Here is a 72089-nt window from a genome sequence, read left to right as displayed (position 1 = left end):
CCCCCACATAACCAAGGTACACCATGCCTTTACCGTCACTGTCCGAGCAATATACAGTGAGCTACAGTCGTGAAGTTACTATCATTTTAGAATGGAGGCCAATGGTACACCCATTCAAAATAACCAAAATGAGATACTTCCTTGTTTGCCTGTAAAGAGCGCTTCCGCTGTATGTCACGCTTGTCTGGCGGCCATGTTTAGAAAGTAATTAATGTTTAGAAAGTAATTCCGGCTATGTATTTACCTTAAAAAATATATAATTTCTCCGCATTTGGATTAATATTTCATCTCCTGGTGAGTACCCGAAGCACAACATGTATTTTGGCGCTATTAGATCTGTGTTTGTGGTCATTTTGAACAGGTGTACCATTGGCCTCCATTCTAAGGCGATACTTACTAACTTCATTGACTGTAGCTCACTCTATATTGCTCGGACAGTGACGGTAAAGGCAAGGTACCTTGGTTATGTGGGGGGGGATATGGCAAATGAGCTAAACTCCCCAAAAAGTGGCGTATCCCTTTAAATGAAAATGCTATCACTACAAACTAATTTAGTAACTTGCTTCAGTTTAGTTTAGTCTTCATTCTAATCCCTGAGGACAAATTGGTTTGCCCCAAAAAGCATCACACATAAAAACACAGTAGCTACATAACAATAAAGAAATTACAAAATCATTTCTCAAAAATGATGGCAGTGGAAGATAATGAATGATACAATTTCTCAGGAACAGCCATCAAGAAATCACAAATTTTGCAAAATTAATTATCTTCCATAGAGGCTGCCACCACAGGTGCTGCAACTACAACAGCTGCTCCAACCACCACAACAGCTGCCCCACCAACCACAACAGCTCCTCCAACCACCACAACAGCTGCTCCCACAAGTACAACAGCTCTTCCAACTACCACAACAGCTGCTCTGACAAGTACAACAGCTCTTCCAACTACCACAGTGGCACCAACCACCACAACAGCTGTTCCAACTACCACAACAGCTGCTACCACAAGTACAACAGCTCTTCCAACTACCACAACAGCTGCTCCCACAAGTACAACAGCTCCACCAACCACCACAACAGCTGCACCCACAAGTACAACAGTTCTTCCAACTACCACAACAGCTGCTCCCACAAGGACAACAGCTCTTCCAACTACCACAACAGCTGCACCCACAAGTACAACGGCTCCACCACCCACCACAACAGCTGCTCCCACAAGTACAACAGCTCTTCCAACTACCACAACAGCTGCCCCCACAAGTACGACACCACCAACCACCACAACAGCTGCACCCACAAGTACAACAGCTCTTCCAACTACCACAACAGCTGCTACCACAAGTACAACAGCTCTTCCAACTACCACAACAGCTGCACCCACAAGTACACCGGCTCAACCATCCACCACAACAGCTGCACCCACAACTACAACAGCTCTTCCAACTACCACAACACCTACTCCCACAAGTACAACAGCTCTTCCAACTACCACAACAGCTGCACCCACAAGTACAACTCAACCAACCACCACAACAGATGCTCCAACCACCACAACAGCTGCTCCAACCACCACAACAGCTGCACCAACCACCACAACAGATACTCCAACAACCACAACAGCTGCCCCAACAACCACAACAGCTGCTCCAACAACCACAACAGCTGCTCCAACAACCACAACAGCTGCCCTAACCACCACAACAGCTGCCCCAACAACTACAACAGCTGCTCCAACAACCACAACAGCTGCTCTAACCACCACAACAGCTGCACCAACAAGTACAACGGCTCTTCCAACTACCACAACAGCTGCTCCCACAAGTACAACAGCTCTTACAACTACAACACCAGCTGCTCCCACAAGTACAACGGCTTCACCAACCACCACAACAGCTGCACCCACAAGTACAACAGTTCTTCCAACTACCACAACAGCTGCTCCAACAACCACAACAGCTGCTCCAACCACAACATCAGCTGCTCCAACCACAACAACAGCTCATCCAACCACCACAACAGCTGCTCCAACCAGCACAACAGCTGCTCCAACCACAACAACAGCTCATCCAACCACCACAACAGCTGCTCCAACCACCACATCTGCTCTAACCACCACAACAGATGCTCCAACCACCACAACAGCTGCTCCAACCACCACAACAGCTGCACCAACCACCACAACAGATGCTCCAACAACCACAACAGCTGCCCCAACAACCACAACAGCTGCTCCAACAACCACAACAGCTGCTCCAACAACCACAACAGCTGCCCTAACCACCACAACAACTGCCCCAACAACTACAACAGCTGCTCCAACAACCACAACAGCTGCTCTAACCACCACAACAGCTGCACCAACAAGTACAACGGCTCTTCCAACTACCACAACAGCTGCTCCCACAAGTACAACAGCTCTTACAACTACAACACCAGCTGCTCCCACAAGTACAACGGCTTCACCAACCACCACAACAGCTGCACCCACAAGTACAACAGTTCTTCCAACTACCACAACAGCTGCTCCAACAACCACAACAGCTGCTCCAACCACAACATCAGCTGCTCCAACCACAACAACAGCTCATCCAACCACCACAACAGCTGCTCCAACCAGCACAACAGCTGCTCCAACCACAACAACAGCTCATCCAACCACCACAACAGCTGCTCCAACCACCACATCTGCTCTAACCACCACAACAGATGCTCCAACCACCACAACAGCTGCTCCAACCACCACAACAGCTGCACCAACCACCACAACAGATGCTCCAACAACCACAACAGCTGCCCCAACAACCACAACAGCTGCTCCAACAACCACAACAGCTGCTCCAACAACCACAACAGCTGCCCTAACCACCACAACAGCTGCCCCAACAACTACAACAGCTGCTCCAACAACCACAACAGCTGCTCTAACCACCACAACAGCTGCACCAACAAGTACAACGGCTCTTCCAACTACCACAACAGCTGCTCCCACAAGTACAACACCTCTTACAACTACAACACCAGCTGCTCCCACAAGTACAACGGCTTCACCAACCACCACAACAGCTGCACCCACAAGTACAACAGTTCTTCCAACTACCACAACAGCTGCTCCAACAACCACAACAGCTGCTCCAACCACAACATCAGCTGCTCCAACCACAACAACAGCTCATCCAACCACCACAACAGCTGCTCCAACCAGCACAACAGCTGCTCCAACCACAACAACAGCTCATCCAACCACCACAACAGCTGCTCCAACCACCACATCTGCTCCAACCAGCACAACAGCTGCTCCAACTACCACAACAGCTGCACCCACAAGTACAACTCAACCAACCACCACAACAGCTGCTCCAACCACCACAACAGCTGCTCCAACCACCACAACAGCTGCACCAACCACCACAACAGATGCTCCAACAACCACAACAGCTGCTTCAACAACCACAACAGCTGCTCCAACAACCACAACAGCTGCTCCAACAACCACAACAGCTGCCCTAACCACCACAACAGCTGCCCCAACAACTACAACAGCTGCTCCAACAACCACAACAGCTGCTCTAACCACAACAGCTGCACCAACAAGTACAACGACTCTTCCAACTACCACAACAGCTGCTCCCACAAGTACAACAGCTCTTACAACTACAACACCAGCTGCTCCCACAAGTACAACGGCTCCACCAACCACCACAACAGCTGCACCCACAAGTACAACAGTTCTTCCAACTACCACAACAGCTGCTCCAACAACCACAACAGCTGCTCCAACCACAACATCAGCTGCTCCAACCACAACAACAGCTCATCCAACCACCACAACAGCTGCTGCAACCAGCACAACAGCTGCTCCAACCACAACAACAGCTCATCCAACCACCACAACAGCTGCTCCAACCACCACATCTGCTCCAACCAGCACAACAGCTGCTCCAACCACAACAACAGCTCCTCCTCCTTCAACAAGTACAACAGCTCCTCCAACCAGTACAACAGCTTCTCGCACTACTACCACTGCGGCACAAACAACTACAACAGCAGCCCCAACAACTACTACTACAGCTCCTCCAACAACCACTACACCTGCATCCCCTACCACAGCTGCAGTTACAACAGCTGCTGCACCAGTTGCAGTTCTCAAATCAGAGATACAAGTTCCATTCACAGTAGAACTCAGTGACCCCAACAGCACAGAATTCAAAGCTCTTGAAGTGAAAGTTGTTTCTATGGTAAGAATAATTTTATTGTTTTGTTAAGCAAATCATTATACTGCTCATTGCAACTGAAAAAAACAAATCATTCTAATGCAGATGCAATTTCATGTGAAATTTCACATTCAATTTAATTAAATTTGGAGAATATTGTATTTGAAATCCACTTAATGTCTAATTTTTGCACTTTTATTCTTACAGCTTGCTCAAATCATGAGTGAACAATATGGTGTTCTCTTCGTCCGCTGCTATGTTATATCATTTAGGTAAACTACAAATTCTACCTTACTTTAAAGCCCCTGTCTACATTAGTGAACATGCTTGTCATAAGTAAATGTATGTTTCTTTATAGATAAAGCATAAGCTATCTATATCAGTACATCACCTATAAGTTACATATTTGAATAAGTTAACAATATACGGTAATTAATAATTTTCATAATTTGACTATTGACATTATGATATTGGCAATTGTGATGTAGTTCTGCAAGTGGTGGATCCAGAAAACGAGCTGCAGCTAACACTGAAGCAGAAATGGGGATTGAGTTCAGTAAGACTGCTGCAGCTTCATCTATCCCAGAGCCTGACTCCATTGTAGAGGCTGTGACAGAAGCTGTGAATAACCCCAACAATACCTTCAACGTCACTATTGATACCGCCTCCCTCCAAGTAACACGTAAGTTAACAGTTAACACATGAGGCTACATTTCACTCCACTCATTATTTGAAAGAGAATTTTTAAATAATTGCCTGAATTGAAAAGTTGGGAACAAAACAGATGTTTATGAATATAACCCCGGATTTATAACAAGGCAATGGGAGCGCTCGCTAGGCGATCCTTTGATCTCCCGAGATCAGAAGAACAACTTCATATCTACGCCAGGCTTACAGACTGGGGTGTGCCAGAAAGCAAATCCATGTGCCTCCTGGGTGCTGGGAGCCCACTGAGAAACCTGTTGTCTTCTCCTCTCAGGGTGTGTGCCATAAGCAATCTGGTCTCTACGGGAGATATGACAACCCCTAGCGAGAGCTCCCTGAAGCCTTTGTGGATAAAACTATAGTTATGTGAAACGGACATATAGCGTAAGGACCAGATACAAAAAGACATCTGTCACATTGTTCAGTAGGGTTAGGCTATACAGGTCACCGCTCCATTTCAACAGCACATTTTGCATTAAAGGGATACGCCACTTTTTCAGAAGTTTAGTTAATTTGCCATATTCCCCCCACATAACCAAGGTACACCATGCCTTTACCGTCACTGTCCGAGCAATATACAGTGAGCTACAGTCGTGAAGTTACTATCATTTTAGAATGGAGGCCAATGGTACACCCATTCAAAATAACCAAAAGGAGATACTTCCTTGTTTGCCTGTAAAGAGCGCTTCCGCTGTATGTCACGCTTGTCTGGCGGCCATGTTTAGAAAGTAATTAATGTTTAGAAAGTAATTCCGGCTATGTATTTACCTTAAAAAAATTATAATTTCTCCGCATTTGGATTAATATTTCATCTCCTGGTGAGTACCCGAAACACAACATGTATTTTGGCGCTATTAGATCTGTGTTTCTGGTCATTTTGAACAGGTGTACCATTGGCCTCCATTCTAAGGCGATACTTACTAACTTCATTGACTGTAGCTCACTCTATATTGCTCGGACAGTGACGGTAAAGGCAAGGTACCTTGGTTATGTGGGGGGGATATGGCAAATGAGCTAAACTCCCCAAAAAGTGGCGTATCCCTTTAAATGAAAATGCTATCACTACAAACTAATTTAGTAACTTGCTTCAGTTTAGTTTAGTCTTCATTCTAATCCCTGAGGACAAGTTGGTTTGCCCCAAAAAGCATCACACATAAAAACACAGTAGCCACATAACAATAAAGAAATTACAAAATCATTTCTCAAAAATGATGGCAGTGGAAGATAATGAATGATACAATTTCTCAGGAACAGCCATCAAGAAATCACAAATTTTGCAAAATTAATTATCTTCCATAGAGGCTGCCACCACAGGTGCTGCAACTACAACAGCTGCTCCAACCACAACAACAGCTGCCCCACCAACCACAACAGCTCCTCCAACCACCACAACAGCTGCTCCCACAACTACAACAGCTCCACCAACCACCATAACAGATGCACCCACAAGTACAAGAGCTCTTCCAACTACCACAACAGCTGCTCTGACAAGTACAACAGCTCTTCCAACTACCACAGTGGCACCAACCACCACAACAGCTGTTCCAACTATCACAACAGCTGCTACCACAAGTACAACATCTGTTCCAACTACCACAACAGCTGCTCCCACAAGTACAACGGCTCCACCAACCACCACAACAGCTGCACCCACAAGTACAACAGCTCTTCCAACTACGACAACAGCTGCTACCACAAGTACAACAACTCTTCCAACTACCACAACAGCTGCTCCCACAAGTACAACAGCTCTTCCAACTACCACAACAGCTGCCCCCACAAGTACGACTCCACCAACCACCACAACAGCTGCACCCACAAGTACAACAGCTCTTCCAACTACCACAACAGCTGCTCCCACAAGTACAACAGCTCTTCCAACTACCACAACAGCTGCACCCACAAGTACAACGGCTCAACCATCCACCACAACAGCTGCACCCACAAGTACAACAGCTCTTCCAACTACCACAACAGCTGCTCCCACAAGTACAACAGCTCTTCCAACTACCACAACAGCTGCACCCACAAGTACAACTCAACCAACCACCACAACAGCTGCTCCAACCACCACAACAGCTGCTCCAACCACCACAACAGCTGCACCAACCCCCACAACAGCTGCTCCAACAACAGCACCAACAGCTGCCCCAACAACCACAACAGCTGCTCCAACAACCACAACAGCTGCTCCAACAACCACAACAGCTGCCCTAACCACCACAACAGCTGCCCCAACAACTACAACAGCTGCTCCAACAACCACAACAGCTGCTCTAACCACCACAACAGCCGCACCAACAAGTACAACGGCTCTTCCAACTACCACACCAGCTGAACCCACAAGTACAACGCCTCCACCAACCACCACAACAGCTGCACCCACAAGTACAACTGCTCTTCCAACTACCACAACAGCTGCACCCACAAGTACAACGGCTCCACCATCCACCACAACAGCTGCACCCACAAGTACAACAGCTCTTCCAACTACCACAGTGGCACCAACCACCACAACAGCTGCTCCAACCACCACAACAGCTGCTCAAACAACCACAACAGCTGCTCCAACCACCACAACAGCTGCTCAAACAACCACAACAGCTGCTCCAACAACCACAACAGCTGTTCCAACAACCACAACAGCTGCACCAACAACTACAACAGCTTCCCCACCAACCACAACAGCTGCTTTAAGCACAACAGCTGCCTCAACAACCACAACAGCTGCCCCAACAACCACAACAGCTGCTCCAACCACCACAACAGCTGGTCCAACCACCACAACAGCTGCTCCAACCACCACAACTGCTTCTCCAACCACCACAACAGCTGCTCCAACAACCACAGCAGCTGCTCCAACCACCACAACAGCTTCTCCAACAACCACAACAGCTGCTCTAACCACCACAACAGCTGCACCAACAACTACAATGCCTCCACCAACCACCACAACAGCTGCACACACAAGTACAACGGCTCTTCCAACTACCACAACAGCTGCACCCACAAGTACAACGGCTCCACCAACCACCACAACAGCTGCACCCACAAGTACAACAGCTCTTCCAACTACCAGAGTGGCAGCAACCACCACAACAGCTGCTCCAACCACCACAACAGCTGCTCAAACAACCACAACAGCTGCTCCAACAACCACAACGGCTGCTCCAACAACTACAACAGCTGCCCCAACAACCACAACAGCTGCTTTAAGCACAACAGTTGCCTCAACAACCACAACAGCTGCCCCAACAACCACAACAGCTGCTCCAAAAACCACAACAGCTGCTCCAACAACCACAGCTGCTACAACTAGTTTAGCTGTCAGTTTCACATCTGCTGCTGAGACATTTACAAATGACCTGCTGGATACATCATCTACAGCTTTTACAACTCGAGCCACAAAAATAAGAACAGCGGTAAGTCTCCCACTTCAAAGGAAGCCTGTGGTAGCATCTATTGTATTCTGATATCAGACATCAGGTCATTCATTACTCAAAGTATGGAAAATACAGTATAGATCATAATGATGTCCTTTTAGCACACAAATGTCTTAACATCTAATACTTACCTAATATTTTACAATAAGTGTTCCTTTAATTTCATTCATGATGTGCTCCTCTTCCAAAAACAATATTTTTGTTAGTATCAAAATACATTGGGGATGTTGGTGTTAAATCTACTACACCAATCTAAATAGAGTGTAAATTCAAGAAATATATGTGACAGTACAAAATGTGAAATCAAAGTTCAATCTTCTTTATAGCATTCACCCTCTCTACTCACGTCCATCTATATTCTTTCAATGGCCAAGATTATGAGCAGGACATTTTCAATATATTCAGGTTTCAGAATTGCATTTTTTTCCAAGCATATTCACTTTAACCATTTTTGCTAGGTAGTCTTATACTTGGTCTTAATGCTGGATCATACAGTGGAATGCATTTTATTCCAGTTGCTGGATTTTCAAAGAAAAAAAATCATCCCTCCATCACTATAAAAGGACAAAGATGCATTCAATGCACTTCCCTTCCTGGAATTTTACTGTGATAGTAAAGAAAGGAATAATGAGAAAATTGAATAATGTAATTGAACAATGTCAAATGAAATAGTTAAACGAAATAAATAAAACTAAGGTAAAAACATTAAAAATATAGCCAAAATATGCTTACAACCTGCTTTTATTCTTGCAGCTTGAGCCTATTTACCAAGCAGCGTACTCCTCCTTCAGCTCCTTGACAGTGGTGTCATTCAGGTAATTTGTTCATGTTCAGCTTTGCAAGAATGAGTGAATAATGGCCAGAAAGTCATGATGTTTGACACAATATTTTTTCCTGTATTTCCATTTGCAGTAGTGGATCGATCGTCAATAACATCAAAGTTAATTTTGCGGACTCATCTGTTCCTACATCTACCCAGATTGGAAATGTTTTGATCAATGCAGCTTCAAGCATTTCGGCCTTCAACATTGACACCACCACAGTTTCTGTCGGTGGCACACTTGTAACTACTACAGTTGCTCCAACAACTACCACAGTGGCACCAACCACCACAACAGCTGCTCCCACAAGTACAACAGTTATTTTAACTACCACAACAGCTGCACCGACAAGTACAACAGCTCTTCCAACTACCACAACAGCTGCACCTACAACGGCTCCACCAACCACCACAACAGCTGCACCCACAAGTACAATAGCTCTTCCAACTATCACCACAGCTGCTCCCACAACTACAACAGCTTTTCCAACTACCACAACAGCTGCTCCCACAAGTACAACGGCTCCACCAACCACCACAACAGCGGCACCCGCAAGTACAACAGCTCTTCCAACTACCACAACAGCTGCTCCCACAAGTACAACGGCTCTTCCAACTACCACAACAGGTGCTCCCACAAGTACAAAGGCTCCACCAACTACCACAACAGCTGCACCCACAAGTACAACGGCTACACCAACCACCACAACAGCTGCACCCACAAGTACAACAGCTCTTCCAACTACCACAACAGCTGCTCCCACAAGTACCACATCTCTTCCAACTACCACAACAGCTGCTCCCACAAGTACAACGGCTCTTCCAACTACCACAACAGCTGCTCCCACAAGTACAACAGCTCCACCAACCACCACAACAGCTGCTCCCACAAGTACAACAGTTATTTTAACTACCACAACAGCTGCTCCCACAAGTACAACAGCTCTTCCAACTACCACAACAGCTGCACCCACAAGTACAACAGCTCCACCAACCACCACAACAGCTGCACCCACAAGTACAATAGCTCTTCCAACTACCACCACAGCTGCTCCCACAAGTACAATAGCTCTTCCAACTACCACAACAGCTGCACCTACAAGTACAACGGTTCCACCAACCACCACAACAGCTGCACCCACAAGTACAACAGCTCTTCCAACTACCACAACAGCTGCTCCCACAAGTACAACGGCTCCACCAACCACCACAACAGCTGCACCTGCAAGTACAACAGCTCTTCCAACTACCACAACAGCTGCTCCCACAAGTACAATAGCTATTCCAACTACCACAACAGCTGCACCTACAAGTACAATGGTTCCACCAACCACCACAACAGCTGCACCCACAACTACAACAGCTCTTCCAACTACCACAGCAGCTGCTCCCACAAGTACAACAGCTCTTCCAACTACCACAACAGCTGCACCCACAAGTACAACAGTTCTTCCAACTACCACAACAGCTGCTCCAACAACCACAACATCTGCTCCAACCACAACAACAGCTGCTCCAACCACAACAACAGTTTATCCAACCACCACAACAGCTGCTCCAACCACCACAACATCTGCTCCAACCAGCACAACAGCTGCTCCAACCACAACAACAGCTCATCCAACCACCACAACAGCTGCTCCAACCACCACATCTGCTCCAACCACCACAACATCTGCTCCAACCACCACAACAGCTGCTCCAACCAGCACAACAGCTGCTCCAACCACAACAACAGCTCATCCAACCACCACAACAGCTGCTCCAACCACCACATCTGCTCCAACCAGTACAACAGTTCTTCCAACTACCACAACAGCTGCTCCAACAACCACAACAGCTGCTCCAACCACAACAACAGCTGCTCCAACCACAACAACAGTTCATCCAACCACCACAATAGCTGCTCCAACCACCACAACATCTGCTCCAACCAGCACAACAGCTGCTCCAACCACAACAACAGCTCATCCAACCACCACAACAGCTGCTCCAACCACCACATCTGCTCCAACCACCACAACATCTGCTCCAACCACCACAACAGCTGCTCCAACCAGCACAACAGCTGCTCCAACCACAACAACAGTTCATCCAACCACCACAACAGCTGCTCCAACCACCACATCTGCTCCAACCAGCACAACAGCTGCTCCAACTACCACAACAGCTGCACCCACAAGTACAACTCAACCAACCACCACAACAGATGCTCCAACCACCACAACAGCTGCTCCAACCACCACAACAGCTGCACCAACCACCACAACAGATGCTCCAACAACCACAACAGCTGCTTCAACAACCACAACAGCTGCTCCAACAACCACAACAGCTGCCCTAACCACCACAACAGCTGCCTCAACAACTACAACAGCTGCTCCAACAACCACAACAGCTGCTCTAACCACAACAGCTGCACCAACAAGTACAACGACTCTTCCAACTACCACAACAGCTGCTCCCACAAGTACAACAGCTCTTACAACTACAACACCAGCTGCTCCCACAAGTACAACGGCTCCACCAACCACCACAACAGCTGCACTCACAAGTACAACAGTTCTTCCAACTACCACAACAGCTGCTCCAACAACCACACCAGCTGCTCCAACCACAACATCAGCTGCTCCAACCACAACAACAGCTCATCCAACCACCACAACAGCTGCTGCAACCAGCACAACAGCTGCTCCAACCACAACAACAGCTCATCCAACCACCACAACAGCTGCTCCAACCACCACATCTGCTCCAACCAGCACAACAGCTGCTCCAACCACAACAACAGCTCCTCCTCCTTCAACAAGTACAACAGCTCCTCCAACCAGTACAACAGCTTCTCGCACTACTACCACTGCGGCACAAACAACTACAACAGCAGCCCCAACAACTACTACTACAGCTCCTCCAACAACCACTACACCTGCATCCCCTACCACAGCTGCAGTTACAACAGCTGCTGCACCAGTTGCAGTTCTCAAATCAGAGATACAAGTTCCATTCACAGTAGAACTCAGTGACCCCAACAGCACAGAATTCAAAGCTCTTGAAGTGAAAGTTGTTTCTATGGTAAGAATAATTTTATTGTTTTGTTAAGCAAATCATTATACTGCTCATTGCAACTGAAAAAAACAAATCATTCTAATGCAGATGCAATTTCATGTGAAATTTCACATTCAATTTAATTAAATCTGGAGAATATTGTATTTGAAATCCACTTAATGTCTAATTTTTGCACTTTTATTCTTACAGCTTGCTCAAATCATGAGTGAAAAATATGGTGTTCTCTTCGTTCGCTGCTATGTTATATCATTTAGGTAAACTACAAATTCTACCTTACTTTAAAGCCCCTGTCTACATTAGTGAACATGCTTGTCATAAGTAAATGTATGTTTCTTTATAGATAAAGCATAAGTGATCTATATATGTACATCACCTATAAGTTACATATTTGAATAAGTTAACAATATAATTCATAATTTTCATAATTTGACTCTTGACTTTATGATATTGGCATTTGTGATGCAGTTCTTCTGCAAGTGGTGGATCCAGAAAACGAGCTGCAGCTAACACTCAAGCAGAAGTGGGGATTGAGTTCAGTAAGACTGCTGCAGCTTCATCTATCCCAGAGCCTGATTCCATTGTAGAGGCTGTGACAGAAGCTGTGAATAACTCCAACAATACTTTCAACGTCACTATTGATACGACCTCCCTCACAGTAACACGTAAGTTAACAGTTAACACATGAGGCTACATTTCACTCCACTCATTATTTGAAAGATACTTTTTAAATAATTGCCTGAATTGAAAAGTTGGGAACAAAACTCAAGGTTATGAATATAACCCCGGTTTTATAACAAGGCGACGGGAGCCGACGCTAGGGGATCCTTTGATCTCCAGAGATCAGAAGAACAACTTCATGGGCCCTATCTTCCAACAGGCGCTATCCCCTAATAGCGCTTGTGCACCTGTTTGTGCGTGCCTTAAGGCAGGGAAGATAGCAGTCCGCCTTGTGCCATCCGACAGGTGTTATGCCGAGTTTTGCACCCCAGCGCCGGCAGCATCCCCCCACCTCACGGGAGCATATTATAATGATTTATACAGAAATGTAACTGTTTAAAAGTGATATAATTGTCTGGTAGACGTGACCTCCCTGATTTCTAATTTAAAAAAGCCCCGAAATATGTTGGGGATGCAATTCTCGGTGGGCATGCGGAAACGTTCACAAAAAGGAATCTACTTTGTACTGCGTTGCGCTGCATGGAGATTACGGGTGCGCTCCCAGCGCAGGGAGGTATTTGCGCGTAAGAGGTCCTTTTCAAAGTTCTTAGCGCAAAGTAATTGCGCGCTGCTGATGATAGGGTAATGCCATTCTATCCCACATTTTAGCGCTGAAATGCCTGTTTTGGCATGTGGCAGCCAATGCCCAGTACATCTATCACAGGCATGCGCTTGTGTCCGCCCCCAATTTGCATTGCGCACGGCGTTAAACGAGCGCATACGCTAAATTATCGCTTTTGGGAAGATAGGGCCCCATGGGCTCTATTCTCCCACAGGCCATCGGCGCTATTACGGGCCTTAACCGCAAAAAAACGTGCCTTGCGCCTGTTTCGGCAAGATAGCAATAGGCTTTAGGCTGCCAAATGCGCTTTAGGCCGAATGGGCGTGGCGCAGTCCCAAAGTGGGCGTGTCGGCGCTAAATACCAGCCTAGTCATATCTTGGGAGCTGGCCTACATTTAGCGCTTTGCGCTTTTCAAAAGCAGGCCTATTCTTTGCCTTCACTGCTTCTTCTCTGTCACCCTTCTCTCTCTCTCTCTCTGAGTTCCCAGCATGCATTGTGTTTCTTCATTTCGCTACTAAATAGCCACCAAATGAGCCAAAATAGATATAAAAGGTAGTTCTAAATTAATGTGTAATGGTAACACAGCCTGCCATTGTCAACATTTCAATATTGGACCAAATAAAACCTCGAAATGAAAACACCACCCTATGTGAAACATATATGTCCTCCTGGGCATATATATACCCCTTGTCGAGTTAACGTGATTTAGAGAAGTAACAGCGGAACGCGCTTCGGAACGCGCTTCTAATGGCATCTGCTATACTGTGCTGCTATACTGTGATGTCCGTCCAATAACTTGGCCCTATTTCACATTTAGTTTTACAATAAAAACACATTTATGCAATGACTTGACATAATGTAGGGTATATTTATGTGCATCATCCTTCCTGCAGCAGGCGAGAGAAAATGATATCTTTCTGGACAAACTTTCACCAATCTAATAGGCTATATTTTTCTAGCTGATGCATAGAACATTATTTTCACTTTGATCTTGCTATAGTGTAGCGTATTTACATGCTTGCAGTATTGAAACTGCAGTTAGATTGGTTTGAGAAGCATAATAATATGGAATAATAGCCTATAATGCAGACAGACAGGCTGGATGAAGGGAGGGGGGGGGGGGGGGGGGGGCAGAGCGTTTGGCTTTCGTCTGGTTTTGCGGGATCACTGGAATTGGAGCTAAAAAGGCAAGCGTGCGATTCGTTTATTGCACTTATCCAATGAGCATGACGATGCATAATTTTACGCCTAAAAGGCGTGGTTGTAATGCTTTGGGCTGCATCTAGCGCCAGCACGACGATATCAAGTGCGCCTTTCCACGCCCACTGCTTTGATCTGCGCCTGCCGCTCGGCCTAGAAACTGCGCCGATGCAACGATAGGGGCCCCTATCTACACCAGGCTTACAGACTGGGGTGTGCGAGAAAGCAAATCCATGCGCCTCCTGGGTCCTGGGAGCCCAGTGAGGAACCTGTTGTCTTCTCCTCTCAGGGTGTGTGCCATAAGCAATCTGGTCTCTATGGGAGATATGACAACCCCTAGCGAGGGTTCCCTGAAGCCTTTGTGGATAAAACTATAGTTATGTGAAACGGACATATAGCGTAAGGAACAGATACAAAAATACATCTGTGACATTGTTCAGTAGGGTTAGGCTATACAGGTCACCACTCCATTTCAATGGCACATCTTGCATTAAAGGGATACGCCACTTTTTCGGAAGTTTAACTCATTTGCCATATCCCCCCCACATAACCAAGGTACACCATGCCTCTGCCGTCACTGTCCCAGCAATATACAGTGAGCTACATCGTGAAGTTAGTATCGCTGTAGAATGGAGGCCAATGGTACACCCGTTCAAAATAACCAAAAGGAGATACTTCCTTGTTTGCCTGTAAAGAGCGCTTCCCCTGTACACAGCGCATGCGCTGTATGTCGCGCATGTCTGGCGGCCATGTTTAGAAAGTAATTCATGTTTAGAAAGTAATTCCGGCTATGTATTCTCCTTAAAAAATATATAATTTCTCCACATTTGGATTAATATTTAATCTCTTGGTGAGTACCCGAAGCACAAAATGTATTTTGGCGCTATTAGATCTGTGTTTTTGGTCATTTTGAATGGGTGTACCATTGGCCTCCATTCTAAGGCGATACTTACTAACTTCACGACTGTAGCTCACTGTATATTGCTCGGACAGTGACGGTAAAGGCATGGTGTACCTTGATTATGTGGGGGGGATATGGCAGATGAGCTAAACTCCCCAAAAAGTGGCGTATCCCTTGAAATGAAAATGCTTATCACTACAAACTAATTTAGTAACTTGCTTAGTTTAGTCTACATTCTAATTCCTGAGGACAAGTTGGTTTGCCGCAAAATGCATCACACATAAAAACACAGTAGCCACATAACAATAAAGAAATTACAAAATCATTTCTCAAAAATGATGGCAGTGGACAGTAATGAATGATACAATTTCTGAGGAACAGTCATCAAGATTCTTCACACTATTTTTCAAAATTAATTATCTTCCATAGAGTTTGCCACGACAGGTGCTGGAACTACAACAGCTGCTCCAAGCACCACAACAGCTGCTCCAACAACGACAACAACTGCCCCACCAACCACAACAGCTGCTCCAACCACCACAACAGCGGCTCCCACAAGTACAACAGCTTCACCAAGCACCATAACAGCTGCACCCACAAGTACAACAGCTCTTCCAACTACCACAACAGCTGCTCCCACAAGTACAATGGCCCCACCAACCACCACAACATCTGCACCCACAAGTACAACAGCTCTTCCAACTACCACAACAGCTGCTCCCACAAGTACAATGGCTCTTCCGACAACCACAACATCTGCTCCCACAAGTACAATGGCTTCACCAACCACCACAACAGCTGCACCCAGAAGTACAACAGTTCTTCCAACTACCACAACAGCTGCTCCCACAAGTACAATAGCTCTTCCAACTACCACAGCAGCTGCACCCACAAGTACAACAGCTCTTCCAACTACCACAACAGCTGCTCCCACAAGTACAACAGCTCTTCCAACTACCACAACAGCTGCTCCCACAAGTACAATGGCCCCACCAACCACCACAACATCTGCACCCACAAGTACAACAGCTCTTCCAACTACCACAACAGCTGCTCCCACAAGTACAACAGCTCTTCCAACTACCACAGCAGCTGCACCCACAAGTACAACAGCTCTCCCAACTACCACAACAGCTGCTCCCACAAGTACAACAGCTCTTCCAACTACCACAACAGCTGCTCCCACAAGTACAACATCTCTTCCAACTACCACAGCAGCTGCACCCACAAGTACAACAGCTCTCCCAACTACCACAACGGCTGCTCCCACAAGTACAACAGCTCTTCCAACTACCACAACAGCTGCTCCCACAAGTACAACATCTCTTCCAACTACCACAGCAGCTGCACCCACAAGTACAACAGCTCTTCCAACTACCACAACAGCTGCTCCCACAAGTACAACAGCTCTTCCGACAACCACAACAGCTGCTCCCACAAGTACAATGGCTCCACCAACCACCACAACAGCTGCACCCAGAAGTACAACAGTTCTTCCAACTACCACAACAGCTGCTCCCACAAGTACAACAGTTCTTCCAACTACCACAGCAGCTGCACCCACAAGTACAACAGCTCTTCCAACTACCACAACAGCTGCTCCCACAAGTACACCAGCTCTTCCAACTACCACAACAGCTGCTCCCACAAGTACAATGGCCCCACCAACCACCACAACATCTGCACCCACAAGTACAACAGCTCTTCCAACTACCACAACAGCTGCTCCCACAAGTACAATGGCTCTTCCGACAACCACAACAGCTGCTCCCACAAGTACAACGGCTCCACCAACCACCACAACAGCTGCACCCAGAAGTACAACAGTTCTTCCAACTACCACAACAGCTGCTCCCACAAGTACAACAGCTCTTCCAATGACCACAGCAGCTGCACCCACAAGTACAACAGCTCTTCCAACTACCACAACAGCTGCTCCCACAAGTACAACAGCTCTTCCAACTACCACAACAGCTGCTCCCACAAGTACAACGGCCCCACCAACCGCCACAACATCTGCACCCACAAGTACAACAGCTCTTCCAACTACCACAACAGCTGCTCCCACAAGTGCAATGGCTCTTCCGACAACCACAACAGCTGCTCCCACAAGTACAACGGCTCCACCAACCACCACAACAGCTGCACCCAGAAGTACAACAGTTCTTCCAACTACCACAACAGCTGCTCCCACAAGTACAACAGCTCTTCCAACTACTACAGCAGCTGCACCCACAAGTACAACGGCTCCATCAACCACCACAGCAGCTGCACCCACAAGTACAACGGCTCCATCAACCACCACAACAGCTGTACCCACAAGTACAACAGCTCTTCCAACTACCACAACAGCTGCTCCCACAAGTACAACAGCTCTTCCAACTACCACAACAGCTGCACCCACAAGTACAACGGCTCAACCAACCACCACAACAGCTGCACCCACAAGTACAACAGCTCTTCCAACTACCACAGTGGAAGCAACCACCACAACAGCTGCTCCAACAACCACAGCTGCTACAACTAGTTTAGCTGTCAGTTTCACATCTGCTGAGACATTTATAGATGACCTGCTGGATACATCATCTACAGCTTTTACAACTCGAGCCACAAAAATAAGAACAGCGGTAAGTCTCCCACTTCAAAGGAAGCCTGTGGTAGCGTCTATCGTATTCTGATATCAGAGATCAGGTCATTCATTACTCAAAGTATGGAAAACATAGATCATAATAATGTCCTTTTAGGACACAAATGTCTTAACATCTAATACCTACATAATAGTTTACAATAAGTGTTCCTTTAATTTAATTCATGATGTGCTCCTCTTCCAAAAATCATTTTTGTTAGTGTCAACATACAGTACATTTGGAAATTTGGTGTTAAATCTACTACACCAATCTAAATAGACTTCAATCTTGTTTGCAATAGCATTCACCCTCTCTACTCACGTTCGTCTATATTTTTTCAATAGCCAAAATTATTAGCAAGAAATTTTCAATATATTCAGGTTTCAGAATTGCATTTCCCCCCCAAGCATATTCACTTTAACCATTCTTGCTAGGTAGTCTTATACTTGGTCTTAATGCTGGATCATACAGTGGAATGCATTGTATTCCAGTTGCTGGATTTTCAAACAAAAAAATAAATATATTCATCCCTCCATCACAATAAAATGACAAAGATGCACTCAGTGCACTTGCCCTCCTGGAATTTTACTGTGGTAGTAGATAAAGGAATAATTAAGAAAATTGAATAATATAATTGAATAAGGTCAAATGAAATAGTTAAAATAGTGCTTGAAATAAAATAAAACAGGTAAAACATGAGAAATATAGCCAACATAAAAATGCTTAAAATCTGCTTTTATTCTTGCAGCTTGAGCCTATTTACCAAGCAGAATACTCCTCCTTCAGCTCCTTGACAGTGGTGTCATTCAGGTAATTTGTTTATGTTCAGCTTTGCTAGAATGAAAGAATAAACGTCAGAAAGTCATGATTACTGAAACAATTATTTTTCTGTATTTCCATTTGCAGTAGTGGATCGATCGTCAATAACATCGAAGTTACTTTCGCGGACTCATCTGTTCCTTCATCTACCCAGATTGGAAATGTTTTGATCAATGCAGCTTCAAGCATTTCGGCCTTCAACATTGACACCACCACTGTTTCTGTGGGGGGCACACTTGTAACTACTACAGTTGCTCCAACAACTACCACAGTGGCACCAACCACCACAATAGCTTGCCTCACAAGTACAACAGCTCGACCAACCACCACAACAGCTGCACCCACAAGTACAGCAGCTCCACCAACCACCACAACAGCTGCACCCACAAGTGCAACAGCTCTTCCAACTACCACAACAGGTGCTCCCACAAGTACAACAGCTAAACCAACCACCACAACAGCTGCACCGACAAGTACAACGGCTCCACCAACCACCAAAACAGCTGCACCCACAAGTACAACAGCTCCACCAACCACCACAACAGCTGCACCCACAAGTACACCAGCTCTTCCAACTACCACAACAGCTGCACCCACAAGTACAACAGCTCTTCCAACTACCACAACAGCTGCACCCACAAGTACAACAGCTCTTCCAACTACCACAGTGGCACCAACCACCACAACAGCTCTTCCAACTACCACAACAGCTGCTCCCACAAGTACAACAGCTCTTCCAACCACCACAACAGCTGCACCCACAAGTACAACAGCTCTTCCACCTACCACAACAGCTGCTCCCACAAGTACAACAGCTCTTCCAACTACCACAACAGCTGCTCCCACAAGTACTACGGCTCTTCCAACTACCACAACAGCTGCTCCCACAAGTACGATGGCTCCAACAACCACCACAACAGCTGCACCCACAAGTACAACAGTTCTTCCAACTACCACAACAGCTGCTCCCACAAGTACAACAGCTCTTCCAACTACCACAACAGCTGCACCCACAAGTACAACAGCTCCACCAACCACCACAACAGCTGCACCCACAAGTAAAACGGCTTCACCAACCACCACAACAGCTGCACCCACAAGTACAACGGCTCCACCAACCACCACAACAGCTGCACCCACAAGTACAACAGCTCTTCCAACTACCACAACAGCTGCTCCCACAAGTATAACAGCTCTTCCAACTACCACAACAGCTGCACCCACAAGTACAACAGCTCTTCCAACTACCATTACAGCTGCACCCACAAGTACAACAGCTCTTCCAACTACCACAACAGCTGCTCCCACAAGTATAACAGCTCTTCCAACTACCAGTACAGCTGCACCCAAAAGTACAACAGCTCTTCCAACTACCACAGTAGCACCAACCACCACAACAGCTCTTCCAACGACCACAACAGCTGCTCCCACAAGCACAACAGCTCTTCCAACCACCACAACAGCTGCACACACAAGTACGACAGCTCTTCCAACTACCACAACAGCTGCTCCCACAAGTACAACAGCTCCACCAACCACCACAACAGCTGCACCCACAAGTACAACAGCTCTTCCAACTACCACAACAGCTGCACCCACAAGTACAACAGCGCTTCCAACTACCACAACAGGTGCACCCACAAGTACAACAGCTCTTCCAACTACCACAACAGCTGCATCCACAAGTACAACAGCTCTTCCAACTACCACAGTGGCACCAACCACCACAACAGCTGCTCCAACAACTACAACAGCTGCTCCAACAACTACAACAGCTGTTCTAACCACCACAACCGCTACTCCAACAACCACAACAGCTGCTCCAACCACCACATCAGCTGATCCAACAACCACAACAGCTGCCCCAACAACCACAACAGCTGCTCCAACAACGACAACAGCTGCTCCAACAACCGCAATAGCTGCTCTAACCACCACAACAGCTGCCCCAACAACTACAACAGCTGCCCCAACCACCACAACAGCTGCACCCACAAGTACAACAGCTCTTCCAACTACCACAACAGCTGCACCCACAAGTACAACAGCGCTTCCAACTACCACAACAGGTGCACCCACAAGTACAACAGCTCTTCCAACTACCACAACAGCTGCATCCACAAGTACAACAGCTCTTCCAACTACCACAGTGGCACCAACCACCACAACAGCTGCTCCAACAACTACAACAGCTGCTCCAACAACTACAACAGCTGTTCTAACCACCACAACCGCTACTCCAACAACCACAACAGCTGCTCCAACCACCACATCAGCTGATCCAACAACCACAACAGCTGCCCCAACAACCACAACAGCTGCTCCAACAACGACAACAGCTGCTCCAACAACCGCAATAGCTGCTCTAACCACCACAACAGCTGCCCCAACAACTACAACAGCTGCCCCAACCACCACAACAGCTGCTCCAACAACCACAACAGCTGCTCCAACAACCACAACAGCTGCTCCAACCACCACAACAGCTGCTCCAATGACCACAACAGCTGCTCCAACAACCACAACAGCTGCTCTAACCACCACAACAGCTGCCCCAACAACTACGACGCCTCCACCAACCACAACAGCTGCACCTACAAGTACAACAGCTCTTCCAACTACCACAACAGCTGCAGCCACAAGTACAACGGCTCTTCTAACTACCACAACAGCTGCACCCACAAGTACAACAGCTCTTCCAACTACCACAGTGGCACCAACCACCACAACAGCTGCTCCAACAACTACAGCTGCTACAACTAGTTTAGCTGTCAGTTTCACATCTGCTGAGACATTTATAGATGACCTGCTGGATACATCATCTACAGCTTTTACAACTCGAGCCACAAAGATAAGAACAGCGGTAAGTCTCCCACTTCAAAGGAAGCCTGCAGCGTCTATTGTATTCTGATATCAGACATCAGGTCATTCATTACTCAAAGTATGGAGAATGTAGCTCATAATAATGTCCTTTTAGCACACAAATGTCTCAAAATCTAATACCCACCTAATAGTTTACAATAAGTGATCCTTTAATTTCATTCATGATGTGCTCCTCTTCCAAAAATAACTTTTGTTCGTCTCAACATACATTTGGAATTTTTGTGTTAAATCTACTACACCAATCTTAGAGTTAAATCTTCTTTGCAATAGCATTCACCCTCTCTACTCACGTCCGTCTATATTTTTTCAATGGCCAAAATTATTAGCAAGAGATTTTCAATATATTCAGGTTTAAGAATTGAAATGTTTCGCCAAGCATATTCACTTTAACCATTCATGCTAGGTAGTCTAATTGGTCTTAATGCTGGATCATACAGTGGAATGCATTTTATTCCAGTTGCTGGATTTTCAAAGAAAATAATTAATATAATCATCCCTCCATCACTATAAAAGGACAAAGATGCACTCAGTCCACTTCCCCTGCTGGAATTTTACTGTGGTAGTAAATAAAGGAATAATTAAGAAAATTGAATAATATAATTGAATAATGTAAAATGAAATAGTTAAAATAGTGCTTGAAATAAAACTAAAACTAAGGTAAAACATGAGAAATATAGCCAACATAAAAATGCTTACAACCTGCTTTTATTCTTGCAGCTTGAGCCTACTTACCAAGCAGCATACTCCTCCTTCAGCTCCTTGGAAGTGGTGTCATTCAGGTAATTTGTTTATGTTCAGCTTTGCAAGAATGAAAGAATAAACATCAGAAAATCATGATGACTGAAACAATTTTTTGTCTGTAATTTCATTTGCAGTAGTGGATCGATCGTCAATAACATCGAAGTTACTTTCGCGGACTCATCTGTTCCTACATCTACCCAGATTGGAAATGTTATAATCAATGCAGCTTCAAGCATTACAGCCTTCAGCATTGACACTACCACAGTTTCTGTGGGTGGCACGCTTGTAACTACTACAGCTGCTCCAACAACTACGACAGCTGCTCCAACAACCACAACAGCTGCTCCAATGACCACAACAGCTTCGCCAACCACCACAACAGCTGCTCTAACCACAACAACAGCTGCCGCAACAACTACGACAGCGGCCCTAACAACCACAACAGCTGGCCCAACAACCACAACACCTGCTCCAACAACCACAACAGCTGCTCCAACAACTACGACAGCTGCCCCAACCACCACAACAGCTGCTCCAACCACAACAACAGCTGCTCCAATGACCACAACAGCTTCTCCAACCACCACAACAGCTGCTCCAACAACCACAACAGCTGTCCCAACCACCACAACAGCTGCTCCAACCACCACAACAGCTGCTCCAACAACCACAACAGCTGCTCCAACAACCACAACAGCAGCTCTAACCACCACAACAGCTGCCCCAACAACCACAACAGCTGCTCCAACGACCACAACAGCTTCTCCAACCACCACAACAGCTGCTGCAACAACCACAACAGCTGCTCCAACAACCACAACAGCTGCTCCAACAACCACGACAGCTGCCCCAACAACCACAACAGCTGCTCCAACCACAACAACAGCTGCTCCAATGACCACAACAGCTTCTCCAACCACCACAACAGCTGCTCCAACAACCACAACAGCTGCCCCAACCACCACAACAGCTGCTCCAACCACCACAACAGCTGCTCCAACAACCACAACAGCTGCTCCAACAACCACAACAGCAGCTCTAACCACCACAACGGCTGCCCCAACAACCACAACAGCTGCACCAACGACCACAACAGCTTCTCCAACCACCACAACAGCTGCTGTAACAACCACAACAGCTGCCCCAACCACCACAACAGCTGCTCCAACCACCACAACAGCTGCCTCAACAACCACAACAGCTGCTCCAACCACCACAACAGCTGCTCAAACAACCACAACAGCTGCTTCTACAACCACCACAACAGCTCTTCCAACTACCACAACAGGTGCTCCCACAAGTACAACGGCTCCACCAACTACCACTACAGGTGCACCCACAAGTACAACAGCTCTTCCAACTACCACAACAGCTGCCCCCACAAGTACATTAGCTCTTCCAACTACCACAACAGGTGCTCCCACAAGTACAACGGCTCCACCAACCACCACAACAGCTGCACCCACAAGTACAACAGCTCCACCAACCACCACAACAGCTGCACCCACAAGTACAACAGCTCTTCCAACTACCACAGTGGCACCAACCACCACAACAGCTGCTCCAACAACTACAACAGCTGCTCCAACAACCACAACAGCTGCTCCAACAACCACAACAGCTGCTCCAACGACCACAACAGCTGCTCTAACCACCACAACAGCTGCCCCAACAACTACAACGCCTCCACCAACCACAACAGCTGCACCCACAAGTACAACAGCTCTTCCAACTACCACAACAGCAGCCACAAGTACAACGGCTCTTCTAACTACCACAGTGGCACCAACCACCACAACAGCTGCTCCAACAACTACAACAGCTGCTCCAACAACTACAACAGCTGTTCTAACCACCACAACCGCTACTCCAACAACCACAACAGCTGCTCCAACCACCACATCAGCTGATCCAACAACCACAACAGCTGCCCCAACAACCACAACAGCTGCTCCAACAACGACAACAGCTGCTCCAACAACCACAACAGCTGCTCTAACCACCACAACAGCTGCCCCAACAACTACAACAGCTGCCCCAACCACCACAACAGCTGCTCCAACAACCACAACAGCTGCCCCAACCACCACAACAGCTGCTCCAACCACCACAGCAGCTGCTCCAACAACCACAACAGCTGCTCCAACAACCACAACAGCTGCTCCAACAACCACAACAGCTGCTCCAACCACCACAACAGCTGCTCCAACGACCACAACAGCTGCTCTAACCACCACAACAGCTGCCCCAACAACTACAACGCCTCCACCAACCACAACAGCTGCACCCACAAGTACAACAGCTCTTCCAACTACCACAACAGCAGCCACAAGTACAACGGCTCTTCTAACTACCACAACAGCTGCACCCACAAGTACAACGGCTCCACCAACCACCACAACAGCTGCACCCACAAGTACAACAGCTCTTCCAACTACCACAGTGGCACCAACCACCACAACAGCTGCTCCAACAACTACAGCTGCTACAACTAGTTTAGCTGTCAGTTTCACATCTGCTGAGACATTTATAGATGACCTGCTGGATACATCATCTACAGCTTTTACAACTCGAGCCACAAAAATAAGAACAGCGGTAAGTCTCCCACTTCAAAGGAAGCCTGTGGTAGCGTCTATCGTATTCTGATATCAGAGATCAGGTCATTCGTTACTCAAAGTATGGAAAATATAGCTCATAATAATGTCCTTTTAGCACACAAATGTCTAAAAATCTAATACCCACCTAATAGTTTACAATAAGTATTCCTTTAATTTCATTCATGATGTGCTCCTCTTCCAAAAATAATTTTTGTTAGTGTCAACATACATTTGGAATTTTTGTGTTAAATCTACTACACCAATCTAGAGTTAAATCTTCTTTGCAATAGCATTCACCCTCTCTACTCACGTCCGTCTATATTTTTTCAATGGCCAAAATTATTAGCAAGAGATTTTCAATATATTCAGGTTTAAGAATTGAAATTTTTCGCCAAGCATATTCACTTTAACCATTCATGCTAGGTAGTCTAATTGGTCTTAATGCTGGATCATACAGTGGAATGCATTTTATTCCAGTTGCTGGATTTTCAAAGAAAATAATTAATATAATCATCCCTCCATCACTATAAAAGGACAAAGATGCACTCAGTGCACTTCCCCTCCTGGAATTTTACTGTGGTAGTAAATAAAGGAATAATTAAGAAAATTGAATAATATAATTGAATAATGTAAAATGAAATAGTTAAAATAGTGCTTGAAATAAAACTAAAACTAAGGTAAAACATGAGAAATATAGCCAACATAAAAATGCTTACAACCTGCTTTTATTCTTGCAGCTTGAGCCTACTTACCAAGCAGCATACTCCTCCTTCAGCTCCTTGGAAGTGGTGTCATTCAGGTAATTTGTTTATGTTCAGCTTTGCAAGAATGAAAGAATAAACATCAGAAAATCATGATGACTGAAACAATTTTTTGTCTGTAATTTCATTTGCAGTAGTGGATCGATCGTCAATAACATCGAAGTTACTTTCGCGGACTCATCTGTTCCTACATCTACCCAGATTGGAAATGTTATAATCAATGCAGCTTCAAGCATTACAGCCTTCAACATTGACACTACCACAGTTTCTGTGGGTGGCACGCTTGTAACTACTACAGCTGCTCCAACAACTACGACAGCTGCTTCAACAAGCACAACAGCTGCTCCAACAACCACAACAGCTGCCCCAACCACCACAACAGCTGCTCCAACCACCACAACAGCTGCTCCAACAACCACAACAGCTGCTCTAACAACCACAACAGCTGTCCCAACCACCACAACAGCTGCTCCAACCACCACAACAGCTGCCCCAACAACCACAACAGCTGCTCCAACAACCACAGCAGCTGCTCCAACAACCACAACAGCTGCCCCAACCACCACATCAGCTGTCCCAACCACCACAACAGCTGCTCCAACCACCACAACAGCTGCTCCAACCACCACACCAGCTGCCCCAACAACCACAACAGCTGCTCCAACAACCACAACAACTGCTCCAACAACCACAACAACTGCTCCAACAACCACAACAGCTGCTCTAACCACCACAACAGCTGCCCCAACAACCACAACAGCTACCCCAACAACCACAACAGCTGCTCCAACAACCACAACAGTTGCTCCAACAACCACAACAGCTGCCCCAACCACCACAAAAGCTGCTCCAACCACCACAACAGCTGCCCCAACAACTACAACAGCTGCCCCAACAACCACAACACCTGCTCCGACAACCACAACAGCTGCTCCAACAACCACGACATCTGCTCCAACCACAACAGCTTCTCCAACGACAACACCAGCTTCTCCAACCACCACAACAGCTGCTCTAACCACCACAACAGCTGCCCCAACAACTACAACAGCTGCCCCAACAACCACAACACCAGCTCCAACAACCACAACAGCTGCTCCAACCACCACAACAGCTGCACCAACTACAACAGCTGCCCCAACAACCACAACAGCTGCTGCAACCACAACAGCTGCTCCAACCACCACAACAGCTGCTCCAACAACTACGACAGCTGCTTCAACAACCACAACAGCTGCTCCAACGACCACAACAGCTTCTCCAACCACCACAACAGCTGCTCCAACAACCACAACAGCTGCCCCAACCACCACAACAGCTGCTCCAACCACAACAGCTGCTCCAACAACCACAACAGCTGCTCTAACAACCACAACAGCTGTCCCAACCACCACAACAGCTGCTCCAACAACCACAACAGCTGCCCCAACAACCACAACAGCTGCTCCAACAACCACAGCAGCTGCTCCAACAACCACAACAGCTGCCCCAACCACCACATCAGCTGTCCCAACCACCACAACAGCTGCTCCAACCACCACAACAGCTGCTCCAACCACCACAACAGCTGCCCCAACAACCACAACAGCTGCTCCAACAACCACAACAACTGCTCCAACAACCACAACAGCTGCTCTAACCGCCAAAGCAGCTGCCCCAACAATCACAACAGCTGCTCCAACAGCCACAACAGTTGCTCCAACAACCACAACAGCTGCTCTAACCACCACAACAGCTGCCCCAACAACCACAACAGCTGCTCCAACAACCACAACAGTTGCTCCAACGACCACAACAGCTGCCCCAACCACCACAACAGCTGCTCCAACCACCACAACAGCTGCCCCAACAACTACAACAGCTGCCCCAACAACCACAACACCTGCTCCGACAACCACAACAGCTGCTCCAACAACCGAGACATCTGCTCCAACCACAACAGCTTCTCCAACGACAACAACAGCTTCTCCAACCACCACAACAGCTGCTCTAACCACCACAACAGCTGCCCCAACAACTACAACAGCTGCCCCAACAACCACAACACCAGCTCCAACAACCACAACAGCTGCTCCAACAACCACGACAGCTGATCTAACCACAACAACAGCTTCTCCAACGACCACAACAGCTTCTCCAACCACCACAACAGCTGCCCCAACCACCACAACAGCTGCCCCAACAACCACAACAGCTGCTCCAACCACCACAACAGCTGCTCCAACAACCACAACAGCTGCCTCAACAACCACAAGAGCTTCTCCAACCACCACAACAGCTGCTCCTACAACCACCACAACAGCTGCACCAACTACAACAGCTGCCCCAACAACCACAACAGATGCTGCAACCACAACAGCTGCTCCAACCACCACAACAGCTGCTCCAACCACCACAACAGCTGCTCTAACAACCACAACAGCTGCAACTACAGCTGCTACAACTACTTTCTCAGTCAGTTTCTCATCTGATGAGACATTTTCATCTGACCTGGCAGATTCATCATCTACAGCTTTTGCAACTCGAGTCACAAAGATAACAACAGCGGTAAGTCTCCCATTTGCTCAAAGGATTGCAAATACAGATTGCTGCATCCTTATAATATTTTTGTACACAAGTCTTAACATCTAATAACTAGCTAATATTCTACAATAAGCCTTCCTTTAATTTAATTCATATGTACTCATCTTCCAACATCGGACAATCGTTTTTGTCAGTGTCAAAATACATATGAAACAGAAATGTACACTATGTGACAATATAAAATTTTCAATCAATTTTCAATCTACTTTGCAATAGCATTCACCCTTTATTCACTTGGGGCTATATTGTTTCACTGGCAAAAACTATTAACTAAGACATTTTCAATATATTCAAGTTCAGAATTACCAATTTGTTCCCAAGACTAATTCTGTTTTTACCATTCTTGCTAGGTAGTCTCAAGGTCTTTGCACACAGAGTCAGTTTTTTTCAGCGTTTTTTTTTATGTCACCTGGAAACACAGACGGGTCAAACAGCTCACAAAAGCCCATTGAGTGATGCGAAAAATGCAGAAAATCGAACCTGTTCTGAAAACTTGATGAAATAAAAATTATGGATGAAAGTGACACAGTGACACAACATGAGGTCGTATTTATTTTAAAACGTGCGACAATTTCAGATGGAAAATATAGACTATTAGACTAGCGTCTATTGTATTCTGATATCAGAGATCAGGTCATTCATTACTCAAAGTATGGAAAATATAGCTCATAATAATGTCCTTTTAGCACACAAATGTCTAAAAATCTAATACCCACCTAATAGTTTACAATAAGTGTTCCTTTAATTTCATTCATGATGTGCTCCTCTTCCAAAAATATTTTTTGTTAGTGTCAACATACATTTGGAATTTTTGTGTTAAATCTACTACACCAATCTAGAGTTAAATCTTCTTTGCAATAGCATTCACCCTCTCTACTCACGTCCGTCTATATTTTTTCAATGGCCAAAATTATTAGCAAGAGATTTTCAATATATTCAGGTTTAAGAATTGAAATTTTTCGCCAAGCATATTCACTTTAACCATTCTTGCTAGGTAGTCTAATTGGTCTTAATGCTGGATCATACAGTGGAATGCATTTTATTCCAGTTGCTGGATTTTCAAAGAAAATAATTAATATAATCATCCCTCCATCACTATAAAAGGACAAAGATGCACTCAGTGCACTTCCCCTCCTGGAATTTTACTGTGGTAGTAAATAAAGGAATAATTAAGAAAATTGAATAATATAATTGAATAATGTAAAATGAAATAGTTAAAATAGTGCTTGAAATAAAACTAAAACTAAGGTAAAACATGAGAAATATAGCCAACATAAAAATGTTTACAACCTGCTTTTATTCTTGCAGCTTGAGCCTACTTACCAAGCAGCATACTCCTCCTTCAGCTCCTTGAAAGTGGTGTCATTCAGGTAATTTGTTTATGTTCAGCTTTGCAAGAATGAAAGAATAAACATCAGAAAATCATGATGACTGAAACAATTTTTTGTCTGTAATTTCATTTGCAGTAGTGGATCGATCGTCAATAACATCGAAGTTACTTTCGCGGACTCATCTGTTCCTACATCTACCCAGATTGGAAATGTTATAATCAATGCAGCTTCAAGCATTACAGCCTTCAACATTGACACTACCACAGTTTCTGTGGGTGGCACGCTTGTAACTACTACAGCTGCTCCAACAACTACGACAGCTGCTTCAACAACCACAACAGCTGCTCCAACGACCACAACAGCTTCTCCAACCACCACAACAGCTGCTCCAACAACCACAAAAGCTGCCCCAACCACCACAACAGCTGCTCCAACCACCACAACAGCTGCTCCAACAACCACAACAGCTGTCCCAACCACCACAACAGCTGCTCCAACCACCACAACAGCTGCTCCAACCACCACAACAGCTGCTCCAACCACCACAACAGCTGCCCCAACAACCACAACAGCTGCTCCAGCAACCACAGCAGCTGCTTCAACAACCACAACAGCTGCCCCAACCACGACATCAGCTGTCCCAACCACCACAACAGCTGCTGCAACCACCACAACAGCTGCTGCAACCACCACAACAGCTGCCCCAACAACCACAACAGCTGCTCCAACAACCACAACAGCTGCCCCAACCACCACAACAGCTGCCCCAACCACCACAACAGCTGCTCCAACCACCACAACAGCTGTTCCAACAACCACAACAGCTGCTCCAACAACCACAACAGCTGCTCCAACAACCACAACAGCTGCTCTAACCACCACAACAGCTGCCCCAACAACTACAACAGCTGCCCCAACAACCACAACACCTGCTCCAACAACCACAACAGCTGCTCCAACAACCACGACATCTGCTCCAACCACAACAACAGCTTCTCCAACGACAACAACAGCTTCTCCATCCACCACAACAGCTGCCCCAACAACCACAACAGCTGCTCCCACCACCACAACAGCTGTCTCAACAACCACAACAGCTGCTCCAACCACTACAACAGCTGCTCCAACCACAACAGCTGCTTTAACCACCACAACAGCTGCTCCAACCACCACAACAGCTTCCTTAACAACCACAACATCTGCCCCAACAACCACAACAGCTGCTCCAACCACAACAACAGCTTGTCTAACCACCACAACAGCTGCTCCAAGCACCAAAACAGCTGCCCCAACCACTACAACAGCTGCACCAACAACCACAACAGCTGCTGCAACCACAAAGGCTGATGTAACCACAACAGCTGCTCCAAGCACCACAACAGCTGCTCCAACAACCACAACAGCTGCTCCAACAACCACAACAGCTGCTCCAACAACCACAACAGCTGCCCCAACAACCACAACAGCTGCTGCAAGCACCACAACAGCTGCTCCAACCACAACAGCTGCTCCAACCACCACAGCAACTGCTACAACCACCACAACAGCTGCCTCAACAACCACAACAGCTGCCCCAACAACCACAACAGCTGCTCTAACCACCACAACAGCTGCCCCAACAACTACAACAGCTGCACCAACAACCACAACAGCTGCTCTAACCACAACAGCTGCTCCAAGCACCACAACAGCAGCTCCAACAACCACAACAGCTACTTCAACCACCACAGCAACTGCTACAACCACCACAACAGCTGCCCCAACAACTACAACAGCTGCCCCAACAACCACAACACCAGCTCCAACAACCACAATAGCTGCTCCAACAACCATGACAGCTGCTCCAACCACAACACCAGCTTCTCCAACGACCACAACACCTTCTCCAACCACCACAACAGCTGCCCCAACAACCACAACAGCTGCTCCAACCACCACAACAGCTGCTCCAACCACCACAACAGCTGCCTCAACAACCACAACAGCTGCTCCAACCACCACAACAGCTGCTCCAACAACCACAACAGCTGCTCCTACAACCACCACAACAGCTGCACCAACTACAACAGCTGCCCCAACAACCACAACAGCTGCTGCAACCACAACAGCTGCTCCAACCACCACAACAGCTGCTCCAACCACCACAACAGCTGCTCTAACAACCACAACAGCTGCAACTACAGCTGCTACAACTACTTTCTCAGTCAGTTTCTCATCTGATGAGACATTTTCATCTGACCTGGCAGATTCATCATCTACAGCTTTTGCAACTCGAGCCACAAAGATAACAACAGCGGTAAGTCTCCCATTTGCTCAAAGGATTGCAAATACAGATTGCTGCATCCTTATGATATTTTTGTACACAAGTCTTAACATCTAATAACTAGCTAATATTCTACAATAAGCCTTCCTTTAATTTAATTCATATGTACTCATCTTCCAACATCCGACAATCGTTTTTGTCAGTGCCAAAATACATTTACTTGTGATTTTGGTCTTACATTTAGACCAATATAAATGGAGTGGTAATTCAAGAAATGTACACTATGTGACAATATAAAATTTTCAATCAATTTTCAATCTACTTTGCAATAGCATTCACTCTTTATTCACTTGGGGCTATATTGTTTCACTGGCAAAAACTATTAACTAAGACATTTTCAATATATTCAAGTTCAGAATTACCAATTTCTTCCCAAGACTAATTCTGCTTTTACCATTCTTGCTAGGTAGTCTCATGGTCTTTGTACACAGAGTCAGTTTTTTTTTCAGCGTTTTTTTAATGTCACCTGGAAACACAGACGGGTCAAACAGCTCACAAAAGCCCATTGAGTGATGCAAAAAATGCAGAAAATCGAACCTGTTCTGAAAACTTGACGAAATAAAAATGATGGACGAAAGTGACACAGTGACACAACATGAGGTCGTATTTATTTTAAAACGTGCGACAATTTCGGACGGAAAATACAGACTTGGTGTGCAAAACTTCCACTTGGTTTTTGCAGTACGTCTTAATAGGGTACTATAGGTTGTTTTCTACAAGGCTGGATCATACATTGAAATACCCAGGTCTCTTGTGGGATGGCATTTGATTCCAGTTGCTGGGTTTCAAACAAAAATCATCACCCCATCAATATGAAAGGATAAAGATGCACTCTCAGTGCACTTCCCTTTTTGTAATTTTACAGTGGTTTCAGGGGGGCTAATAAAGAAAATTCTGAAAAGAAGGAAATTTAATTGTGTAATTAAACGTTAAAACGAAATAGTGAAAATTTTCCAAATTCAAGAGACTAAGGAAAGAGAACATTAAGAGTATGCTTACAACCTGCTTTTATTCCTGCAGCTTGAGACCCTTTACAAAGCAGCGTACCCCTCCTCCTTCAGCTCCTTGACAGTGGTGTCATTCAGGTAATTTGTTTATGTTCAGCTTTGCAAGAATGAGAGAATAAACTTTCCATGATGACTGAAACAATTTCATTTTCTGCATTTCCAATTGCAGTAGTGGATCGATCGTCAATAACATCGAAGTTACTTTCGCGGACTCATCTGTTCCTACATCTACCGAGATTGGAAATGTTTTGACCAATGGAGCTTCAAGCATTACAACCTTCGACATTGACACCACCACTGTTTCTGTGGGTGGCACGCTCATAACTACTACAGCTGCTCCTACTACTGTTACAACAACAGCTGGACCAACAACTACCACAGCGGCACCATCAACCACAACAGCTGCTCTAACCACCACAACAGCTGCCCCAACAACTACAACAGCTGCACCAACAACCACAACAGCTGCCCCAACAACCACAACAGCTGCTGCAACCACAACAGCTGCTCTAACCACAACAGCTGCTCCAGGCATCACAACAGCTGCTCCAACCACAACAACAGCTGGTCTAACCACCACAACAGCTGCTCCAAGCACCACAACAGCTGCTCCAACCACAACAGCTGTTCCAACCACCACAGCAACTGCTACAACCACCACAACAGCTGCCCCAACAACCACAACAGCTGCTCTAACCACCACAACAGCTGCCCCAACAACTACAACAGCTACACCAACAACCACAACAGCTGCTGCAACCACAACAGCTGCTGCAACCACAACAGCTGCTGCAACCACAACAGCTGTTCTAACCACAACAGCTGCTCCAAGCATCACAACAGCTGCTCCAACCACAACAACAGCTGGTCTAACGACCACAACAGCTGCTCCAAGCACCACAACAGCTGCTGCAACCACAACAGCTGATCTAACCACAACAGCTGCTCCAACAACCACAACAGCTGCCCCAACAACCACAACAGCTGCTCCAACAACCACAACAGCTGCCCCAACCACCACAACAGCTGCCTCAACAACTATAACAGATGCACCAACAACCACAACAGCTGCTTTAACCACAACAGCTGCTCTAACCACAACAGCTGCTCCAAGCATCACAACAGCTGCTCCAACCACAACAACAGCTGGTCTAACCACCACAACAGCTGCTCCAAGCACCACAACAGCTGCTCCAACCACAACAGCTGCTCCAACCACCACAGCAACTGCTACAACCACCACAACAGCTGCCCCAACAACCACAACAGCTGCTCTAACCACCACAACAGATGCCCCAACAACTACAACAGCTACACCAACAACCACAACAGCTGCTGCAACCACAACAGCTGCTCTAACCACAACGGCTGCTCCAAGCACCACAACAGCAGCTCTAACAACCACAACAGCTACTCCAACCACCACAGCAACTGCTCCAAGCACCACAACAGCTGCCCCAACAACCACAACAGCTGCCCCAACAACTACAACAGCTGCACCAACAACCACAACAGCTGCTCTAACCACCACAACAGCTGCCCCAACAACTACAACAGCTGCACCAACAACCACAACAGCTGCTGCAACCACAACAGCTGCTCTAACCACAACAGCTGCTCTAACCACAACAGCTGCTCCAAGCACCACAACAGCTGCTCCAACAACCACAACAGCTGCTCCAACAACCACAACAGCTGCCCCAACATCCACAACAGCTGCTCTAACCACCACAACAGCTGCCCCAACAACTACAACAGCTACACCAACAACCACAACAGCTGCTGCAACCACAACAGCTGCTCTAACCACAACGGCTGCTCCAAGCACCACAACAGCAGCTCTAACAACCACAACAGCTACTCCAACCACCACAGCAACTGCTACAACCACCACAACAGCTGCCCCAACAACCACAACAGCTGCCCCAACAACTACAACAGCTGCACCAACAACCACAACAGCTGCTCTAACCACCACAACAGCTGCCCCAACAACTACAACAGCTGCACCAACAACCACAACAGCTGCTGCAACCACAACAGCTGCTCTAACCACAACAGCTGCTCTAACCACAACAGCTGCTCCAAGCACCACAACAGCTGCTCCAACAACCACAACAGCTGCTCCAACAACCACAACAGCTGCCCCAACAACCACAACAGCTGCTCTAACCACCACAACAGCTGCCCCAACAACTACAACAGCTACACCAACAACCACAACAGCTGCTGCAACCACAACAGCTGATCTAACCACAACAGCTGCTCCAACAACCACAACAGCTGCCCCAACAACCACAACAGCTGCTCCAACAACCACAACAGCTGCCCCAACCACCACAACAGCTGCCTCAACAACTATAACAGATGCACCAACAACCACAACAGCTGCTGCAACCACAACAGCTGCTCTAACCACAACTGCTGCTCCAAGCATCACAACAGCTGCTCCAACCACAACAACAGCTGGTCTAACGACCACAACAGCTGCTCCAAGCACCACAACAGCTGCTGCAACCACAACAGCTGATCTAACCACAACAGCTGCTCCAACAACCACAACAGCTGCCCCAACAACCACAACAGCTGCTCCAACAACCACAACAGCTGCCCCAACCACCACAACAGCTGCCTCAACAACTATACCAGATGCACCAACAACCACAACAGCTGCTTTAACCACAACAGCTGCTCTAACCACAACAGCTGCTCCAAGCATCACAACAGCTGCTCCAACCACAACAACAGCTGGTCTAACCACCACAACAGCTGCTCCAAGCACCACAACAGCTGCTCCAACCACAACAGCTGCTCCAACCACCACAGCAACTGCTACAACCACCACAACAGCTGCCCCAACAACCACAACAGCTGCTCTAACCACCACAACAGATGCCCCAACAACTACAACAGCTACACCAACAACCACAACAGCTGCTGCAACCACAACAGCTGCTCTAACCACAACGGCTGCTCCAAGCACCACAACAGCAGCTCTAACAACCACAACAGCTACTCCAACCACCACAGCAACTGCCCCAACAACTACAACAGCTACACCAACAACCACAACAGCTGCTGCAACCACAACAGCTGCTGCAACCACAACAGCTGCTGCAACCACAACAGCTGCTCTAACCACAACAGCTGCTCCAAGCATCACAACAGCTGCTCCAACCACAACAGCAGCTGGTCTAACGACCACAACAGCTGCTCCAAGCACCACAACAGCTGCTGCAACCACAACAGCTGATCTAACCACAACAGCTGCTCCAACAACCACAACAGCTGCCCCAACAACCACAACAGCTGCTCCAACAACCACAACAGCTGCCCCAACCACCACAACAGCTGCCTCAACAACTATAACAGATGCACCAACAACCACAACAGCTGCTTTAACCACAACAGCTGCTCTAACCACAACAGCTGCTCCAAGCATCACAACAGCTGCTCCAACCACAACAACAGCTGGTCTAACCACCACAACAGCTGCTCCAAGCACCACAACAGCTGCTCCAACCACAACAGCTGCTCCAACCACCACAGCAACTGCTACAACCACCACAACAGCTGCCCCAACAACCACAACAGCTGCCCCAACAACTACAACAGCTGCACCAACAACCACAACAGCTGCTCTAACCACCACAACAGCTGCCCCAACAACTACAACAGCTGCACCAACAACCACAACAGCTGCTTTAACCACAACAGCTGCTCTAACCACAACAGCTGCTCCAAGCATCACAACAGCTGCTCCAACCACAACAACAGCTGGTCTAACCACCACAACAGCTGCTCCAACCACCACAGCAACTGCTACAACCACCACAACAGCTGCCCCAACAACCACAACAGCTGCTCTAACCACCACAACAGATGCCCCAACAACTACAACAGCTACACCAACAACCACAACAGCTGCTGCAACCACAACAGCTGCTCCACCCACCACAACAGCTGCTCTAACAACCACAACAGCTGCAACTACAGCTGCTACAACTACTTTCTCAGTCAGTTTCTCATCTGATGAGACATTTTCAACTGACCTGGCAGATTCATCATCTACAGCTTTTGCAACTCGAGCCACAAAGATAAAAACAGCGGTAAGTCTCCCACTTAAAATGAACCCTGTGATATCAGACAGTTCAGGGCATTTGCTCAAAGGATTGAAAATATATACAGTATTGCTGCTGCGCTATATTGTTTCACTGGCAAAAACTATTAACTATAGGCACTTCTTAACATGCAGTGGAATCCGTATTATAACCTGCACCTAGCCGGTTGGCCTGCATGTTAAACAACAATTAGCCGGCCTACGCGCACTCCCGCAACTCCGTATCTTATCTACCTCGACCACCGGTATAAGATCCGCTTCCACGCAAGCGCTGGTCATGTTAAACAGTGGAACGATATGATCCGCATATGTCTGAGTGGGCGGGTGTGGCTCTTCGTGACTCACTTCACGTTCGCTAGTTTATTAATTAATGAATCGTTCGGGCAATCGCTTATATCAACGAGCAAACTCACGGTTTCCTCAAGTGCTGCAAAAACGGCTTGATTTGTTAAGTGGGGGCTAGAATGACCGTGCTTTCCGAGGTGAGGGCTGGCTTGACTGCAGTTGCAGGCAGCCAGGTCCAGTGCATCAGGAGGGACGCTGCTGCGTTGCTTGCTTGCTCCCATGTCAGAAAAAGCCTAACTTTTGTGGGGAGAAATACATTGAAAACTAGTCAGATATGACTTGAAATGCAATTTTTTTATCGAGATCATGCAACAAGGAGCCTACTTCAGGCAGGCAAGACGGCAGGAAAGAACCAGAAGCGTGCCTGCCGCCGTCAAAAGCGAAAGCGACCCGACGTAGATAGATAGGCTACAGTAAGAGCATGCATGCATGTTGTCTGTTTCAATTACCGAGAACGACGTGCCGACCAATTAAATATTCTTGCTGCGAAATCGGCCTCTTAATGACAACACTGGAATAAATAAGATCGACTACGACTATAGAGGCTATAAAGAATGGACTATAGAGAAATAAATGGATTCAAAACGTTTATTTAGGAAACATAGGCTATCAAACTTTTGTGGGGAGAAATACATTTAAAACTAGTCAGATATGACTAGTTGCCACTTGTAAAATAAATCACCCACAGTGATTGACGACGGTGCGACCACTATTTTGACTGCCTCATAGCTAAAGCTGTTTCCTATCACATTTCTTGTGTTTGACATGCTACCGCCCCCCCCCCCCCCCCCCACTGGCAGAAAAAACTGCTCATATCCAGTTGTTTCTTAACAAAGATCCCTCATGTTTAGAAAGGCAAAACCTGAAAAGATCCTGTTCTCTGTAGCCTGACATGATCCAGAGTCCATGTTTAAAAGGCACTTAAGACATTTTCAATATAAAATTTGATCACAAAAAAAAAAGACATTTTCAATATATTCAACTTTCAGAATTACCAATTTGTTTCCAAGCCTAATTCTGCGTCTACCATTCTTGCTAGGCAGTCTTAAGGTCTTTGCGCACACAGTCCGGTTTTTTCGTATGCGTTTTTTAATCTGTCACCTGGAAACACAGACAGGTCAAACAGCTCACAAAAGCCTATTGAGTGATGCGAAAAACGCAGAAAATCGAACCTTTTCCGAAAACTTAAATGATGGACGAAAGTGACACAGTGACACAACATGAGGTCATATTTATTTTAAAACGTGCGACAATTTCGGGTGAAAAATACGGACTCGGTGTTCAAAATTTCCACTTGGTCTTTGCAATACGTCTTAATAGGGTATAGCTTGTTTTCTACAATGGTGGATCATACAGTGAAATACCCAGGTCTCTTCTGGGATGACATCTGATTGCAGTTGCTGGGTTTCAAATAAATATAATCACCCCATCACTATGTAAGGATAGGATGCACTCTCAGTGCACTTCCGTTTTTGTAATTTTACAGTGGTATCAGGGGGACTAATAAAGACTAGAACGACCGCACCGCGGATATATGCCTCTGCCAATGAGCAGTTGACATCCATGTCTGGCCAGACTTTGATGTTTGAGCCAAATGTGAAGAGATTCCGTGAAGGCAAAGGGCGTTCATGAGGTCACAGTGACCTTGACCTTTGACTACCAATACGTAATCAGTTCATCCTTGAGTCCAAGTGGACGTTTGAGCCAAATTCGAAGAAATTCCGTCACGGCATTCCTGAGATGTCGCATTAACGAGCTTGAAAATAACCTTTGTGAGGTCACAGTGACCATGACCGTTGTCCACCAAAATCAAATCAGTTCATCCTTGAGTCCAAGTGGACGTTTGAGCCAAATTGGAAGGAATTCCGTCAAGGCGTTCATGAGATATTGTGTTAACAAACTTGGGAATGGCATTCGTGAGGTCCAGTGACCTTGAACTTTGACCTTTGACCACCAAAATCTAATCAGTTCATCCTTAAGTCCAAGTCAACGTTTGAGGCAAATTTGATTAAATTCCGTCAAGGCATTCCTCAGATATGACGTTAACAAACATCGTATGGACCGACGTACGGACGGACAAACCGAATCCATAATACCTCCGGCCTGGCTATCGCCGGCGGTGGCATAAAAATGGCTAATAAAGGAAATTCTGAAAAGAAGGAAATTGAATTGTGTAATTAAACGTTAAAATGAAATAGTGAAAATTCTCAAAATTCAAGAGACTAAGGAAAAGAAAACATTAAGAGTATGCTTACAACCTGCTTTTATTCCTGCAGCTTGAGACCCTTTACAAAGCAGCGTACCCCTCCTCCTTCAGCATTCCCCTCCTGGAAGTTTACTGTGGTAGTCAATAAAGGACTAATTAAGAAAATTATGCAAAGAAGGAAATTGAATAATGTAATTGAACAATGTGAAAATGTAGTAAAACTACTTGAAATTAAAACGACTACGGTAAAAACACAAAAGATATAGCAAACATAAAAATGCTTACAACCTGCTTTTATTCCTGCAGCTTGAATCTCTTTACCAAGCAGCATACTCCTCCTTCAGCTCCTTGACAGTGGTGTCATTCAGGTAATTTGTTTATGTTCAGCTTTGCAAGAATGAAAGAATAAACGCCAGAAAGTCATGATGATTGAAACAATTTGTTTTTCTGCATTTCCAATTGCAGTAGTGGATCGATCGTCAACAACATCAAAGTTAGTTTTGCGGACTCATCTGTTCCTACATCTACCCAGATTGGAAATGTGTTGATCAATGGAGCTTCAAGCATTACAACCTTCGACATTGTCACCACCACTGTTTATGTGGGTGGCACGCTCATAACTACTACAGCTGCTCCAACAACTACCACAGTGGCACCATCCACCACAACAGCTGCTCCAACCACCACAACAGCTGCTCTAACCACCACAACAGCTGCTTCAACAACCACAACAGCTGCTCCAACCACCACAACAGCTGCTCTAACCACCACAACAGCTGCTTCAACAACCACAACAGCTGCTCCAACCACCACAGCAGCTGCTACAACCACCACAACAGCTTCCCCAACAACCCCAACAGCTGCTGCAACCACAACAACAGCTGCTCTAACCACCACAACAGCTGCTCCAACCACCACAACAGCTGCTCTAACAACCACAACAGCTGCAACTACAGCTGCTACAACTACTTTCTCAGTCAGTTTCTCATCTGATGAGACATTTTCAACTGACCTGGCAGATTCATCATCTACAGCTTTTGCAACTCGAGCCACAAAGATAAAAACAGCGGTAAGTCTCCCATTTAAAATGAACCCTGTGGTATCAGAGAGATCAGGGCATTTGCTCAAAGGATTGAAAATATAGATTGCTGCATCCTTATAATGATCTTTTTGTCCACAAGTCTTAACATCTAATAACTAGCTAATATTCTACAATAAGCCTTCCTTTAATTTTATTCATATGTACTCATCTTCCAACATCCAACAATCGTTTTTGTCAGTGCCAAAATACATTTACTTGTGATTTTGGTCTTACATCTACACCAATATAAATGGAGTGGGAATTCAAGAAATGTACACTATGTGACAATATCAAATTTTCAATCAATTTTCAATCTACTTTGCAATAGCATTCACCCTTTATTCACTTTGGGCTATATTGTTTCACTGGCAAAAACTATTAACTAAGACATTTTCAATATATTCAAGTTCAGAATTACCAATTTGTTCCCAAGCCTAATTCTGCTTTTACCATTCTTGCTAGGTAGTCTTAAGGTCTTTGCACACAGAGTCAGTTTTTTTCATATGCATTTTTTTATGTCACCTGGAAACACAGACGGGTCAAACAGTATACGTTTGCGGCAAATTTTATGAAATTTATGAAACATCGGACGGACGGACGGACGCCTGGCTATCATTGGCAGAGGCATAAAAATGGCTAATAAAGGAAATGTAATTAAAAAGAAGGAAATTGAATTGTTTAAACGTTAAAATGAAATCGTGAAAACTCTCAAAATTCAAGAGACCAAGGAAAATAAAACCCTATCGTCGTACGGCGTTATCGTTTGCGCACCTCTTACGCTATCTTCCCTGCGTCTTAAGCTATCGTCTGTCTCCACCATCCAGTTTTGCGCTGGAATCTAAGCGCAGACACAAGTGTAGACAGGGTAGGCAAGTGTCATTTTGTGCTCTGGCGAAGATACCATTGTCATGTTCCGAGCGTAAACACAGGTTTGGGCATTGCCCGTGCCAAAATAGGCGTTTCAGCGCAATGTGTTAGAAAAAAGGGCCTTTGGTGCTCTCAATTTTAACGCCACCTAAAAGCAGGTCTTAGTGCAAAAAACCCCACCGACCTGGGGTCCACCCGCTATGCCGACCACCCGCAGTGCCGACAGCCCGCAATGCCGACGTTAGGTTTAGGCGTGGGGGGTGGGAGAGTTTAGGTTTAGGGTTAGGGTCTGGGGGAGGTTAGGTTTAGGCGTGAGAGGTTAGGTTTAGGCGTGGGGGTGGGAGAGGTTAGGTTTAGGGTTAGGGTCTGGGGGAGGTTAGGTTTAGGCGTGAGAGGTTAGGTTTAGGCGTGGGGGGTGGGGTGGTAGAGGTTAGATTTAGGGTTAGGGTCTGGGGGAGATTAGGTTTAGGCATGGGGGGTGGGGTGGGAGAGGTTAGGTTTAGGCGTGGAGGGTGAGAGAGGTTAGCTCCAGCCGGTCCACCGACAAGCTGCATGCCGCCTCGCTCAGCTGGTTCTGCTTGTGGGCTATCGGCATTGCGGGCTGTCGGCACATAGACGGGGCACCACTATGCCAGGCATACGCCTGAGCGCACACAGTATTCTCCGTGCAGTGCAGGAAATCCTCGCTTGGATACATTACGCACAGCATGGATGTCACTCTCTCTCCAACACCTCGCGCGCACACACTCCCTCCTCAGAATGACACGTTGATTTTCAACTATAGCCTACATTGCAGAAAAAAGCACACCTTGATTTAAAAATGAGAAGTAATTTGTCATGGTTTTATTAGGCTACATAATTCCCGACCATACAGGTCTGTGGTGTGAGGTAACAGTAGATTGCTTTTGAGAAAGTTGTGCCGGCCAGTAGGCTATAGCCTACAGTAATTTCCCTGCAATTGCACCAACAATACCTTAACCCGAGTGGACAATTCTGATATAGGCTATTGAAATAGGCTAGAATTAAAATCTCAGACATCCCTACCCTATTAAAGAAACAAAATATTTTTAAATGTGTAGGCTATGTTATATAGCCTATATGAACGAAACGACTAATTACAGTAAGTGCACGCTTTGGGACATGGGGATATTCACCACGTAACTTGTTTACACAGGCCGTCTGTGTAAATAAGAATTTGTTCTTAATAAAGAATATAGCCTGTCTAAATAAAGGTAAAAAAACACAAAAAAACACACACAAAAAACACACTGGTGTGTTTCAAATGGATCGTTACATCAGCATCAATTTTCGTTTAGTTTCTAATGGTTTATCTTAAACCGAACTGGTTCATCCTCCAATTCTCTCCCCCTCTCTTGCTCCCGTCTCTCTCTCACACTCTGCTTACGACACTCGGCAAGAAAGAAGCTGCTGTCACAGACGTGACTATAACTTTTAAGGGGAGTGGACTGGACATGAGCGCACACGTGTGAATAGGCTACTGTTTTGGGCATAAACACAGCTATATGGAGGTTTGCACGAGATGACGTGAAGCGCAGCGGGCCGACACGCCCACAATTAGGGCTTTGCGCGGCGCTATTCCAGCGCAAAACGGGCGCTAATGCAAAATTACCGCGTTTGCGACGATAGAGCCCTAAGAGCAGTGCTGACCAATTTGGGGCCCGCGGGCCAAGTTTGGCCCACGCTCTGTTTGTTTTGGCCCGCCACGGATTTGGGAAAAAAAAGTTTTTTTGTTGTTGTTTTTTTAGATTTTTTTCCCCGATTTTATATCCCATTTTTATCCCCCATTAGTGCTAATTTACTTTTATTTATCCTGGTTATTGGTCCATGTTTAAGCTCCCCACAAATGCAGATGTTTTTTTTAAATATATATAACCAATTGCAAATTATTACAATTACCAAATAGATAAAAAGTAGATTATTATATTGAAATGTTATTTTAGATTTAGAATGTTAATTTTCTATAAAACACAATACATTTTAATGTAATTCCACAACGTTTAATTTTGGCCCTCGGCCCTCCACCCAGATTGAGTTTTGGCCCTTCATGGGAAAGAATTTGGGCACCCCTGCCTAAGAGTATGCTTACAACCTGCTTTTATTCCTGCAGCTTGAGACCCTTTACAAAGCAGCGTAGCCCTCCTCCTTCAGCCTTCCCCTCCTGGAAGTTTACTGTGGTAGTCAATAAAGGACTAAATAAGAAAATTATGCAAAGAAGGAAATTGAACAATGTAATTGAACAATGTGAAAATGTAGTAAAACTACTTGAAATTAAAAAGACTAAGGTAAAAACAAAAAAGATATAGCCAACATAATGCTTACAACCTGCTTTTATTCCTGCAGCTTGAATCTCTTTACCAAGCAGCATACTCCTCCTTCAGCTCCTTGACAGTGGTGTCATTCAGGTAATTTGTTTATGTTCAGCTTTGCAAGAATGAAAGAATAAACGCCAGAAAGTCATGATGATTGAAACAATTTGTTTTTCTGCATTTCCAATTGCAGTAGTGGATCGATCGTCAACAACATCAAAGTTAGTTTCGCGGACTCATCTGTTCCTACATCTACCCAGATTGGAAATGTGTTGATCAATGGAGCTTCAAGCATTACAACTTTCGACATTGTCACCACCACTGTTTATGTGGGTGGCACGCTCATAACTACTACAGCTGCTCCTACTACAGCTGCTGCTAAAACTACAGCTGCTAAGACTACAGCTGCTAAGACTACAGCTGCTCCTACTACAGCTGCTCCAACTACAGCTGCTGCACCAGTTGCACTTCTCCACTCAGAGCTGGCACATCCATTCACAAAAGAACTCATGAACTCCAATAGCACACAATTCAAAGAGCTTTCAGTCACAGTTGTTGCCATGGTAAGAATAATTTCATCGTTTTGTTGATGTTGTCTTGTTAAGCAAATCATTACACTGTTCATTGCAACTGATAAACAAAGCATTATAATGCAGATTTCACATGAATTGAAATTCATTCCATCCCATTTGATATTCATTTGGAGAATATTGTATTTGAAATGCACTCAATAATTATGTCTGATTCCCCCCCCGTTTTTCTTCTTGCAGTATCATATAATCTTCAGTGAGAAATTTGGTGTTCTCTTCATCCGCACCTATGTTATAGCATTTAGGTAAACTACAAATTCTACTTCCTTTTAAAGCCTCTCTCATGTATGTTTCTATGTGGATAATGATGTTATCTATATCTGTGTGACACCTATAAGTTACATATTTAAATAAGTTATCAATATAATTTATAATTTTCATAGATTTTGACTCTTGACTTTATGATTTTGGCATTTGTGATACAGCCGTGGTGGAGCCAGAGCACAATCTAATAACACGCAAGCAGAAATGGGGATTGAGTTCAACAGGACTGCTCCAGCTTCATCTATCCCAGCGGCTGATACCATTGTGGCGGCTGTGACAGAAGCTGTGAATAACCCCAACAATACCTTCAACGTCACTATTAATACCAACTCTCTCCAAATAACAGGTAAGTTAACAGTTAACACATAAGTCTAAATTCCACTCTACTCATTATTTGAAACATAATTTTAATTTGCCTGAATTGAAAAGTTGGGAGCAAGATTATGCTTGTAAATGTGAAACAGACATAGCTTAGTGACAAGTGCAATTTGTGGCAGGATTGACTATTCTAGATATCTGTCACTCAATGAAAATGCTTGTCACTAACTGGTAATTTGCTTAAATTCATTTTGGTCTTTATATAATCCCATAGGGCAATTTGGTTTGCAGCTAAAACACCACCGCCACACATAAAAACACAGTAACCATGTGACAATAAAGACATTAATAAAACATCACTCAAACACAATGGGAGTGAAAAGTGAGTGAATAATTTCTCAAGAACAGCCATTTTGTAGATCGGCATGGGACTAGCTTGTGACCATGGGTGTAGTGAAGGGTAAATGCAGTTTACCTACAGTACCTCTTTGAAATGAGGCAGATAGTTGACTCACCTATTTTCAGATCAACTGTATAAATCATTGAGGGCAAACAAGGTGGGTAAACTACTCGCCTTGGATAGTTTACCCACCTCTGTATTTACAACTACACCCCTGCTTGTCACTACTTTCTTGACACTATCGCAAATTCAGAATTATTTGATAAGACGCTTGCAGTTTGCAAAACCAATTCTCTTTGACAGGATTGTTTTGATGCAGCAGCCATGTAGCATTGTGGAACTAATGGTCTAAATGACATCAGACATGTTTTTGCCTTGCACATGACTGTACGATGCATTACTGATATACAGTACTCACAATGTAAGGGCAAGCTATTAATAATTTATTCTTGAAAAATTCACAGGTTATTTAAACCTCAGAGCAACCACTCCAGCCCCCACCACAGCTGCTGCCACCACAGCTGCTGCCACCACAGCTGCTGCGACCACAGCTGCTGCGACCATAGCTGCTGCAACTACAGCTGCTGCCACTACAGTAGCACTCACTCCCGTACGGGTCACTTTCTCATCTGATGAGACATTTACAAGTGACCTGCTGACTTCAACATCTTCAGCTTTTGTAACTCGTGCCACACTGATAAAGACAGAGGTAAGTCTCCCACTTAAAATTAAGCCTGTGGTAGTATCTATTGCATTCTGATATCACAAGAGACCAGACAATATACATTGCTGCATCCTAATCTTTTTTTTTTACAAAAATGTCTTAAAATATCTAATAACTATGTCATATTCTATAACAAGCCTTCCTTTGGGGGCAGATGTTGAGAAACTGATCACATCATATATCTTCCAACAATAATTTTTGTCTGTTAAAACACATTTACATGTATTTCGGATTTTCTAAATGGAAATTCAAGAAAATTACAGTACGTGGCCGTATACATTTTCAAATCAAATTTCAATCTAGTTTACAATAGCATTAACCCTCTCCATTCAGTTTGGGCTATATTGTCACTCACTGGCAAAAACTGTCTAGGGTAATTCCACTTTTAACGATTAGGTAGTCGTGCATTTCCCCTTTTGTCATTTTAGTGGGGTAGTAAATATAATAAATAAAATTATGAAAATAAGGAAATTAAATGGTGTAATTAAATAATGTGAAGTAACATAATAAATAGTTGAAATATTAATAGGATAATTAAAAAGACTAAGGAATATAAATATAAATAAATATGCTTACAATCTGATTTTATTCCTGCAGCTTGAGCCTTTTTTCAACGCAGAGTTCTCCTCCTCCTTCAGCTCCATCACAGTGACGTCATTCAGGTAATTTCTTTATGTTCAGCTTTTCTAGAATGAAAGAATGACCAGAAAGTCACGATGATTGGAACAATTTTTTTCTCTGTAATTCCATTTGCAGTAATGGATCAATCGTCAATAACATGGATGTTAGATTCACGGCCTCATCTGTTCCCACTGCTACCCGGATTGGAAATGTTTTGATCAATGCAGCTCCAAAAATTACAGCCTTCAACATTAACCCCAACTCTGTTTCGGTGGATGGCACAGGTAAGCAATATTGAGTACTACTGTACTTGGATCAAAAAGTGCAAAAACTTTCCACACTTTTTTAAATACATGTTTCTTTTTCTTCTCTATTCCTTTACAGCGATTTCAAGTGGAGTAAGCCATGAGATCAGTCTCCTCACTGCATTCTTCTTGGTGGCGTTGTCATGGCTACTCTCAAACCAGCAATAAGTGTCAGCGGAGACATGTCAAAGGACTATGGCCACCGTCACTGGAATGAGAAATGAATACGAGATTTGTGAGGGTCTCAAGCAGTAAGCGTCGGAATAACCTCCAGATATTAAATTCCAAATTGTAATGTAAGACATTAAGTACAATGGGGCAGGCAAATTTAGAGGATGCCTCCTGGTTGCATTTCAGTCACTATCCAACTATGCAAATGACAGCATACATATACACCTTGGAATGCCAGTTGGAAACCACTGAACACACGGTCCAATGAAAAGAAAATAATATGGCAATACTACAAATAAAAACACAATAATGATTTAAATCATGGATAGTCCATCCAAATTAATTGCACTATGTACATGTACAATTTGCCTCATTGAATGCCATGTGATATAGCAATATTTTAATAATAAATTAATAACTTTAGAATTGTTGACTTTAAAGGTCAATTTATGTGTAGAATGAAAACTATATGAATGAAGTAAATACAATATCTGTGTTCCCACTTCAACAATAACTATCAAAACATCCAAAATGATCATATTAAAGTTGTAAGAAAGGGCTGGCTCCCTGCAGTGACGCTTTGTTGTTGAGGAACTGATCACAGATATTGTTGCATGCAGGGTGAATGCTTCAGCAACAATGTATCGTTATATTCTATGGTTTATTTATCTTATAGTTATCATGGTCCAGTGACTTTTTGTGTAAGTCTAGACCACATTTGTCTATTAAATGGTTAAACAATGTCCATGACAATGAACAATGTCCTGTATGATTATCCAGTCAATTGTATTATTTATACATCTATTTATACTGTTATACATAAGTGTATTCTGTGAGCTTACATTATAACATTTGTACAGCCTACTTTATGTAAAAAAGAAGAAGAGTATATCTTTATGATGAGCAGAATAAAATTTATTTAAAACAGTCTGTCTACCTATGTGACTTTGGGGAGTGTGTGTGGGGGGGTGGGGGGTGGGGGGGGAGTCGGACAAGCACACTGGATTGTGGCATATTCAAGGCCAGATTTTTCAATGAAAAAAGCAGAAATTATATGTATTAATGATGTATACAGACAACCAAATCCTGCCTCATCATAGAAAGTCATACATTCCCCCCTCCATTAGCCACTGCTGTTACCGTGCCAGTAAATCAGGTTTGACCAGCTGCACAAACTTGGCACAAACATCTATATTATATTAAAAGGGAGCAAGTTGTTTGTTCTCTGTCTGTTCTGTTTACATTTTTGTCCCACAGATGATGTCATAGGCATTGTGAACTTCATCAGTGATGTCATAAGATCAATTGTGATGTCAATGGTGATGTCATAAGAGTAAATGCGATGTCATCAGTGATGCGAAGTTGTGACATCATCAGTGATGTCATAGCAAGTGAGCCCGCACAGCGGTCAAGCTGCAGGGCTTAGGCCTTGGCCACACTGATCCGTGGTGTTTGTCCGTGTGCGTTCATTTCTCTGTTCACTTCCATTCATTTTCAATGACAACTGTCCAACTGTCCGTGGAGCACTCAGAAGCGTACGTATCCAGAAAATTTTCATACGTTTTGATGGACAGAAAGTTGAAGAGGGATGAACTTTTTCTGGATGGACGTATCGGATGGTCGGATGGTCGGATAGTCACTGTCCGTTTAGCCAATCAGAGTCGAGGTCTCGAGAGGAGGCGTTCCGAGACTTGTTTCAACTTTTCAAAGAAGATGGCTGAGGCGGTGAACGAGGCTATAAGGCATTTCCCAGCAAAATGAGTAAAATTGTGTGATTTCACTAGAATTTCAGTGACTAGAAGTTAGTCCAAGAGGAGAATGTAGTGCATATACTTCTCTCCAGTTATCTGCACATGATCTACATTATATTATACTCGCGCTGTTCATGTCATTTGCATCGAGTCACATTTCCAAGGAGCTGCACGCAGGCTGCGCAGGCAGGCTCGCCGGCCGCGGAGCAGCCCCGGCGCTTTCGGCGAGGGGTTTGGCGTAGACTCAGTTCTCATCGGACAGACATCTGTCCGTTCAATAATTCTGTCCATTTTTTGACGGATCAGTGTGGCCAAGGCCTTAGCCAAGCCTAGGAATCAATCAATCAATCAATCAATCAATCTATCTATCTATCTATCTATCCATCCATCAATCTATACATTTGGCAATGTGGACTCTGTTTGTCTGTCTGTCTGTTTGTTTCAAGAATTTTGTCCGGCCACAGCTACAGTATGCCGTTTTATGTGCGATCGGGCTGAAACTTTCAGGGGGTGTAAAGAGCACCCATGTGGGTGATGGTGACCTGACGGAGACACATTTTTAAATTAGAGCAATTACGCCCTAATTGCTCTAAGGCTGATTGCCATAAGACAAAAGTTAAGTGATTAGCACTGAAGTGCTAAAGTTCAGTGATTATGTCATCAGTGATAATCTGATGTGTGTTCTCTGTCTGTCCGTTTACAATTTTGTGCCGGCCACAGCTATGTCAGTCAGTGATGATGTCACCAGTGATGATATCAAGGCTGAGGCTAAAGTTCAGTGATGACATCATCACTGTGACATCACTGATGACACAGGCTTGTTGCAGCCTCTGACCTCCAGCCTTGGTGTTGCCACTCGTGGTTCCACCTGCCTCGCCGGCATCCAGGTCTTCCTCCCGCATCTGGTGGTTCTCTGGGCCGGCCACCTGAGCTGCCTCATCTTCCTCACTGTCGGTGGGGATGTCCTCCTGACCTGCTCCGCCAACCTGGCAGACCGCCTGGCCGTCCGCCAGACCTGTTCTACCAGCCTGTCCCCAGGCTGACCTGAGGTCCAGCGGCGTAACTACCATATGCAGGGAACGCGACTGCATCGGGGCCCGGCGTGATTGGGGCCCGCTCGCACAGCTCGTGTGTGACCGCACCTGCGGGCCCCTACTGTATATATGACCACGCGTGCACCGGGCCCCGGCTCAGCCGAGCCCAGCCGCAGCTCACCTCTGCTGAGCTGAACTTAATTGGTAAGCCGAATTTAAAGTAGGCATAACGAATCTGCATTTGTACCATGGTGTCACTTACGTGAATCTGCATTTGTACCATGGTGTCACTTATGTGACATATCATTCATTCACCAAATAAATAATACAATACAATGACATCAAACTACCTGTTTTATGGACTCATATATCCATATTACATTTTAAAATTCTGTTTATATGAGGATTAATGGATGATTTGATGTAAAATGTGCGCCCGTGGAATTATGGGTCATGTTGTGGTCACGTGCATGAGGAAAATCTCAAAATGGAAGAAGCACAGCACTGCGCAGGTCAGCATCACATCAGCTAAACAAGCGAGCAAGGTACATGGACAACTACGAGCACAAAAGAAAGAAGAGAGGGAGAAAGAGACAGCGAAGCTTCAAAAGATATCCACTTTTTTTTAAAGAAAGATGAGCTAGCAGCAGCAGCCTCCACCCAGTGACACTGAGAGGAGAGAGGTGGACGACGACGTGCGGGACGAGCACGTAATCTGTGTGTCTGCCTGGTCGGTCGGTGCGCTGTCACCTTTTCATCTGGTCAGGACAGGTGCGCTGTCACAGAAAATGTATTGCCTGTCAAGGTGCGCCGTCACCGAATGTTAAAGTTGTCATCTGTTATGGTGCGCCGACACCAAATTTTGTCAGTAGCCTATGTATGAGCAGGGCCCAGTTTGACCATCTTGCATCAGGGCCCGGTGTTGACTCGTTACGCTGCTGCTGAGGTCGCTGGCTCTGCCATGTCCTGTCCCCGACCCCGGGTCTCTGGGCCCTGCCCACCTCCACCCACCCTGCTCAGGGCCGTAGCTAGCTATGAGGACGGGGAGGTCCGGACCTCCCCTAATATTTCAGAGAATTTTTTTTTTTTTTTTTTTTTTTTTTTTTTTTAATAAAACAATCTGCATGGAAAAGCATGAAAAACACGGGATCGCTTTTATTTTGAAACGAAAGGCAGGTCAGGCAGGAAGTCATCTGACGCCGCGTCCGCGGTAACTTGATTCCGAGAGAGCAGCAGCATGGTGGTGAGTGATGACTGTCTGTCTGCCTGGCGAGATAATTGAAGGTGAGCGACCTGCGAGACAGTGAGCGAGTGAACGACAGACAGTGAGTGACACTGACAGATTTTTTAGCAACAACCAAGAAAGTAAGTGTCTAGTCTGTCTCTTAAGTAATGTTACCTGTGTGACACGTTGGGATGCTACTGGCTAATCATGCATGATGCCAATTGCCAAGCTCCCGAAGTCAGGTATGCAGGTGGCTATATGCATGGTTTCAGTTTCATGACCCAATAAGTAACAAAAAGAGGTGGTGTAAAGTTAAAAACAACATAATATATTTTATTTTATTTTTCAATCGTTCCTATCAGGAATAAATAAATGTCCCTCTGTATGTTTTTTTTATTATCGATGATGACTTTGTGTGTTGTGTACGGCTTGGGTTGTGTACCTGTGTTTGTAGGTGTCATTTTGATATGAATTTGGCTAAAACAGTTTGTGTTTGTTAGTTACAATTATGTTGACAGGAGAGCTGAGCAGGTGGTGACATGAAAGAGAATATACTGAATAATGACATCACAACAGTATAATCCTAATGTTGATTTAAAATGATATATTACTCTAAATATGGCTTAAAAAGGGGGAAAAAAAACTCAATTTTTTTTCGGCGGCGCCCGCCTCCCCTTGCTGGACCTCCCCTATTTCGGAACCCTGGCTACGGCCCTGACCCTGCTCAGTGTTTTCTGTTCGGCTCCTTTGGGGGAGGGGGGTACTGTCATGACCTAGTCATTTCCTTGTGTGCTCCTTCCCTCCACATCTGCCCTCAATGTTGCCTCGTTTGCCCTGCTCTTACCTAGTTTCCCCAAGACTGATCATGTCTCCCCACTGTTGCTACCTCCCCAGCTGCCCCTCATGTGTTTGATGAGTTTCTCCACTATTTAGGTCTGTGTCACTCTCTGTGTCTGTTGCATATTGTCAATCCTTTGCCTGTGCCTTGCCTGAAGCCTAGATTGTCTACTGCGGTTTGATTTTTGAAGACCTGCTTTTGTAATTTTGTTGAGAACTTCTACCAGTACAGTTTTTGTTCCTGAATCTTACCTGCTACCTCTGTGTCTGCACTACTGGGTCCACACCCCAGAGTAACCTTGACAGTCAGGGGGCGGGCTCTCCGGCTCTGCAATTCAATATTTACTAAGGGGCAGGTATCTGTGAGTGGTGGGAGCACTGGGCCGACTCGGTGGTCACGCCGGGCGCTATAACCAGAAGTAGCGGTGGACACATTGGATCCTGTTAAGTTTCCGTTTCATGAAGTTATGCACATAGCAGTGTGATCTGTGACTGGTCTACTTTTGTGGGCAGTGGGCACAGACAGACATACAGACATGATAGGAGAAACCCTGCTCTAGGCAGCTCGGCCTTCAGCCACGCCATAAAAACACAGATAAACAAGGTTTGGTTGAGAGAAGCCAGTTCTCATTTGTGCTGAAAGGAAATACTATAGGAACTTTAATGTTCTTGCATCCATGTAACTGGAAGATGAAAATGCATGGATTGACAACATCAACCACCATGATCTTTTCAATGCTGTTACACTAACATTTTCTCACACCGCTGCTCATTTGAGCTTGGCCAAACCTCAGGTGCATTGGGTGCATTGGAGGCAGCTGTCAAGCATACAGTACATAGCTAATAGATCTGTCCCCAATGATAGTGCAGTGGAATGTAGAGTCAAGCATTAAATTACGTCAGAGTACTTTACTTGTGTGTATGCATCGGTATGCCTGTTATTTTAACTGTGTGTGTGTGTGTGTGTGTGTGTGTGTGTGTGTGTGTGTGTGTGTGTGTGTGCATGAACACCTAATGTACAGGTGAACACAAAGGATCATTCTCCATATACAGTATATATATATATACATATATATATACACATACATACACATATATATATAATATAAAGAAATTATTATTATATTTTTGTTACCATTCCAGTTGTTCTCTGTCATTTGCATTTTGTTCTATCTTGGTGGGATCTTTGGATTTTTAATTTGTGTGTGTTATCATGTCTATATGTACATTACAGTGGACTTTAATTATTCAAACCTCTTAGGTTGTGTGAATGGGGAAATGAAATGTTAAAAATACAGTAAAGTGAAATGCCAATACTTCTACTGTCTGATATTGCCATGATTATAAAGAAAATGTTGGGAAAAATGTACACAGACTACAAACAACAACCGATGCCATAGAAGTCAAAGGCAGAAGTCACAGCTTTCATATCCTGGTTTTCCATGATTGAATGATTAAAAAAAATATATATACATTCTGCCGCTTCTTTTCACCTGACAGGGGAAGCTTCACCGGTAGGACATTTCACGTGGGAGGATCACGCTATTCCAACGAGTTCCCCTCCCTCCGAACAGGCGCCCCTAACGACCAGAGGAGGCACCACTTCAGCGACCAGGATATTGCATGTTTTGGTGTGGGGTTCCTATATGAAGGAAACCCCCAGGGGGGACGGGGAGAACAGGGAAACTCCACACAGAAAGGCCCTTTCGACGACCGGCACTCCAGGACATGCGGACGGGCACACACTCCTTCAGCGCTCACAGCATCCCATGGGAATCGAACCCAGGACCTTCTAGCTGTGAGGCGACAGCGCTTATCACTGTGCCACCGTGCCCCCTCATGATCGATTGATTGATTGGGGGACACCTCGGCATTCCGAAATGTCGGCACTCCGAAATACCGGCATTCCGACAACATTCTAACCCTAACCTCGCCATTGCGAAAGAACCCTCCCCCAGACCCTAACCCTAAACCTAACCTCTCCCACCCCCCACGCCTAAGCCTAACCTAACCTCTCGGCGAAACATTTTTTGGAGATAAAAAAGGGCCGCCTCTCCGAAAGCATAGAAGTCAATGATCGGAATGCCGACACTTCGGAATGGCGAGGTGTCCCCGATTGATTGATGATGTATGATGTACAGCAGTGATACTCAACTTGCGGCCCGCGGCAGGGTGCCGAGTGGCCCCCTGACCATTTTCTAATAATTTCACGTTAGTTTTCATTGTGAATTAGAATCTAATTCACAATCAAAACTAACGTGAAATAAAGTTTGACTGAGCTTCAGCGAAATTGTCAAATACCGCCGTCTGCTCGCTACCCAGGCATGTATGTACTTAACCTAACTAACTTAACCTAACTAACTATCCGGTGTGCACAACATTGTCAGACTAAACTCCGGCTAACACCCCAAAAACCTACAATCTGCTACAGAAAAATTCATATTGTTTGTTTATTAACTGGCCCCTGACCTCCTATCATTTCACGAAAGTGGCCCCTGGGCAAAGCAAGTTGAATATCCCTGATGTACAGTATCTCTTATACAGAAAACTTTAATTTCCCCATTTGATATTGTTATTATGCATGACAAGCATTGGGCATTCGTTGGTGGGATATCTCAAGATCCCTTCAGGTGAGAAGAAAGGAGGAAGTGTTTGCTGTTGGCTTCTGAGGCTTCCCCATCCTACCAAAGACATCTCACAATCTGCGATTTACAATCTATAAACAGGTGGAGTCGATGCTAAATTTGGATTCGATACTCCGGTCACACTGAAGGAACAATGTTGTTGACTGAAGACTGAAAAAGATGCCTTCTCTTTACAATTGAAGATTTGATCAAGACTGGTTTATCACCAAAACTAAAATGCATGACTTGCAATGACCTTCAAATGAGAGAGAGAACGGAAATTGCAGTTGACCGATGGTATTGTTTTCTATAGCTATTGTTTTCTATTTAAGTCCATTTGACTTTATTGATGAATGACTCAGTCTATGTCCACTTCATGAAAGATTTTATGTTCGGGTCGGGTAGGTAAATCCTCTGACCAACATGAAGTGACGTAGACTACGTCACGTAGTGCAGAAACAGCGGTTTGTTTGGAATAAACAGAAGAACTGGCTAATTAGCATGAGCAGCAACATCCATGAGGACTGAACAGATGAAGAAAAGAGCACGGAGGGAGCATTGTTGCACTTTATCCAAGACGTCACAGTATATTGTCAGCGACGTCACACACATTGTTTCATTGACAAGGCAGCAATTAGCACCAAAGATGACATCAAAGTAAAAAAAAAAGGAGCCTGAGGATTTACCACTTACATCGATCATCTTCAATTTACTCCCCACATGCTGCATTAGTCAACTTTCACCAATTCTAATGTTTTTCCCAAAACATCTGATTTAGAAAGAGTCCTTGAAACAAGTTTTTGTAAATTAAATAAGAATCATCCATCAAGTAGACATTTACAGATTGGGGCAGTGGTGGCCCAACGGTTAGAGAAGCGAGCTTGTGACTGGAAGGTCGTCGTTCAATCCCCGGGACCGGCAGGATAAATCTGGGTGGGGAAAGTGAAAAGGCAGCGCTTGCCCCTCCCTCATTACCACCACTGAGGTGCCCTTGAGCAAGGCCCTTAACCCCAACCGCTCCAGTGGAGCTGATCAGTGGCCAGCAGATCAGACTGTGGTTGTACTGGTCAGCTTCCAGGTGTGAATGTGTGTGTGAATGGGAACAGGCCACTCCTGAAAAAGAGAGCATTGCTCTCAGTGAGACTCCCCCTGTATAAATAAAGGTAAAAAAAAAAAAAAAAAAAAACAGTAAGGAGTGAATTACGCCTGTAATTATGGCTGTATTCCTGTAAGGAGTGAATTATGCTGTGTTGGTTGATGGTTAGCATCATGGTTTGTACTTCCTCTGGTAGAATTTGATGAAAGGATCACATTAGACACCTTTTTTCCGCGATATGACTTTTGTTTTATTTTGTCCTTTCTATTGTATTAATTTGATTGGCACCTATAATGCCATCACTTCCTGTTCCATATAGGGGAACTTCCTCGAGCCTGTGACATGAAATCAGAGGCATTCCAAGAGTGCTACTAGATTCAGTATTTGAACTGGTATTTATCACTCTGCTTCACAGGTGTCTTGAGTAGGCTGCATTCACATCATGTTTTGTGTGTGCAGAAAGCTTTGCCTGGAGTGCTTCTTGTGCAGTGAAATAACCAGATGATTTACACTTTGAGCAGACAATATACAGTGTTGTGCAAGAAACGAATGCTTACCAGATATTCACAGTAATGTCCACACAAAACTAATGTTTGCATCAAAACTCAATCTCATGCATTGTAATTATGTATAAGATTGGGAAGAAAGTGAGCTGAAATTGTCTGCGTTAACGTCAAAATAACATTAGCTCGCTTAGCTAGCTTGCAGTCGGGAAACACTTTGTCCTGAGGGAACTGTTTTTGTTGGTGGAGACAATTTGCAAAAACAAACTGTTGCGTTACAGAGCTTGGAAATTGGGTGTGTGAGGTCACAGTGACCTTGAACTTTGACCACCAAAATGTAATCAGTTCATCCTTGAGTCCAAGTGGACGCTTGAGGCAAATTCGAAGAAATTCCATCAAGACATTCCTGAGATTTCGCGTTAACAAGCTTGAAAATGGCATTCGAGAGGTCACAGTGACCTTGACCTTTGACCTTTGACCACCAAAATCGAATCAGATCATCCTTGAGTCTAAGTCGATTTGTGAGGCAAATTTGATGAAATTCCGTAAAGGCATTCGTGAGATATCACGTTAACAAGCTGGAAAATGACCTCTGATAACCAAAATGGAATCAGTTCATCCTTGCGTCCAAGTCGATGTTTGAGCCAAATCAGAAGAAATTCTATCAAGCCGTTCTGTTTTGTTTTTTGTTTTTGTTTTGTCATGTTTATTTCGAATATGTATGTAAACAAAACAGAGACAATATATGGGGCCTTCAAAATTACACACGTTAACAAGTCGATTGAAATAGTATTATGAAATAAAGATGAAGGGGTGACAAATATAGACATATTCGAAAAGGAGTGAGAAGAAGTATAACTTCTTCTAACTTCTTGAGATATTGCGTTAACCAACTTGGGAATGGCGTTCGTGAGGTCACAGTGACCTTGAAGTTTGACCACCAAAATGTAATCAGTTCAACCTTGAGGCCAAGTTAATGTTTGAGGCAAATTTGATTAAATTCCATCAAGGCATTCCTGAGATATGGCGTTAACAAGCTTGAAAATGGCGTTGGAGAGGTCACAGTGACCTTGACCTTTGATCACCAAAATGTAATCCATTCATCCTTGCGCCCAAGTCGACGTTTGAGCCAAATTGGCAGAAATTCCATCAAGCCGTTCTTGAGATATCGCTTTAACAAACTTGGAAATGGCATTCGTGAGGCCACAGTGACCTTGACCTTTGACCACGAAGATCGAATCAGTTCATCCTTGAGTCCAAGTCGATGTTTGAGGCAAATTTGATGAAACTCCGTCAAGGCATTTCTGAGATGTTGCGCTAACAAGCTTGAAAATGGCGTTCGAGAGGTCACAGTGACCTTGACCTTTGACCTTTGACCACCAAAATCGAATCAGATCATCCTTGAGTCTAAGTCGATTTGTGAGGCAAATTTGATGAAATTCCGTAAAGGCATTCGTGAGATATCACGTTAACAAGCTGGAAAATGGCGTTTGAGAGGTCACAGTGACCTTGACCTTTGACCTTTGACCACCAAAATCTAATCAGATCATCCTTGAATCTAAGTCGATGTTTGAGGCAAATTTGATGAAATTCCGTCAAGGCGTTCCTCAGATATCGCATTAACAAACATCGTACGCACGTACGGACGGACGTACGTACGGACGTACGGACGGACATACGGACGGACAACCCCGATCCATAATGCCTCCGGCCTGGCTATCGCCGGCGAAGGCATAATAAATAAATGTGTAAACAGAGCAGGGTTTTCGTTGCCCTGTAATTGCAGGACATTGTCCTGTACAATTAATCAAAGTCCGGTAAATTTAAATCTGCAGGATTCTGTATTCTTGCAGTGTCCTGTAAATGATCTCCCCACACAATTAATTAACTGTATTAAAAAGGGCTGCACACACATTCACAGTCACACACACATCGTTCTACTAAATAAATGAATGTTATTCATGTTTTAATGACTGTGTAGTAGGTTAGGATGGTGAATAAAACATTTAAAATCAGGCTACATTTATTTATCACAGGCGCACTGATTGGATGCAGGAGGCCGCTGTAGGCTACTGCCAACGTGCTACGACAAGCGAGCAAGAGAGACATCATGGCGAAACAATCAAGCCTTAAACAGTTTTTCATGAAAGCGAGCAGCAGCAGGTCTAATAATGACAATGATGATGATGAAAATCAGTCTGAAAATCAGTCTGAAACTGAAGATAATAGGCTAATGGAGTCTTATTGGCCTGGTTTATACTTTTAAATAAAAAAATATATAAATCTACATGCCTGATTATGACATTCTCTATATAGCCTAAGCCTATATCAATTGTTTTTAAGCTCAATAAACACAGATTTAATGTGTCCGGAATTTATCCCACTTGTCCTGTAATTTGAAATCTTGCAGCACATGTTGTCCCGCACCTGTTTTTCCTAGTGGAAACAGTGAAACAGAGCTGTGTAACATTGAAACATTACAGTCAAATACACATAAATCACAATCATACAAAGGAAAAAATAGAGGTTGCTATGAGGGCAGTTCTCCTGTCTCAGGTTTTCACACGATCTTGTGGCACACTCACCTTTTTCTCCAAGAATATAGTGGAGTTTTCTGTCAGGGTTTTCTGTCAGAGTTTTTCAGAATGACACAGTTTTTAGAATACAACTACAGTTGTTTTTCTACTGTTGTAGAAAAACAACATCACACTGTAGTGGATAATGGCTGTGGTTATCTGCCTCATGCCTGTGACCAACTCACAGCAATGCTGGATATCCAGTGCTGTACAACAGCACTCCCTCTCGTGCAATATTCCTTAATAATTAGGGGGTATGTGGAATGCATCGATAGCACACCTCTTAAAGAAGGGAACAAAGGGAGACGATCTATCCTCACCTGTCACTCACGTTACGTCAAATCCCTTCCCTGTACAATATATAAGGCCTCACTGTGGCCTGCCAAAAAAGGTTTGCACCACGTGTGAGATGGATTAAACATACAGGAATATCAGGAAATAATATTTAAAAAGAAGAAAGAATACCAATCTGTAATACATCAAACAGCGGAATTTACAAAAGGTGACTTCCTTTTTAAGTAAGTAAATCTTTATGTCCATATTCAACCTTTTTTAAATTGTATTGTGTTTTAAGAGATCAATCAGATGGCATTTCTTAGGTGTCAACATTTTCTCTCATAGCTGAAAGTGAAGGGTATGCCAGATTTTTCTACCCATATCATATCATATATTATATATTCTTATATCATATCTTAATTTATATATTATCTCATATCATATCATATATCATATCATATTATATTATATTATATCTGATCTTATCTTATCTTGTATTTTATCATATATTATAGCTGTTTATCTCAGTTTGGTCTTTTTTTATGTATTTCATTTTTTGCATCCATCCTGTAGCTACAGCTCACTTAGACATGAGAGCTTATGAGGAGCCTTTTTTCACCAAAATGATAAAAACAACTATTTACATGCACACCAATATCCTGTTCATTGTGGATATATATATATATATATATATATATATATATATATATATATATATATATATATATATAAATACAAATCAGTGTCTGCTAGACAACAGCTCCGCTGTAGCTTGTATGGATTCATGTCAGTGTCTTGCTCAAGGGCACTTGAGCAGGACAGATGCTTGTCGCTGCTGGGGATTGAGCTTGGATCCTGCAGTCTCCTTGCTCAATAATACTACAGTGAGAGCATTAGGATCATATCCCATCAGCAATAACCTAGATATGCTCTTATCCAATGAAGAGAAATGGGAAGCTGAGCATGCATACACTTTCTTCCATCTATTGCCGGTATCTGCTCTAATAGACAGAGATTCCTGGGATATGGATTTAAATTTCAATACTTTGTTGCCATGTCACAGTTAACAGGAATTTACCTCGGTGCAGCTCTTAAAAACAGAAAAACAGAAAAAAAAAAAAAAAAAACATAATTCGATCCTTGAACATTTGTGTACATTTTGAAAAGCATTGTATTTGTGTCTGCAATTAGGTGGGGGGGAAATTAGCATGATCATATATCAACATCGGCAATCGGCCAAGAGTTGGAAAATATCAACATAATGGATATTGTCACACATTATATATACTGTATATATATACCGGTATATATATATATATAAGAACATACATACGATAAAGGTCCTAAAGTGCTTTGTGCTGCGACATTTGTTTTAAAGTGCTTGTTGCTATGTGCCGCTACCTACTTTCAAAGTGCATTTTTGCAAGTGCTTGTGCATCAGAGTTCAAGTGACCTAAGCATATGTGCTGTTCCCCAAGCAAGATGTCCTACACTTAAAACTCTGTAATCTCTTGTCAGGTTTGAGGAGGGAGCTAGCAGGGCGAGAGGGGTCGGCGATCACCTTCTGCGTCTTACGTTTCTAACTGCCCCCTGGTTGTGTTGCCGCATCACAGACGAACAAAAAGAAGCAGACAAACAGATTCTCTGGAATAAGACCTCAACTATTTGACTTGATTCGAATTGAGCTTTTTGCTAGCAGCAAAGACTGAAACTGAGCAGAATTTTACAGCAATCCGTTCTTCAGACGGACACTATGAACAAGAGAAAACAGGCAGAAAAAATACATATCACAGAGTCCTATATGGTAATGATAATGATGGATGATGTTATACACTTTCCCAGAATGCTATTCTCCCACATTGTGCATGATGTACTTAGTGAGGAATACTACAAATGGAAATAGTCCCACTTCCAAATCAAATTGGATTTTGAAAAATGTCCTCGTCTGATCCTTGTGAGATCAAATTTGTAATCATTATTTGTGTAGACAGAAACATCAGAATGAACTGTGTGCAGCATGGTGAACCATCAGGAAGAGATTTAGCAATAACAATAATGAACATGTACAGTATTACTGGAACTAGGGTGCGGTGAAGAAATTTCCCCCGCAGTGATTTAGGGTGGCTGAAGAGTGCGGTATGCGATAACTGATATCACATGCTCATTTGCATTTCCGCTCGCAGCAGATGAACGGGGGCTACGCGGTGTGTGGAAAGCGCTGTGATCATTATTAGACAATCTCTGGGTGACAAGCTCCATGAGCTCGCAAGTGAGGAATGACACAGCGCATGCACGAGCATCGTCCCAGGCTCGGGAGGGGAGGGAGGTGTCGGTTGAGCTGGCTTCAAGTGCATTTTTTAAAAGACAGCTGAGAGCTTCTTTATGATTAATTAATCTTTACTACATGTTAAGATTTGAACATAATGAGCCCTAAGCACCGCCACCGCCACCACTCCAACCTCAGAAAACAGTAAAAATGGCAAAATGGCAATATTTAGGATTTGAATTGAAACTAATGTCTACAACTTTTAGATGCTTACAATCATGTACATAAGACCCTATATACAGTAGAAGGTTTTTGCGGAATTTGGTTTGCAGGGTTGTTAAAGTCGCCCGGCATTCTGGTGAGTGGAGTTTGCTACCGTGATTGTCCCGAAGGTCCAAACTGCCCAGCTGGGAAACTAGAGGCCATGTCACGAAGCGACACACCACTAAGCGTTATTTGACTGCCCAAATTACTGCATGACCTGAATTTGCCATGTGATGTCCTCGGCTGTGCCATGGGAAAAAAGAAACAACGTGACCATAGTGCAGTGGCTTGCCATTCACCGTGGTTGGCTTGCGGTCATTGAGACAGTGCTAACTGCACCCTGAATGGGAAGTAAAGCCCTTTGAGGACCAGTCAGGCCACCAGGACTTCAAAGAGAAAGTCACATTTCTATACCAAAGCAAAGAGATAAGCCTCAATAGCATCAAAGTCAAAGTCAAAGCCTCATTCAAAATACAATTGGGGGAACCACAATACAAATAAGCCTTCGGGCTTCATTGAGTTTTCATCTTCGGTGATTTCTTTGCATACAATGACTGAAAATGCAGTGTTATGTATTTTTTAATCATCAAATGTACTCAATCATTCATATTCATTCATTCATCTAAAGATATATGGTTCTGTGTAGTACTGTAATTAATATGTGTAAGGGACACATGTCCCCTAAAAAGGTACTTTTCCCACCAAGCCCTACCTGTGTATCTATAGTTTCATTCTGGGTTTAGGACATTTTACAGTGGCATAAAGCAGATGACAGTCGAAATTGACCCTTGAATTATACAGTAGGTGCTCAAAGAAAATAAATTCTTAACATGCCAAGTGTAGGGTTATGGGTAGAGTTCATGTAGCCTGGTAAACCAGCCGGTCACGTGAACTCACATTTCATTTCGTTCTTCGTTCCCGTCTGGCCTGAAGCCTTCACCCAGTGTTTTGCAGTGGGCGGAGGTTGGGCGGGTGTACTTGCCTTGACAGACGACTCCTTCAGTCAATGGATCCAGTCAAACCCAAATCCACTCGGGAGAAGGGCAAAAACATATTGCTTGCGTATATTGCGCATAATGGTTGGGGCGATACTCCTGTACTTGTTTAATTGTTGTTATTGAGTCTATTTCTGCAATAACTGCACTTTATGGCTGTTTAAACTAGACAAATGCTGACATTACTCCTCGAGGTGGACAGGCAAGGAGGCGGCCATTACTGAATTTTAATTCTTGTAATTGTGTATTGCTGAGTGACAAAATGACCACTTTGGCACTTGGCCTATAGCCTTGCACTTTGCACTGATCACTGGCACTTTAAACTGCTACTTTGTACTTATTGTGTTTAACTTTGTTTTTATGCTTTTATGTTTTTATCCAGGATGTTGTTGATGTTATGCCTGTTTTCTATGTTTTTATGTCTTGCTGCAGCCCTTCTGGGACATACGAATAAACTTGAACTTGTTTTGTTAGTGCAGTGCTTCTGGGACATACGAATAAACTTGAACTTGTTTTGTTAGTGCAGTGCTTCTGGGACATACGAATAAACTTGAACTTGTTTTGTTAGTGCAGTGCTTCTGGGACATACGAATAAACTTGAACTTGTTTTGTTAGTGCAGTGCTTCTGGGACATACGAATAAACTTGAACTTGTTTTGTTAGTGCAGTGCTAGTGGCATTCCTGCATTAGTGGCATTCATTTCTGCTTAACGCCCTCCCAGGGCAGAGGTCAGAGGTCCGACTCGCAGAACTCGCAGAACGAAATGAAATGTGAGTTCACGTGACCAGCTGGTTTACCAGGCTAGAGTTCATGTGCCAATTGAAAATAGTGCATACATACAAACAAAACAAAAACTACTACAACTACTTTTGATGAACCAGGTGTTTGCTATCATTTTGCTACTGTAAGGAGTTTTTGGGTTACTGACATTCTAAATCTAAAATATGATCTGAAAACTTTAATTTGCATTTTTAATATACTGTTGAATATTAATAAACTTGTGTCTAGGGGTATCTAACACTGCACCAATATCCGTAACATGAGAAATTAACAAGTTTACAGGGAGGGCAGGCTGTTTGGTGATTGAAATAACTTGCTTACATGGGCCCCAGGCGTCGGCAGTTAGCTCTCTGATGCTAGCGCAGGGCATCCCGTCGCTTGCCCAGCTCAGACGATCTGGTGTGTGAGGGATCTGATGCGGTTCTTCAATAGTTCAGAGAGCCCCATACACATGGGACAAAACACAAAAACGGATTACCCAAAGTGGGGGCACAAACGAACAGGCTGTCCTTCAGCTATGTTCCGTCTGCGGCAGCCATCTTCTGTGTGAACCAGACAGAGAGCGAGCCGCGGGCCAGTGTTACCAAATATGGACATGTACAGCAACCCCATATAGACAAACAGGGCAAGCAGGCATGATTCAACCAACAGAACAGCCAAATAATATAGAAATACACATGATCATATCTGAGCTAAAGGGGTCATGTCTACTCTAACATAAGTGTCCATAACAGCTGTGAGTACCATAAATTGCATACTTCCATATAAAGTGTTGACTCTACCAACATGGTGTAGATGCTTTTGATTTATATGCTGGTTTTGCATGTTGGTTACTGTGGTTTTTAATTTTATAGAATCGAAAGAAGACAGGATGGCATCTGGACCAATCATATCCAGTTTGCTAATTATTGTGGGTAAGTTGATCTATGTGACATGAAGTTAAAGACTATTGTCCCATAAAGCATTATTATTATTTTAATCGTATTCACTCTATTCTTTACAAATTCCTCGAACCACCACAACAGTTGTGTTAAGAGCTACAACAACCTGTGAAACAGCCGGCACCACCACAACACTTCCTCCAACAACAGCTCCACCAACCACCACAACAGCTCCTCCAACTACCACCACAACAGCTCCTCCACCCACCACCACAACCGTTCCACCAACCACCACTACAGCTCCTCCCACAACCACAACAGCTCCTCCAACCACCACAACAGCTCCTCCAACACCCACAACAGTTCCTCCCACAACCACAACAGCTCCACCAACCACCACCACAGCAGCTCCTCCAACAACTCCAACAGCTCCTCCAACCACCACAACAGCTCCTCCAAGCACCACAACAGTTCCTCTAACCACCACCACAGCTGGACGTACAACTGTTCCTCCAACCACCACAACAGCAGCAGTAACAAGTACAACAGTTCAACCAATGACCACAACAGCTGGGCCCACTACAACAGCTCCTCTAACCACCACAACAGCTCCTTCAACCACCACAACAGCTCCTCCAAGCACAACACATCCTCCAACCACCACAACAGGCCCTCCAACCACCACAAAAAGTCCTCCAACAACCACAACAGTTCATCCAACAACCACAACTGCTCGAACAACTACAACAGGTCCACCCACCACCACAACCGTTCCACCAACCACCACTACAGCTCCTCCCACAACCACAACAGCTCCTCCAACCACCACAACAGCTCCTCCAACACCCACAACAGTTCCTCCCACAACCACAACAGCTCCACCAACCATCACAACAGGTCCTCCAACCACCACAACAGGTCCTCCAACCACAACAACAGCTCATCCAACCACCACTACAACTGCATCAACTACCACTGCAGCTCCAACAACAGCTCCTGCACCAGTTGCAGTCCTCAAATCAGAATTGGAGGTTGTGTTCACAGAAGAGCTCAATAACCCGGAGAGCGCAGCATTCAAAGAGCTTGAAGGACAAGTTGTTGATATGGTGAGTGAGGGTTGGTTGGTGTTGTTTTGTTAAGAAATCATAACAGAGTTTATTTGCAACTGAAAAACAAATCATTCAAATGCAGATTTACATTAAATTTATCATTCCATTTCATTTCATTTTGAGAATATTGTATTTGAAATCCATTCAATATGTCTAATTTTTGCATTTTTCTTCATACAGTATGATACCATCTTCAAACAAACTCATGGTGATGTCTTTGAACGCAGCTTTGTTATATCATTTAGGTAAACTACTGTACAAATTCCATCTTCTTTTAAAGCGTCAGTCCACATTATTTTACATGCTTGTCATAAGTAAATATATGTTTCTATGTTGACAATGAATAGGCCATCTATATCTGTACATCACCTATAAGTTACATATTTTAATAAGTTATCAATATAATTTATAATGGGCCTTTTTCAGAGCAGCCATTTTGTGTCTAAAAGGCAGGAAGTAACACAGGTGCAACCAAACATTAATTCGATTTCCAAATTCCAATCCATTCGGTGTTCCAGTGCTGGGGGGGTGGGGCCCTAATTAATGATTTGGTTGCACCTGTATTTACCCTGCCTCCTAGACACAAAATGGCAGCTGTGAAAAAGGCCGATTATCATAATTTGACTCTTGGCTTTATGATATTGGCATGTGTGATGCAGCGCTGCTGATGCTGCTGCTGGATCCAGAAGAAAACGAGCTGCAGCAAAGACTGAAGCAGAAGTGGGGATTGAGTTCAAAAGGACTGCTTCAGCTTCATCTATCCCAGACCCTACTGACATTGTAGCGGCTGTGAAAGAAGCTGTGAATAACCCCAACAATACCTTCAACGTCAGTATTGATACCGACTCCCTCACAGTAACACGTAAGTCAACAGTTACCACCTGAGGCTGAATTTCACTCTACTCGTTATTTGAAGCAGAATTTTAAATGATTGCCTGAATTTTTTGTTTTTCGTGTTTTTCCAAAAATGTAGCATAAATTGTTAATCTGGACATAATTATGTATAAACCTGCTGAATACACGCTGTGTACATAGCAGAATAAGTGAATATGCCCATTCAGCTTGACGTCCTTTCGTAGACGTCTAAATCATCCCCAAATCGGCTGTGATTTGGCCTAGTCCTGGACGCCACTGAAAGACGTCATCATGACGTAATTTTGCTTGCTGGGCTTTATTATAATCCCAGAGGGCTATTTGGTTTGATGCAAAATCCACCACAAACAACAACACCATAAAAACACAGTAACCACGTAACAATGAATACATTAGGAAAACACAATGGCAGTGAATGAATACTAATTTATTTACTAATTTATTCTTGGTTTTATTTTTTCAAATAATGGAACCACAGCACCCCCCACAGCTGCTCCAACCATAACAGTTGCACCAACCACCACAACAGCTCCTCCAACCACCACATCAGCTCCTCCAACCACCACATCAGCTCCAATGACAACAGCTGCTCCAACAACCACAACAGTTCCACCAACCACGACAACAGCTCCTCCAATCGCCACAACAGGTCCTTCAACCACCACAACAGGTCCTCCAAATACCACAACAGCTCCTCTAACCACCACAACAGGACCTTCAACCACCACAACAGGTCCTTCAACCACCACAACAGTCCCACCAACCACCACAACAGCTCTTCCAACCACCACAACAGTTCCACCAACCACCACAACAGGTCCTCCAACCACAACAGGTCCTCCAACCACCACAACAGGTCCTCCAACCACCACAACAGGTCCTCCAACCACAACAGGTCCTCCAACCACCACAACAGGTCCTCCAACCACCACAACAGGTCCTCCAACCACCACAACAGGTCCTCCAACCACGACGACAGCTCATCCAACCACCACTACAACTGCATCAACTACCACTGCAGCTCCAACAACAGCTCCTGCACCAGTTGCAGTCCTCAAATCAGAATTGGAGGTTGTGTTCACAGAAGAGCTCAATAACCCGGAGAGTGCAGCATTCAAAGAGCTTGAAGGACAAGTTGTTGATATGGTGAGTGAGGGTTGGTTGGTGTTGTTTTGTTAAGAAATCATAACAGAGTTTATTTGCAACTGAAAAACAAATCATTCAAATGCAGATTTACATTAAATTTATCATTCCATTTGATTTCATTTTGAGAATATTGTATTTGAAATCCATTCAATATGTCTAATTTTTGCATTTTTCTTCTTACAGTATGATACCATCTTCAAACAAACTCATGGTGATGTCTTTGAACGCAGCTTTGTTATATCATTTAGGTAAACTACTGTACAAATTCCACCTTCTTTTAAAGCGTCAGTCCACATTATTTTACTGTCATAAGTAAATATATGTTTCTATGTTGACAATGAATAGGTCATCTATATCTGTACATCACCTATAAGTTACATATTTTAATAAGTTATCAATATAATTTATAATGGGCCTTTTTCAGAGCAGCCATTTTGTGTCTAAAAGGCAGGAAGTAACACAGGTGCAACCAAACATTAATTAGATTTCCAAATTCCAATCCATTCGGTGTTCCAGTGCTGGGGGGGTGGGGCCCTAATTAATGATTTGGTTGCACCTGTATTTACCCTGCCTCCTAGACACAAAATGGCAGCTGTGAAAAAGGCCGATTTTCATAATTTGACTCTTGGCTTTATGATATTGGCATGTGTGATACAGTGCTGCTGATGCTGCTGCTGGATCCAGAAGAAAACGAGCTGCAGCAAAGACTGAAGCAGAAGTGGGGATTGAGTTCAAAAGGACTGCTTCAGCTTCATCTATCCCAGACCCTTCTGACATTGTAGCGGCTGTGAAAGAAGCTGTGAATAACCCCAACAATACCTTCAACGTCAGTATTGATACTGACTCCCTCACAGTAACACGTAAGTCAACAGTTACCACCTGAGGCTGAATTTCACTCTACTCGTTATTTGAAGCAGAATTTTAAATGATTGCCTGAATTTTTTGTTTTTCCTGTTTTTCCCAAAATGTAGCATAAATTGTTAATCTGGACATAATTATGTATAAACCTGCTGAATACACGCTGTGTACATAGCAGAATAAGTGAATATGCCCATTCAGCTTGACGTCCTTTCGTAGACGTCTAAATCATCCCCAAATCGGCTGTGATTTGGCCTAGTCCTGGACGCCACTGAAAGACGTCATCATGACGTAATTTTGCTTGCTGGGCTTTATTATAATCCCAGAGGGCTATTTGGTTTGATGCAAAATCCACCACAAACAACAACACCATAAAAACACAGTAACCACGTAACAATGAATACATTAGGAAAACACAATGGCAGTGAATGAATACTAATTTATTTACTAATTTATTCTTGGTTTTATTTTTTCAAATAATGGAACCACAGCACCCCCCACAGCTGCTCCAACCATAACAGTTGCACCAACCACCACAACAGCTCCTCCAACCACCACATCAGCTCCTCCAACCACCACATCAGCTCCAATGACAACAGCTGCTCCAACAACCACAACAGTTCCACCAACCACGACAACAGCTCCTCCAATCGCCACAACAGGTCCTTCAACCACCACAACAGGTCCTCCAAATACCACAACAGCTCCTCTAACCACCACAACAGGACCTTCAACCACCACAACAGGTCCTTCAACCACCACAACAGTCCCACCAACCACCACAACAGCTCTTCCAACCACCACAACAGTTCCACCAACCACCACAACAGGTCCTCCAACCACAACAGGTCCTCCAACCACCACAAAAGGTCCTCCAACCACCACAACAGGTCCTCCAACCACAACAGGTCCTCCAACCACCACAACAGGTCCTCCAACCACCACAACAGGTCCTCCAACCACCACAACAGGTCCTCCAACCACGACGACAGCTCATCCAAACACCACTACAACTGCATCAACTACCACTGCAGCTCCAACAACAGCTCCTGCACCAGTTGCAGTCCTCAAATCAGAATTGGAGGTTGTGTTCACAGAAGAGCTCAATAACCCGGAGAGTGCAGCATTCAAAGAGCTTGAAGGACAAGTTGTTGATATGGTGAGTGAGGGTTGGTTGTTGTTTTGTTAAGAAATCATAACAGAGTTTATTTGCAACTGAAAAACAAATCATTCAAATGCAGATTTACATTAAATTTATCATTCCATTTGATTTCATTTTGAGAATATTGTATTTGAAATCCATTCAATATGTCTAATTTTTGCATTTTTCTTCTTACAGTATGATACCATCTTCAAACAAACTCATGGTGATGTCTTTGAACGCAGCTTTGTTATATCATTTAGGTAAACTACTGTACAAATTCCACCTTCTTTTAAAGCGTCAGTCCACATTATTTTACTGTCATAAGTAAATATATGTTTCTATGTTGACAATGAATAGGTCATCTATATCTGTACATCACCTATAAGTTACATATTTTAATAAGTTATCAATATAATTTATAATGGGCCTTTTTCAGAGCAGCCATTTTGTGTCTAAAAGGCAGGAAGTAACACAGGTGCAACCAAACATTAATTAGATTTCCAAATTCCAATCCATTCGGTGTTCCAGTGCTGGGGGGGTGGGGCCCTAATTAATGATTTGGTTGCACCTGTATTTACCCTGCCTCCTAGACACAAAATGGCAGCTGTGAAAAAGGCCGATTATCATAATTTGACTCTTGGCTTTATGATATTGGCATGTGTGATGTAGTGCTGCTGATGCTGCTGCTGGATCCAGAAGAAAACGAGCTGCAGCAAAGACTGAAGCAGAAGTGGGGATTGAGTTCAAAAGGACTGCTTCACCTTCATCTATCCCAGACCCTACTGACATTGTAGCGGCTGTGAAAGAAGCTGTGAATAACCCCAACAATACCTTCAACGTCAGTATTGATACTGACTCCCTCACAGTAACACGTAAGTCAACAGTTACCACCTGAGGCTGAATTTCACTCTACTCGTTATTTGAAGCAGAATTTTAAATGATTGCCTGAATTTTTTGTTTTTCCAAAAATGTAGCATAAATTGTTAATCTGGACATAATTATGTATAAACCTGCTGAATACACGCTGTGTACATAGCAGAATAAGTGAATATGCCCATTCAGCTTGACGTCCTTTCGTAGACGTCTAAATCATCCCCAAATCGGCTGTGATTTGGCCTAGTCCTGGACGCCACTGAAAGACGTCATGACGTAATTTTGCTTGCTGGGCTTTATTATAATCCCAGAGGGCTATTTGGTTTGATGCAAAATCCACCACAAACAACAACACCATAAAAACACAGTAACCACGTAACAATGAATAAATTACGAAAACATAATGGCAGTGAATGAATACTAATTTATTTACTAATTTATTCTTGGTTTTATTTTTTCAAATAATGGATCCACAGCACCCCCCACAGCTGCTCCAACCATAACAGTTGCACCAACCACCACAACAGCTCCTCCAACCACCACATCAGCTCCTCCAACCACCACATCAGCTCCAATGACAACAGCTGCTCCAACAACCATAACAGTTCCACCAACCACGACAACAGCTTCTCCAATCGCCACAACAGGTCCTTCAACCACCACAACAGGTCCTCCAACTACCACAACAGCTCCTCTAACCACCACAACAGGACCTTCAACCACCACAACAGGTCCTTCAACCACCACAACAGTCCCACCAACCACCACAACAGCTCTTCCAACCACCACAACAGTTCCACCAACCACCACAACAGGTCCTCCAACCACCACAACAGGTCCTCCAACCACAACAGGTCCTCCAACCACAACAGGTCCTCCAACCACCACAACAGGTCCTCCAACCACCACAACAGGTCCTCCAACCACCACAACAGGTCCTCCAACCACCACAACAGGTCCTCCAACCACGACGACAGCTCATCCAACCACCACTACAACTGCATCAACTACCACTGCAGCTCCAACAACAGCTCCTGCACCAGTTGCAGTCCTCAAATCAGAATTGGAGGTTGTGTTTACAGAAGAGCTCAATAACCCGGAGAGCGCAGCATTCAAAGAGCTTGAAGGACAAGTTGTTGATATGGTGAGTGAGGGTTGGTTGGTGTTGTTTTGTTAAGAAATCATAACAGAGTTTATTTGCAACTGAAAAACAAATCATTCAAATGCAGATTTACATTAAATTTATCATTCCATTTGATTTCATTTTGAGAATATTGTATTTGAAATCCATTCAATATGTCTAATTTTTGCATTTTTCTTCTTACAGTATGATACCATCTTC

The 72089-nt window shown here is 44.4% G+C and overlaps 2 protein-coding genes across 2 annotated transcripts; both read left to right on the top strand.

The window, feature by feature from the left end:
• Positions 1-15286: 15286 nt before the first annotated feature.
• LOC310779570 (uncharacterized protein) lies at positions 15287-40336 on the top strand (the record flags this gene model as incomplete). Its single annotated transcript, XM_083640096.1, has 4 exons — positions 15287-15336; positions 16340-16435; positions 36565-37406; positions 40275-40336. The coding sequence occupies 3 exons, from the start codon at positions 15287-15289 to the stop codon at positions 37328-37330; spliced, it is 912 nt and encodes a 303-aa protein (XP_083496222.1). The 3' UTR covers positions 37331-37406; positions 40275-40336.
• LOC310779569 (uncharacterized protein) lies at positions 38069-48563 on the top strand (the record flags this gene model as incomplete). Its single annotated transcript, XM_083640095.1, has 11 exons — positions 38069-38095; positions 40275-40336; positions 40434-41037; positions 44278-44339; positions 44437-44806; positions 45014-45078; positions 45259-45443; positions 46280-46524; positions 47137-47201; positions 47296-47444; positions 47545-48563. The coding sequence occupies 11 exons, from the start codon at positions 38069-38071 to the stop codon at positions 47631-47633; spliced, it is 1923 nt and encodes a 640-aa protein (XP_083496221.1). The 3' UTR covers positions 47634-48563.
• Between the last annotated feature and the right edge of the window lie 23526 nt (positions 48564-72089).

This window comes from Poromitra crassiceps (genome assembly GCF_964638095.1).
Source record: "Poromitra crassiceps genome assembly, chromosome: 7".
In the NCBI taxonomy this organism is placed as follows: domain Eukaryota; kingdom Metazoa; phylum Chordata; class Actinopteri; order Beryciformes; family Melamphaidae; genus Poromitra; species Poromitra crassiceps.
The sequence above is the reverse complement of the archived record's forward strand: the minus strand, read 5'-3'. Positions and strand labels throughout refer to the sequence as shown.